This window comes from Gossypium arboreum, chromosome 11 (genome assembly GCF_025698485.1).
Source record: "Gossypium arboreum isolate Shixiya-1 chromosome 11, ASM2569848v2, whole genome shotgun sequence".
NCBI classification, from domain to species: Eukaryota; Viridiplantae; Streptophyta; class Magnoliopsida; order Malvales; family Malvaceae; genus Gossypium; species Gossypium arboreum.
In genome coordinates, this window is record NC_069080.1 from 132,116,697 (window position 1) to 132,188,785 (window position 72,089).

The following is a 72,089-nucleotide window of genomic DNA, read 5'->3' on the forward strand; positions in this document are numbered from 1 at the left end:
GGCTTATGATTGGAAGGGTTTTTTCTTTCTTTGGGACATAATTTTCAGTCACTGTGCAATATGGAATAAGATAGCTGTTGAATATATTACCTAATTTGTCGATGAAATTGAATTGTTGTTGGCCTATGATAATGATTGGATAGGTTTTTCTCTTTAGGAGGTAATTTTCAGTCACCGTGCCAATGTGGGATAAGATATCTAACAGGATCTTGCTTCTTACACCTGGCACATACTTACATGTTCTCTTTCATTTTTTTCCATTTCATAGAAAGGTTAAATCTCAGATTGGTCCTTTCTAATATGTTTAAATTCAAATTTTAAGTTTAAGGAGCCTTTGTTTTTTACGTGGCACACACTTACATGTCTTTTTTTGCATTTCATGAAAAATGTTAAATTTTAGTTCTGGTCCTTTTAATATATTTAAATTCATAACATATATGTAAAAAGAAGTGGAAAGGACCTTCCTCGTGACACGTGGCACACACTTACATGTTCTCTTTTTTTTTTATGTCATAAGAAAAGGTTAAAATTCAGTTTTGGTCCTTTTAATATGTGTAAATTTAAAATGAAGCATTTAGGTGAAAAGAAAGAGAAAGCATTACCTTTCCCAAACTTCACCACCGATTTTCAAAGAAGAAGAAGCAACTTTCGGCCTTTAGTAGTTTCAAATTTCAATCCCAAATTCAATTTAATCCTTTTCTTGTAATTTTTATATTTTTGAAATTGTGGGAGCTTAATCCAGTTAACACATGTCTCAAATTGTTAAACTGTTAAAGTTTCAAAAAGTTACCATTGTTGAGCTATTGAAGTTTTAGGTGCTAAATTGATAGGTTCTAAGCATATAGGTGAAAAAAGGACTAAATTGTGAAGTTAATTGAAAGTTCGTAAATTAGGGACTAAATTGAATAAATTATAAAATTGGTTGTAGAAATGGATAATATGAGGTCTTTAATGGCTAATAGTGAAAACTAATTTCCATTTGGAATTGTAGATTTAAAGTTATGTTAGTCCCAATTTTAAGGGCTAAATTGAAGAAAATGCAAAATTTTAAGAGGTATTCGAATAATAAAATTGAACTGATACATGCACATAATAGAATGATATAAGATGTTTGGAATTGATAAATTTAATGGAATAATTGTATATATCAAAAGTTGGACCAAATAAAAATAATCGAAGAAAAAAAAATTGTTGAATAGTCCTTAAAGTTTCAACTTGTTTACTGTTTTAACCAAGTAAGTTCATAGGGTATGGTTATATATAACTGTAACATATTCTTAAATTATGAAATTGTTTTTGTGGTTGTAATTTAAATTGTTTACAATTTAGTACAAAAAGGTGTGATATGGATTAAATCGTAAAGAAATGATAAATTGAATATGATAAATTCCAATTTGAGACATTCAATGAATTGATATTTGATTGTGATTGACTAAATAGGATTGGTATGAATTTGATTGATTATCGAGATAGAGGATTAAATTGAATAATTTGTGAAATATGTATGACTTGAAATTGAATGTGATTTGAATAGAATTTGATATTATACCACCACTGAATTATTATTCGTAACTAAAAATGACGTAGGATCATTGAAAGGGAAAGGGAAGGCGATAGTCGACAATGAGTGACATGAGCTTTCAATTTATATTTCTATGACCTGAAACTAATTTTAGTTAATGCATTTTATGATATATTCCATTATATAGCATTATGGTAAGTTATTAATAGATATTGAGAGAAAATGCTAAAAGAGGAAGTGAATATTAAGATTTAGACTAACTTGAATAGAATAGAAGGTTGTATGATTTAATTAATTTATGAAATTAGACGTGAATAGTGATAGTATATAAAAAGAGCATGTACTTGGTGGAGTCCCTTGTATTTTGCTATGTTTGAGATATTTGAGTTAGAAGCTAATAATGCTTAGAAGTATGTTTTGTAAAGTTGGCAATGAAAGTTAGTATAATTTGATTATATGTTTTAGTATTGGTATGGTGATAGAAAAGTTTTGAAATGGTTTGTGGTGATATAAATTGGTGCGTATTTAGTTAAGAATGAGTAAATTATAAATAGGCCCGAATATGGTATGAAATGTTATAATAGTGATTGGATTTAGTAGTTAGGTAAATATGCTAAATAGTTTAAATGATTAATGCCTTTGTTACATGAAGGGATATGAGTCTTATGTGTTTTGGGCATAATGAGAAGCATAGATGAACATCAATATGAATGGCAAAATTTTAAAGGCTCAAAGGTAAGACTTAAACTTATGAATGATGTGGAATTTAGATTGGTTGAATAGTTCATGTCATAGAAATCTTAGTTATGTATAAATGAGTTAATTGATAAGTTGTGGTGCCAAAATGTGACATATTGGTTAGTTGGTTATAAATGTTTAGGTATGTTTTGGAATGTTTTTGTGCAGGTTTTATTGGGTGCATATGTACACCAAGTTAATGCAAACTTAGTTAGGCATGAAATGGGCATAAAATGGAAGATTTTGACATTTGGTATCGAAGTATTGATACCCTGGCAAAGGTATCAATACTTAGCAATTTAAATCAAGTCTTCAAATAAACAGAATACATATTTAGTTTCGATACTATAAATTGGTATCAGTACTTATAAATGAGTATTGGTACTATAAGCCAAGTATTGGTATTTGTGTTTTAAAGATGAATTTTTCAAACTTCAAAGCTAAATTTTGTATAATACTCTTCAAGGGTATTGGTACTTCTTTTCAAAATTCTGAAATATTACAATTTGGCCTTATTTCATGTTCGAAAATAATTACGTTTTGAAATAAACTAGATGAATATTGATTAAAAATGAGTAAATAACACGAAACTCTACTACAGGTGTATAAATACAATATTTAATTATTGATGGCTTGCCAACCAGTTAAATGAGCCTAAAAGTTGATACAGAAGATAATGAATGGTTTGATTCGAACTAGTAGTGTAATATGGTGTGATTAAATGCAACGTAATTGAACAAATGTTAATACTTATAGATGATAATGGATAGAAATTAAATTTCTTATGAATTGAATATTAAATGGTAAGTTAGTACGTACATATATTGAATATTAGAGCTTGTATGTTGATAGGTGCTAAAAGTAACATATTTTAACCTTATTCTTAATGCATTTTTGGGTGATTATTCGATGTTAATGGTGAATTTTATAATCCTAATCCTTTAAATTCATATTTTTATACTTATGAGAGCATTTGAAAGCAAAAGGAGCAAAAGACTAGAGAAAATCTAAAACAAGTTTTAAGAGCCACACAAGTTGGGCCATTCCACACGGTCTGGACACACAACCGTGTGAGCCTCATGGGCTGCCACACGGCCATATGCCAAACTGTGTGGTAATCGCAAATCACACTCCAAACCTACGGGAAAGCGTATTTTTTAGATTTTTTTAGGCATTCTAAGACCTATATATGACAAAGATAAGAAGAAGGGAGTGAGCCGCCATAGAATATTCAAGAAAACAACTTGAAAAACACCATTAAAGTTTATTCAGAAGTAGATTTCCATCAAGATTAAAGATTTCCTTTTGATTTCTTTGGAGATTATTATGTGTTTCTTGGTTTCTTATGGTTATATTGTCTTTGGGATGTTTTTATTTGCTATCATGAACTAGTTTTCTAAATACCTAGGGAGATGAACCCTATGATGAATTTTGTTATTTGATTTCTATTTTTACGCAATAAATACTTGGATCTTGTTCTCAATTATATGTGCTTAATTCTTAATTTAATATTTCTAGACTATTAATCTAAGTTTGATGTGGGCATCAGAGGAGGAATAGGCATTGTTTAAGAGTAGATCTAGTGTAGTTGAGTGGAGTTGCATGCAATCCTAGAAATAGGACAATATAAATCTACCGGATTAAAGTCAAATCTAATAGGGGAATCCATAGATGGAGTTAATGTGATAATAGGGGTTTTAATTAGAATGAAATTTCAACTAATCAATCCAAACTCAGTTGTTTTAGTCTTGAAAAGAGATATTAGCATAACTTAGGGATTTCTACAGATCAAGATACTAAGTGAAGAAATTGTGTAATTTAGATTGATAATGATAGATGAAATCTAGGTGAATTCTTTCTTAGGTATCGTTTCACTTTTTGGTTGTTTACTCGGTTATTTTGCTGATTTGTTCTTTTTCGCGCTCTTAGTTAATTAATTTATTTAATTTTAATTTCAATCAATTACTCCAATTATTCGGTTAAATAATAGAAAGATAGTAATTACTAGTAATTTTAGTCTTCGTGGGAATGATATCTTTGCTCACTGTAGTTATACTATTAATCGATAGGTGCACTAGCCTTAGTTAGATTTTTAGTTGGTTTCGTGGACATCATATGAATATAAGCATGTTATATCATATTGGAAAGTGTTAGAATATAGAATTTGATAATGAGATTTAACATGAACTGCAAATATGAAAGATTATGCATAACGGGTTATGACCTAGAAGATTGGTATGAAATTGGGATGAATTAATCAACTAAATTTGGAATATAATATGCTAACATGTTATACTCTTGAACTAGTTATGAAACTTATTTAAATGGACTTAAGCAGTATCAATAATTTACTTAATAGGATGTTTTGCATAGGTGTAATTATTGAGTGTTTTCATTAACTTATTCACATTAATATTAAATTTGTAGAAATGTCATTGAGTTGATTACTCAGTATATGATTTCTTTTCCGTGCGCAAGTTAAGTTATATTCAAGATCTTGAATTTCAGCTTCAACATCCAAAAAAGATCCCTGACTCAATAATGTTGGTATATTTGCGTTTTTAAATAGTTTGGCATATACCTATTTAGTTGAGTCACTATTAGTATATCTTTATGTTTATATGAGTTTGAGTATCAAATTAGTATTTATTGAATTTAGTTAATAGTGTTATTATAGTTCATAAGTAAGTTATATGAGTTGTGATGTTTATTCGTATCTAAATAAATTGTATTGCCTTGGCAACGAAAGTGGCACACTGCAGCTTGAACCCGGTGGTCAAGTCGAGCATGGGGTGCTACATATAAAGATGTCCTTAAGCTTTTGTCAAAAGTCAAAAGAAAGTGTCACGTGTCATCGTTCAATTGGCTAATATTCCACATTAACAATCCATTAGTGGACTACAAAATTTTTAACAGCAATGACTAATTCAAACAATTATCTTAATTAGAGTGACTAAATTGAGAAAAAAATTGAAAGACAAAATACCTTTAGTTTTATGCATGTCTAAAATTACTAATTTTTTAGAGAAAAGAAATTCAATAATGACAAAGTCACAAAACAAAAGCGAACACAAAGAGGTGACGAACTACTAAACCTGAGCCAACAGGCTCACCCTATACACCCAAACCTACCATCTGCAATCCTTATTCTTCTCAACATAAAACATAATTTCAACATTCTTAAAAAAAAATGTAAGAGGAAAAGTATCCCATTCCGTGTGGTTTGCACATAACAAAGCCCATCACACAAGCGAGTGGGCTGCCTTGTTGGCACACCATCGAGTCCAAAAAAGGACAGATGCTAAAGCTAACCTTTCAACACCAAACAATCATGTAGCAGCACACCTAACTGAGATTCATCAATTATACATGCTTTTTTCCCCATCAAACTACATACCCATTGTAGCCCAAAACACATACAGTTTACCCAAAATTAATATTTTAATTTCTTTTGCTTTGTTAAAAATTTAAATATAGCCAACATAACATGTTTTTTTTTTAATATTTACATAATATTTATAATCACCCAACTAGTAGTATATTTTTGTTTTGGTTACCTAGGAAAAGGACAAACACGCACAGGATCGAAACAATGGAGAAGGAATTGAAAAACAAAAGTTATGAGCTGGAACAGTTTCGGTGAATAGAATGTGGAAGAACAAAAGTGAAAAGGAAAATTTTGGGGGAAAATTGCAAAAGGGACGGTAAAAAGGAAAAGAATGAGAGAGATTGTGGGAAATGTGGAAAATGTGGGAGAGATTTTGGGAGTTTTTTGAAGGATAAATCTAAAACAAATTGTTGCGCGGAAGCGTGTGAAAGAGTAAAATTATTGTACTGAAAAATCACACTAAGTTCAATTCCCAGGAAAGAGAGGTAGATCACGAAGATCACTTAAATACCAAGTCTTTCCTAGCCAGAATATCCCTCTATCGTAATTTAATAGCACAATAAATCACTACAATCACATTCACAAAATATGCAAAACAAATAATAAAGAACACGAATTTTAACGAGGTTCAAAGAAATTTTGCCTACGTCCTCGGGCACTACCAAATATATTTCACTCCAAAATTACAAGTGAAATTTACAAATAGAGAGAGAGAATAATGCCTTAAGTAGAGAATGGCAATTATGGGATGAAGAAAGTAAGCAATGGTTAGGCTATTTATAGTTGAGGTTCAAGGATCAACTTGCAATGTCCCTATACAATTAGGGACCAAAATTGCAATTATCCCATGCCAACTTTTAACCCAACTTGCCAACCAAGATTACTTTCTACTTTCGGTGCCCACCCCATTTGACTTTTCAAACATTGGTGGGTTCCAATAATTGTATAGGGACAAATGATGAAGAGGTTCCTACCCAAGAACCTCTACAGCAACAAGATTCAATTGCATATAGAAGGCCAAGAAGAGAGATTCGTAAGCCTGCTCGCTTTGATGATATAGTGGCCTATGCACTTCCAATTGCAGATGATGATGTTCCTTCTACTTACACAGAAGTAATAAGTAACCCTGATGGTGTAAAGTGGAAGCAAGCAATGAATGAAGAAATGCAGTCTCTTCATAAAAATAAGACCTGGGAGTTGGTGACACTACCGAAGGGAAAGAAGGCAATTGGATGCAAATGGGTATATGCAAAGAAGGAAGGATTTCGATAAAATGAAATTGATACAAGGCTAGATTAGTAGCAAAGGGTTACGCTCAGAAAGAAGGAATAGACTACAATGAAGTGTTTTCTCCAGTTGTGAAGCATTCGTCTATTCGAATTTTGCTAGCCTTGGTTGCGCAATATGATCTTCAACTAGTTCAGCTTGATGTGAAGACCGCGTTTTACACGGTGATTTGGAAGAGGAAATCTATATGACTCACCGGATGGATTCAAGGTTGCTGGAAAAGAAAATTGGGTTTGCAAACTGACAAAGTCGCTTTATGGATTGAAGCAATCTCCGAGGCAGTGGTACAAGCGATTTGATCAGTTCATGAAAGGGCAAAGGTACACAAGAAGTAAATTTGATCATTGCGTGTATTTTCAGAAGCTACAAGAAGGAACTTTCATATACTTGCTCTTATATGTTGATGATATGCTAATAGCATCTAAGAGCAAAGTTGAGATTGAAAGATTGAAGACTCAACTCAATCTTGAGTTTGAGATGAAAGATCTAGGAGAAGCTAAAAAGATTCTCGGCATGGAAATATGGAGAGATAGAGCTCATGATAGAGTTAGCTTGTCTCGAAGCGATTTGAAAAAGGTACTACAGCGCTTTGGCATGAACGAAGCGGACAAAACCTGTAAGTACCCGTTGGCTTCTCATTTCAAGCTTTCTGCACAACTATCTCCTTCTACGAATACGGAACGAGAATACATGTTGCAAGTTCCGTATTCTAATGCAGTGGGTAGCTTGATGTATGCAATGGTGTGTACAAGACCGACATTTCACAGTGCGTTAGTATAGTGAGCGGTATATGCATAATCACGAAAAGGACATTGGCAAGTCGTGAAATGGATTCTACGGTATATTCGTAAGACCGTGGATGTTGGATTATCGTTCAAGTAGGATAATACACTTGGTAAAGGTATTATTGGGTACGTTGATTCGACTATGCGGTGATTTGGACAAGCGAAGATCAACCACCGGTTATGTGTTTACACTTGCTGGAGGACCAATAAGTTGGAAGTCTACACTACGTCTCTGATTGCATTGTCAACCACGAAGCCGAGTACATGGGCGTAACAGAGGTCGTAAGAGAGGCTATTTGGTTACAAGGTATGGCTAAAACCTTGGGGTTGGTTCAGAGCATATTAACGTGTATTGTGATAGTCAAAGTGCTATTCATTTAGCAAAGAATCAAGTCTATCATGCACGCATACAAAACATATCGACGTCATTTATTCTATTTTGTGCGGAAATTATTGAAGAGGGAAAATTTGTCTTGAAGATCAAGACTGCAGATAATCCCGCAGATATGATGACCAAGGTGGTAACAGCAACCAAGTTCGAACATTGTTTGAACTTGATTAATATCCTGCAAGTTTAACAGTTGAAGAAGGCACTATCAAGTATTGTTGTCAAAAGCAGAAAGAATTGTGTGAAGATAAGATTATCGTAATCAAATCTTCAAGGTGGAGATTATTGGAACCCACCAATGTTTGAAAAGTCAAATGGGGTGGGCACCGAAAGTAGAAAGTAATATTGGTTGGCAAGTTGAGTTAAAAGTTGGCATGGGATAATTGCAATTTTGGTCCCTAATTGTATATGGACATTGCAAGTTGATCCTTGAACCTCAACTATAAATAGCCTAACCATTGCTTACTTTCTTCATCCCATAATTGCCATTCTCTACTTAAGGCATTATTCTCTCTCTCTATTTGTAAATTTCACTTGTAATTTTGGAGTGAAATATATTTGGTAGTGCCCGAGGACGTAGGCAAAATTTGATGAACCTCGTTAAAATTCTGGTGTTCTTTATTATTTGTTTTGCATATTTTGTGAATGTGATTGTAGTGATTTATTGTGCTATTAAATTACGATAGAGGGATATTCTGGTTAGGAAAGACTTGGTATTTAAGTGATCTTCGTGATCTACCTCTCTTTCCTGGGAATTGAACTTAGTGTGATTTTTCAGTACAATAATTTTACTCTTTCACACGCTTCCGCGCAACACAAATGGACGGCACAAGTAAGAAAAAAAAATATTTCCAGTTACTTGCATAGGAATTCAAACACAAGATCAAAAGGAGCAAAACTAGATGCATAATAAAATTCATTTAAGAGAAAAGTTTGAATCTGGTTTAAGTTTCTTTTGTGGTTTTAAAATATATATATATATATATATATATATATATATAAATATATATATAAAAGTATTGTTTCAATAAATAAATTTCATGTTTGAAAATTTTAAAAATGGGTATTCATTTATTTATAACTTTGTATGTATTTTTATTGAAAAATGAAGTTAATTTTTTTAATTTTTGAGAAGTAAAACTAATTAAATTGAAAGTATGTGTAAAGTTCAGGGCTAAATTTGTTAAATTTTTAAAATTAGGACTAAATTTATAAAACTTGTAAATATTAGAATGCTAAGCTGTTATTATGCAAATAAAAATGTCATCGTTAATGATTTAATAGAGTGTTCAAAGTAATAAATTTTGATGATGTTAATGACTAAAAAAATTAAACTTGGTGACCAAAACTGAAACACACTAATAGTTAAATAACTATTTTATAATTTACCCATTATATTATTATATATTCAATTTTATATGATATGTATTTCATAATGTATAAAATAAAATAAAAATATATTACAAAAATATAGAATAGGTTGAACTCAGGCCTTCAATATTAAAACCCATGCCCGACGTATATTTTAAACATGCCTATTTTTCTATTGTAGCCCATTTTTTAGTCTTTATAGTTTTGTCAAAACCCTCACATAATTTGAGTGAGCCTTCAGGCTTGAGTGCATAGCCTAGCTCTTGAACAATGAAAAATACTTGTATAATATTCTGTAACAAGTATAATTTTTACCATATTTATTTCATTAAAAATCAGTTTCTAAAAAATACTTTTAAGAAAGTTTGTCAAATAATAAAAAATATCACCTTTTTCGAAAAAACAATTCGTTTTCGATAAATCATTTCTCGACAGCTATAATATTCATTGAAACAAGCTCAACCTAAGTTGAAGTTCTTAAAGTTGTTTCATAAGCTTACGGTGAATGAAATTCTCATTCGAAGGATAACATCTTTCATTGAATTTAATTAAATGAAATGTGATTTTATTATTTAATATGTAAAAATTAGTTTCTCACAAATAATAACACAAAAAAAAAATTTCAGTGGCAAAAAGCCACAAAGAATCACTCAATAATATTATATACACAAAATATCTTGGGTATAGCTTGGGATACAGCTAACAAGAGCCAGAAAATATACAGAAAATATTTTAAAGAAAGGCAACGATGGGAATTAAACAGGAAAGTGTGGCATATTACTAAAAACAAATCAAATTAGTGCTTTTATAAGATGGAAAAATTTACCATCTAAAATTACTAACTTTATTTTTAGCAGTATAATGTGAACTCTTTATTTAAAATGTTGTCAATTTCGTTCTTGTTTTTCCCTGAAATCAGGTTTTTCTCTCTTTTATTTTCTCAGCAATGAAAAACTTTCCTCGGAATTTTTTTTTTGAAACACATAAAATTAAGGACAAGATTTGCCAGATCTCTAAATTGTTGAAGTTGATGAGGTCATAGGCTGAACAAATTAAAAATACATCCTACTGCACTCTTTAACACAACAACATCTTCATTATTGAAATTGTTAGGAAATGACTGTTCATGCAGAATTGGGGAACTTCTCAAGATTGGCAAAGTCATCCAGACTGGTGAATCTTCCAAGTTTGGCGGATTCCTTAAGATTGGCAATCTCACGGTAAGTGGCGAGCTATCTCAAAGTGGTCAGCTCATTACTTTGGCGAACTAAGTATGTAAACTGGGATCACAAAAAAGGTGCAAGCTGGTTGAAGATGAATCATGTAACTAGGAAGCGATTGGATTTAAAGAGCTTGCATGTAAAATTTGCCTGAAGATTATGTTTACTATTTCTTAGAGATTTAGAATTTATTAATATAATATATTTTATGTTTATTAGTATAAAATCTTTCTTGTTTCTTTTCATAGTTTGAAGCTTTTATTGTTATTAGAGCCCCTGTTACATTGTTCAAATATAGAGTGGAAAATATATAAAACTTTTGCAGACAATTTCGTTGCAAAATCTTTGGTTTCTTCTTTGCAATGCTTCTTTCTTATTGTCATAAATCCAATAATTGACATCAGAACTACTGTTCTTAAGGGTGGTGATTGTTTCTTTATCGGTTGAACATGACTTTTGCAAGTTTTTCTCCATCTTCGACAATTGTTTTCAATGGTGAGAACTATATGGGTTGTTAAGATGAAGACCTACCTGCAAGTTTATGATTTGTAGGGAAAACATTATTGCACTCTTATTGTTCAAGTTGATCAATTAATGGGCAGAACGAAGTTTGTAAAAATCCACCTTATTGCAGTCTTTAACCTAGCAACATTTTCATTATTTACATACAATTAAACACAAGCATACATGATCAAAACTTAAGTTCAAAAAATTATACAAGCTTGAAATGCCATTTACTTTTGCAAAAGGGAAAACATGAATCAATTACTGAGTACAAAATTTTAAACTTGAAGTTTAGATTAATTGGTTTATCTAATCCCTTTTAAAATATGGCATTTAATAGATCTGAGATCTGAATCTTATAATCAATTACAAACACACACAAGAACTTAACTATACATGTGTTCCCTTTTAAACAACATACCCAAAGTAGCCCAAGACACATACAACTTTCGACCAACATGGTCCAACTTTCGATAGTATGCATGCCACTACACCCCAAAATCCCATTACAAAGCCAAGAATCATGCTGACATAAAGCCAATTCACTTTACTTCCTTCACTGCTATTTCCATTATTTGCAACATCAGTTGGAATACCTTTTGTAGTGCAGTTTTTAGTGAGAGGAGGTCCGCAAAGATGATTTCCCATGTAACAAAAGTTTTCAAAGCTTTGAAGTTGAGTACTTGTTGGGATTTCTCCTGTCAAGTTGTTGTAGGACACGTTGAAATGATTCAAGAAATTCAAATTGGAGAAACTTGGAGGGATTTCACCACTAAATTGATTCATTGAAAAATCAAGAGATTCCATCAACTTCATGTTGCCAATGTTGTCTGGTATATTTCCTGTTAGGAGATTCCCTGGCAAATTTAATGATCGTAGCTCAACGAGACTTGCAATTTCTTTCAAGATCTCTCCTGTGAGACTATTAGTTGAAAGGTCCATGCTAGTAACAAGCCCTAGTGTGGCACTATATTCATCCTCTCGTCCTTTCAGCACTAATAATGCACTCAAATAAAAGAAATTATTACCGATAACATGCCACTCAAACATATAGTTGCTTTGGTTGCTTCTGTTGTCCATTGCACTAAAATAAATGACAAGACTTGATTTGGTACTTACCCATTCATACATACAGTAGATTTGGTTGCTTCTGTCGGCCATTGCACTCAAATTACTCAAACATTTTGGAATAGTGCCTGAAATGTTGTTATGGGCAAGATCCAAATTTTGAAGATATTTAAGATCACAAATTTTATGAGGAATATGGCCACTAAAATTATTTGATCGAAGGCTTAGAACCTGCAACCCTGAGAGCTTGTCTCCAATTCATGCTGGTATACTTCCATTGAAATGATTTTCACTAAGATCAAGCATAATCAAACTTGAAGAATTTTGTAATGTGGCTGGCAATTCTCCAAACATGTTATTGTTTCGAATGTTTAGCACTAAAAGATCTATATGCCCTAAAGAAGGTGGGATTTTGCCAGTCAAATTGTTGCTTTCCAAATTTAAAAGCCGCAAACTCTTCCAATGATTCCAACAATCTGGAATTTCTCCCGTGAGGAGATTTTTATCAATGTAAAGCACTTCCACCCATCCCGTACTTGATGAATCACAGACTAATTCAAAAAGAGATCCTGAAAATGAATTATTTGATAAAATTAAATATCTTAAAGCAGGGAATACTCTTGGCAATTGGCCTCTGAATCAGTTTGAACTCAAGTCAACAATGTGTCTCACGTTCAAATATGAAATTTCTCCAGTACGTTGATTATAGGAAAGATTTAAATATGCAAATTGAGTGGGAATGTTCAAAAACCAAGTGGGCATGACATTTGAAATTCTTGCATCGGACATATCTAACACAGACAACTTCTTTTGGAACTTTAACCATTGGGGAAACTTCGGGCCAAGATGCCAGTGACCCAATTCAATAATTCCACATTGAAATGGGGGAATCCAGCTTGAGTTTGGTTCAAATCTAAGTCTATTGTGTGATGCCTTCAGGGTTGTCAATCTCGTGAGATTAGAAAAATGAGTTTCTAATACAACTCCTTTCAATAGATTATACCCAAAATCCAAAGTTTCCAAACTTTCCAGTTGCCCAAAACATAGAGGAAAAGTATCATTTAATTGATTTTCTCAAATATTTAAGAACTTTAAAGATGATAACTCCCTTATTGATGATGGAATGGGACCAGAAATTTTGTTTTGAGCAAGGGAGAAGTAAGATAGATTTTTGAACTGCCCAAGTTGATTAGTTAAATGGCCAGAAAGTTAGTTATTATTTTTAGGAGCCACACAGGTTAGACATACGACCGCATGACCATTTGTTAGACCTTATCAAAATCACAAATCACACTCCAAACCTACGAGAAAATGTATTTGTAGATTTTTCGGGCATTCTAAGACCTATGGGGAGCGAGCCGCCATAGAATATTTAAGAAAGCAACTTAAAAAACACCATTGAAGCTGATTCTGAAGTAGATTTACATCAAGATTGAATATTCCCTTTTGATTTCTTTGGAGATTATTATGAGTTTATTGGTTTCTTGTGGTTATACTCTCTTTGGGATGTTTTTATTTGCTATCAGGAACTAATTTTTTAAATACCTAGGGAGATGAACCCTATGATGGATTTTGTTATTTGATTTCGATTTTTAAGTAATAAATACTTGGATCTTGTTCTTAATTATGTGTGCTTAATTCTTGGTTTAATATTTCTAGAATATTAATTCTTATTTGATGTGTTTAAATTAGAGGAGAAGTAGACCCTATTTAAGAGTAGATCTAACGTAATTGAGTGGAGTTGCATGTAGTAATAGGGGAATTCAAAGATCAAGTTAATGCAATAATAGAGGTTTTAATTAGAAAATTTTTTTAATTAATCAACCTAGAGTTAGTTGATTTTAGTCTTGAAGACAGAAATTAACATAATTTAGGGATTTCTATGGATCAAGATACAAAGTGAATAAATTGTGTAATTTAGATTGATATTGATAGATGAAATTTAGGTGAATTCTTTCTTAGGTATTGTTTCGCTTCTTGGTTGTTTACTTGACTATTTTCCTGATTTGTTCTTTTTCATATTTGTAGTTAATTAATTTAGTGAATTTTAATTTCAATTAATCACTCCAATTATTCGGTTAAATAATAGAAAGATAGTAATTACTAGTAATTTTAGTCTTCATGGGAACGGTATGTAACGGCCCAAATTCCAGTGGTGTCGAAACAGTAATTCGATATCACTAAATTCGAAAAATTAGTAGAAAATATTATTAATTTAATGAAATAAGTTAGATGTGAAGTTAGGAAAATGACTGAAATAGTGAATAGTATTTTATAATAAATACTAAATAATTTGGAAGTGAAAACAAGGTATCGAGACCTCGAAATATTAAACCGAGCCATAAATATTTTTATAAATATTTATGGAGTGTTAGTAAGTTAGTATTAAAGTTTCGTCAAGAAATTTTAAGGTTTCGGTAGTCAATTGGGTAAAAAAGACTAAATTGAATTAAGTGTAAAATTGTGAAATGTGATTAAATAGCTCTAGTATAATTAAAGGAGGACTAAATAGGCAATTAAACACCTATTATTGGGCTGGACGGCATATGTGTTCAGGAAATATTGAAATTAGGTGTGAACAAGGGGTAAAATTGGAAAAGAAGTAAAAATTGAATAGTTAAATAATGGGATGTAATTGGAAATCTAGAGATTTCTTCAATTTTTTTCATCCTCTTCAGCTAAAAAAAGCCATTGAAAAAACCTTAGAGCTAGTTTTTCATATTTTTACTGCAAGTAAGTTCAAATGTTGATTATTTCTTGAAATTTTTGTGTTTTTGGGACTTTTATAACTAGGTCATATCATCTAATTCATTAGTTTTTTATTTCATGGTTGATTTTGAAAGTTTCCATGAATAAGTATTGGAATTTTATGATGATTTAGCATGGAATTAAAGCTTTAATTTGTTTATATACTGATTTTATTGAAAGAATTATATAAAAAGTGAATATTTGGGGACCTAATTGTAAAAAAAGCTTGAAATTAGGGTTTTATGTGGAAATTTTAAATTTCAACGGTTGTGAAGTAATTTAAAATGTCTAAGGAAAGTGTTAATTGAGAAGAAAAGATTCTATTGACGAGTTAATTGGTCAGGGACCAAATTGTGAAATTGTGAAATTTAGGGTAAAAGTGTAATTTTAAGAATTAAAGGGTATAAATTGTGAGATAAAACAAATTGAAATAAATTCTAATTAATGAATGATTTTACAATTATAGATCAAGAAATTGAAGTGAATCGTGGAAAGGAGAAAATAGTCGAATAATTTTATCGAACTTCTACAACTATTGCAAATTAGCCCAGGTAAGTTCATGTGGTTAAATTTTAGTGATCATTGTTATTCTTATGAATTTTATAATGATTTGTACTATATGATTATGATAAAACCATGAATAATGTAAAAATATGAAATTGAAGAAATGATCAAATTGAATGAAATATCGGATTGAGTACTTTTGTCCAGTGACAAACGATGAATTGACGGAAAAAGATCATGGTTGGACCATGTCAACAAGTGATAAGCGATATCCAATAATACCATAATTGGGCTATGGCATCGGAAAACAAGTGATAAGTGATTCCCGTATAAGACCATAGCTGGGCTATGACATTGGAGAAAAGTGATAAGTGCTTTCGTGTAAAACCATATCCGGGATATGGAATTGGTATGATATATGACTCGTGTAAGACCATGGCTGGACCATGGCTTCGGAAAGTGAAATGTGATCATGTGCAAGTCCATAGTTTTACTATGGCAAAGTGAAAATGAAGTACTCAATTCCGTATAGTTTCTTAATTTGAAAAGAGATGGTAAACAATAAATGGGCCCAAAAGAATGAAGTTTAAGTGTGAATAATATTAAGTAAAATCGACTTGGTTTGTGAATGACAGGAGAAATTAGTGAATTGTATAATATACGAATGCTTTACCATATTTGGTAAGTTTATGTTCTAAGCCTATGAACTTACTAAGCTTTCACAAGCTTACTTGAATGTGATTGTCATGTCTTGTAGATTAACGTGGAGTCGGAGGATCGGATCATCACCAAGAATCACACTATCCAGACGTTCTCCGGTAGTTTTTGAGTTATTATCTATTGGTTTATATGGCATGTATATGTATTTGGTTGGATAAAGTTATAGATGGTTAAAGCATGTAAAAGGGATGACATATGTGTATGAAACTTAGTTTAATGGTTAAGTAGTAGTGTGTTACTATAAAATGCACATTATGGGCATAAACTGGTTGATCGGTTGGTTGTAATTTGTATATAATTGTGTTTATTTTGAGCTTGAGCCTACTAATTTGAGCTATTTATGTCTTTTTATCTTTTAGGGACTAAATTGGAGGCGAAAAGTAAATTCAAGGGAAAAAGCGTCAATTTGGAGATTAAATGGGCCAATATGCAACGTGGGACAAATATGGTCCCAAAAGTGCGAACATGGAAGGCACAAGGACTTAAAAGCAAATAGAAGAGATTTTATTTTGGAAGACTCTATTTTATTTTATTCTATTAGGATAATTAATATTAAGATAATTGTTAGGATTATTCAAATTTAGGATTTTATTTTAATTATCTTTGTTTATCTTTAATTAAATGTATTTATCTTTTTAGAATTTAAGTTCAATTAGACTATCTCCCTAGCACTATAAATAGGGGGTGAAGTGACTCTATTTTGGGGATCTTTTCTGAAAACACTTTCCCCCAAAAAGTCTTTTGTTCTTTCCATATTTTTCTTTCAATAAAATTTCTTTTTCCATAATTTTATTTGCTTTCCCACCATTATCATGAGCCACTAAAACCCTTCTAACTAAAAGTTGTCAATATTTCCCCAAAAAGGGTTTTTGAGGCCTAGAATCCGTACTTAGCCTTCTCGCCAAGTATTCATCGTTTCTCACTTTTCTGGTGGCGCTTACGTCCATGGCCCTTAAGTAAGCTTTTCAATATATGCAAAGGCGCTTTGTATGTTTTGGAAGGATTGCATAGTCGGTTCGTTAACTTCTGCGTCGAGGTTGGCGAGCGAAGAGACAAAATGGCGTGGATTCGCCATTGAGAAGCGTTGATCTAGCATAGATTCTTGGCTAGAGTCGAGTTCCCTAAAAATCGTAAGTCTAATCTTTGGAGCTGGTGGTCGTGGCGTCCTCTTCCACTATAACTGGCTTACTCGAGTCGAGAAGGATCATCCAAAAGCCAAGGATTGAGCCCAAGGCGGAATGAGACAACCGGAGGCTGGAACTTTCCCATAAGAATTTCTTTTCACTTAAAACTCTCTTTATTATTTTGATTATTTTCGTAATCATAATTTCAGTAAATTTTAAACTCTGTTTTATTTTATTTTTGCTTCCAAAATCAATTCTTAAATTCTGTTTTTTATTTTTTCCAGAACGAGTTTTCTTGGGCACGATTCTCTTTCGAGATTTAGAAATAAGCATTCGTATAATCCGGTCCCTGAGGATTCAACCCTACTTCCCCTTTACTGTTCTTTTTCTATTATTTTTATTATTTTATAGGGAATAGGTTATTTTTGGTGCTCTCAACGACCACATCAGCCGTGTGTGACACATAGTAAGCCCACAGCCGTGTGATATGACCGTGTATCCCCTAAATCCTTAAATGTGAAGTCAGGATAGTACACGGGCAAAAGAGACAGCCGTGTGTCTTGGTCGTGTGAGGACACGGGTTTCAAGCATGGTCATGTGTTAAAATTGTGTGAAAATGGCTTAAAAATGGTTAAAAATCAGTTTACCACACGGCCTAGCCACATGGGCGTGTGCCCAGGCCGTGTGCCCCTTTGATGCTTAAGAAATTGCAAGTCAGAATTGCCTACAGGCTAGCCACACGTCCATGGGAGCCACACGGGCATGTGCCCCTAACTTCAAGAAAAACTTTTTAAAATTTTCCAAAGTTACCAGTTTAGTTCCAAATCACTTCTAAAGCATGTATTGGGCCCCGTAAGCCCATATTAGGGACTTTATGTTGAAATTTGGAATGCAAATTTATGACTCGATTTTGTACAAATGCTAATGTATAAGTTCGGTATTGCCTCGTAACCCTATTTCGATGACAGATATGGGTTAGGGGTATTACACGATATCTTTGCTCACTGTAGCTATACTATTAATTGATAGGTGCACTTGCCTTAGATTTTTAATTGGTTTCGTCGGCCTTAGTCAGATTTTTAGTTGGTTTCGTGGACATCATATGAATATAAGTATTGGGAAATGTTAGAATATAGAATTTGATAATGAGATTTAACATGAACTGTAAATGTAAAAGATTATGCCAATGGATTATGACTCGGAAGATTGATATCAAATTGGGACGAATTAATCAACTCGATTTGGAATATAATATGCTAACATGTTATAGTCTTGAACTAGTTATGGAACTTATTTAAATGGACTTATGCAGTATAAATAATCTACTTAATAGGATGTTTTGCATAGGTTTAATTATTTAGTGTTTTCATTAACTTATTCGCGTTGATATTAAATTTATAGAAATACCATTGAATTGATTACTCAGCATATGATTTGTTTTACGTGTACAAGTTAGGTTATATTCAAGATCTTGAATTTTGGCTTCAACATCCAGAGAAAATCCTAGACTCAACAATGTTGGTATATTTCTGTTTTTAAATAGTTTGCCATGTACCTATCTAGTTGAGTCACTGTTAGTATATCTTTATGTTTATATGAACTTTAGTATCAAATTAGTATTTATTGAATTTAGATAATAGTGTCATTATATGCTCATAAGTAAGTTATATGAATTGTGATGTTTCTTCGTATCTAAATTAATTGTAGTTGCCTTGGAAACGAATGTGACGCACTGTAGCTTGGACCCGGCAATCGATTCGAGTAGGGGGTGTTACATATAGAGAGGTCCTTAAGCTTTTGTCAAAAGTCAAAATAAAGTGTCACGTGTCATCATTCAATTGACTAATATACCACATCAACAATCCATTAGTGGATTATGAAATTTTTAATTGTAGTAACTAATTCAAACAATTATCTTAATTAGAGTGACTACATTGAAAAAAAAATTAGAGAGACCAAAATAGGACAAATACTATTTTAGAATGTTCTTAGGTGCAGTTTACCATTATAATTTTATGCGTGTCTAAAATTACTAATTTTTTTTAGAGAAAAGAAATTCATTAATGAAAAAGTCACAAAATAAAAATGAACATAAAGAGGAGATGAACTACTAAACCCGAGCCAACAGGCTCACCCTATACACCCAAAACCTACCGTTCACAATCCTCACTCTTATCAACATAAAAATAATTTCAACATTCTTAAAAAAAATGCAAGAGGAAAAGTATCTCATTCCTTATGATCTGTATATAACAAAACCCCTCACGCAAGTGAGTGGGCTGCCTTGTTGACACACCATCGAGTATAGATGCTAAAATTAATCTTTCAGCACCAGACAATCATGTAGTAGCACACCTAACTCAGATTCATCAATTATACATGCTTTTTTTCCCATCAAACTACATACCAATTGTAGCCAATAACACATACAGTTTACCACAAGTATGGTCCAGTTTTTGATAGTATGCAATCCTCCAAGATCTAATGAAAAAAAAGGGAGCCACTACACCCCAAAATCCCAGTACAAAGCCAAGAACTATGCTGACATAAAGACAATTCACTTTACTTCCTTCACGGCTACTTTTATTATTTGCAACATCAGTGGGAATACCTTTTGTTGTGCAATTCTTAGTGAGAGGAGGTCCGTAAAGATGATTGCCCACGTAAGACAAGTTTTCAAAGCTTTGAAGTTGAGTGCTTGTTGGGATTTGTCCTGTCAAATTGTTGTAGGACACATTGAAGTGATTCAAGAAATGCAAATTGGAGAAACTTGAAGGGATTTCACCATTTAGTCGATTCATGGACAAATCAAGTGTTATTCTAATAGGGTCGGAAGCATGTAAATTATTGTACTAAAAAATCACACAAAGTTCAATTCCCAGGGAAGAGAGGTGGATCACAAGGATCTCTTAAATACCAAGTCTTTCCTTTGTCAGAATATCTCTTCTATAGTAATTTAATAGCACAATTAAATACTATTATTATACCTTCAAATATTGAAAGAAAAATAGGATAAGAAAGAACACGAGTTTTAACGAGGTTCGGTAAATTATACCTACATCCTCGGGCACTAACACCAGATGATAACTTTACTATCTCCAAAATATTACAAACAAATAGAATTCCTTAAGAATTCTCAAATGGGAGAAGAGAGAAAACTAAGAGAGAAAGATTGGTTGGGATGGTTGAAATGAGAAATGGTTAGGCCTATTTATAGTTGAGGTTCAGGGACTAACTTGCAAATGGCCTAAAAAAATAGGGACCAAAATTGCAATTATCCCATTCAATTTTAAACAACTTGCATACCATTTTTCCTTTCGGTGCCACTTGCACCTCTCATTTTTGACTTTTCAACTCACCCTTTAATTGACTTTTTAACAATTTCCACCTTGAAGATTTGATTAGGATAATCACATCTTCACATACTTCCTTCAACTCCCCAAATTCGATAAAGCTATCTTTTGTAGTGCCTCCAAATGCGCTCTCGAGCGCCATACACCTGAAGGTGCTCAAATTTTCAGGATGTTAATCAAGTTCAAATAATAATTAAACTTGATTGTTGTTACCACCATGGTCATCATATCTGCGGGATTATCTACGGTCGGAATCTTTTGAAGTAGAATTTTTCCTTTTTCAAAGACTTCCCGCACAAAGTGATATCTTACGTTGATATGCTTTGTTCTTGAATGATAGACTTGATTTTCGCTAAATGAATAGCGCTCTGACTGTCACAATATAGATTAATGTGACTTTGAACAACTCCCAAGTCTTTCAACAATCCATTAAGCCAAATAGCCTCCTTAACAGCTTCTGTAACTGCCATATATTTTCTTTCTTCTTTAGTTTTCGGAGATAATCAAGCACTAAGTTTCAAATGAGAAGCAAGTGGGGTACTTACATGTTTTGTGTTTTCATTTACACCAAAACATTGTAATACCTTTTTCAGATATTGCTTCTGATTCAAACAAAGCTTGCCTCTCTGTCTATCTCTACTTATCTCCATTCCGAGAATCTTCGTGGCCTCACCTAGATCTTTCATCTCGAATTCTTGATTCAACTGAGCCTTCAACTTATCTATCTCTTTTTGGCTCTTCGAAGCGATTAACATATCATCAACATACAAGAGTAGATAAATGAAAGATCCGTCATGCAGCTTCTGCAAATACACACAATTGTCATATTTGCTTCTTGTGTACTTCTGCCTTCTCATAAAGCTATCAAATCGCTTGTACCACTGCCTTGGGGATTGCTTCAATCCATATAGCGATTTGTTCAGCTTACAAACCCAATTTCTACCACCAGCATTTGTATATCCTTCGGGTTGATTCATATAGATCTCCTCTTCTAACTCACCATGCAAGAAAACCGTCTTAACATCAAGTTGAGCTAGCTCTAAATTCAACTGTGCTACCAAGGCCAACAAAATTCTAATGGAGGAATACTTCACAACAGGGGAAAATACATCATTGTAGTCAATTCCCTCCTTCTGAGCGTAGCCTTTTGCTACCAATCTTGCCTTGTAGCGAACATCTTTCTTGCTAGGAGATCCATCTTTCTTTGTGAATACCCACTTGCATCCGATTGCCCTTTTACCTTTCGATAATTGCGCCAACTCCCAAGTATTGTTCTTCTGGAGAGACTGCATTTCTTCATCCATGGCCCATTTCTATTTGTCACTTTCTAAGCTTTGCATTGCTTCTTGATAAGTGACAGGAATATCATCATCAACAACGGGAAGGGCGTAGGCCACCATATCAGTAAATCGAGCAGGTTTACGAATTTCTCTCCGTGGCCTTGTAACTGCAACTGGTTCTGGTGTACTTAATGGTTCTTGGGTCAGAACCTCTTCAACCTTTAATTCCTCCATTGTGGCTGGAGAATTAGACTTATTAACTGGGTAAATCCTCATCTGCTCAAACTCCACCCGTTTTGGAGTACACTCCACCTGCTGTAGAGTATCGCTTGTCTGAATATCTTCATCTGCTACCTTTTTCAATGTGGCAGATTCATCAAAATAACATCTACTTTCTGATTATTTTCTTTGTGCTTAGCACCAAAGACAAAATCCCTTCACTCCAGAAGTGATTCCCATAAAGAGAGCTTTCTTTACCCTCGGATCTAACTTTGACTCCTTCACATGGTAATATGCAGTGGATCCAAACACATGGAAGGAATCATAATCTGTAGCTGGTTTTCCAGACTATACCTCCATAGGAGTTTTTCTTTCTAATGCAGATGATGGCAAATGATTAACAAGATGGCGGCGTCGTCATGACCTCACCAAAATTGCTTGCCCAACCCAAAGATTGGACAACATACATCGAACTTTCTCCAAGAATGTTCGATTCATACGCTCTGCCACTCCATTCTGCTGTGGTGTATCCCTAACTGTGAAGTGTCAAACAATACCATACTCTTGGCACACATCGAAGAATGGATCACTTTTATATTCCCCTCCATTGTCCATCCTAAGCCGCTTGATTTTTTTACCAGTCTGGTTTTCGATCATAGTTTTCCATTTAAGAAAAACTCCAAGCACTTCATCCTTAGTTTTCTTGGTATACACCCAAAGTCTTCTGGAAAAGTCATCAACAAAAGTAACAAAGTAGTGTTTTCCTTCCAACGAAGGTGTTTTGGAAGGCCCCCACACATCTAAGTGAACATATTCCAAAATACCTTTTGTATTATGGATAGTAGTGCTAAATTTCACTCTCTTTTGCTTTTCCAAAACACAATGCTCGGAAAATTTTAATTTGCAAGCCTTTGCACCTTTCAACAGTCCTTGCTTTGCCAGAATTTGCAAGGATTTTTCATTGCATGTCCCAACTTCATATGCCACAAGCGCATTGAGTCCAATTCTTTGTTACCGAAGTGCGGATCGCTCCAATAACTGTACTACCTTGGTAGTAATACAAGTTATTTTCCCGATGCCCTTCAATATCACAAGTCGCCAGATGTCACTTTCAAAATCCCATCTCTCATAGTAACAATGAACCATTCGATGCCAAGGCTCCCAATGAGATGAGATTTTTCTTCAAACTGAGCGCATCAACATCGATCGAACTCGGTTGATCTATCTTGGTTCTTTAATTGGATTGAACCTATCTCAACAGTTTCTGAGCATTGTCATTGCCCATATAAACAACTCCTCCATTTAGTTCTACTAAATCGAGAACCACTCCGGTTAGGGACATATGATAGGTACAACCCGAATCCAATATCCACTCATCCGAATGGAATGACGATGATGATGCAACCATGATAGTTCGAGTCACGGTATCATGCTTTGCAACACAAGCATCTCATGACTTTTCCCTTATTCTTGACTTTGGACAATTTTTCTTCCAGTGGCCTTTCTCATGACAAAAGGCACATTCATCTTTCCCGAGTCTGGACTTTGACTTTGATCTCCCTTTCTGAATTTTCTTCTGAGTGTATAAACGACCTTGGACTACTAAAGCTTTTGTATCTCTGATTAAGTTTTTCTATTTGTCCTTCTTTCTCTGTTCATAACTGTATAAGCCCGCACAGACTTCGCTCAGAGATATATCACTTCTGCCATGAAGTAGAGTAGTTTCTAGGAACTCAAACTCCTCAGGAAGTGACCCCAACAGCATCAAAGCCAAATCTTCATCTTTGAATGTCTCATCCATATTCAGCAAATCAGTGACTAACTGATTAAATTTGGTAATGTGATCATTCATTGTGGTACTTGGGACGTAAGTGAAACAAAACAGTCTTTTCTTCAAGTGGAGCTTATTTTGACTGTTTTTCTTCAAAAAAATTTCTTCAAGTGCCACCCACAACTTATTTGCAGAAGTCTCCTTTGAAAAAGCATACCTCTGCTCTCGAGAAAGGCATGATCGAATTGTGCTACCTGCCAACCGATTGATCGCCTTCCAATCTTTCTCCTGTACATCATCTGGTTTCTCTTCATCAATGGCAATGTCTAGACCCTGCTGAAAAAGGGCATCTAGAACCTCACTTTGCCACATACCAAAATGGCCCGTGCCATCAAAGATCTCCACGGCCAATCTTACATTTGCAATTGTCGGTCTTGTCCACATGGACGATGTTGAAACTCCTACATCGACCGTTTTCTCCATAATCTTTCAATATACCTAAGGAAATCTTTTCTGATATGGAATATCAGTTTAAACTGCAACCACAGAGCATACTACGATTAACCTTCGGCTCTGATACCACTTGTTGTTCCAATAGGGTCGGAAGCATGTAAATTATTGTACTAAAAAATCACACAAAGTTCAATTCCTAGGGAAGAGAGGTGGATCACAAGGATCTCTTAAATACCAAGTCTTTCCTTTGTCAGAATATCTCTTCTATAGTAATTTAATAGCACAATTAAATACTACTATTATACCCTCAAATATTGAAAGAAAAATAGGACAAGAAAGAACACGAGTTTTAACGAAGTTCGGTAAATTATACCTACGTCCTCGGGCACTAACACCAGATGATAACTTTACTATCTCTAAAATATTACAAACAAATAGAATTCCTTAAGAATTCTCAAATGGGAGAAGAGAGAAAACTAAGAGAGAAAGATTGGTTGGGATGGTTGAAATGAGAAATGGTTAGGCCTATTTATAGTTGAGGTTCAGGGACTAACTTGCAAATGGCCTAAAAAATTACGGACCAAAATTGCAATTATCTCATTCAATTTTAAACAACTTGCCTACCATTTTTCCTTTCGGTGCCACTTGCACCTCCCATTTTTGACTTTTCAACTCACCCTTTAATTGACTTTTCAACATCAAGAGATTCCATTAACTCCATGTTGCCAATGTTGTCTTGTATATTTCCTGTTAGGAGATTCCCTGAAAAATTTAAAGACAATAGTCCAACGAGACTACCAATTTCTTTGGGAATCTCTCCTGTGAGACTGTTAGCTGAAAGGTCCATGTTGGTAACAAGTCCTAGTGTGGTACCATATTCATCCTCTCTTCCTTTCAACACCAATAATGCACTCAAATAAAATGAGTAAACAACTGAATACACCCCATAAACTTTTTTATTGGTTTTGTATTTTGTGGCCATTGCACTTAAATTATTGAAACATTTTGGAATAACTCCTGAAATGTTGTTGTGGGCAAGGTCCAAGTTTTGAAGATAGTGAAGATCACAAATTTTGTAAGGAATATGACCATCAAAGTTATTTGATCGAAGGCTTAGAACCACAAGGTTCGAGATCTTTTCACCAATCGATGCAGGTACATTTCCATTGAAATGATTTTCACTAAGATCAAGCATAATCAATCTTGTAGAATTTTGCAATGTGGATGACAATTCTCCAAACATGCTATTGTTTTGAAGGTTTAGCACTACAAGATTTTTATGCCCTAAAGAAGGTGGGATTTTACCCTTCAAATTATTGCTTCCCAAATTTAAATTAGCTAAACTTCCCCAATGATTCCAACAATCTAGAATTTCTCCAATGAGTAGATTTGTTTCAATGTCAATAGCTCGAATCCTCGTTAACGATGGATTACAAATTAATTCAGAAAGGGATCCAGAAAATGAATTATTTGACCAAAATAAATATCTTAAATTTGAAACTAATCTTGGCAATGGACCTGTAAAGCGGTTTGAACTCAAGTCAATAGAGAATGTTACAGTCAAATATGAAACCTCTCCACGAAGTTGATTATAGGAAAGATCTAAAGAATCAAACTGAATGGGAAGGTTCAAAAACCAAGTGGGCAAGACATCTAAAATTCCTGCATCAGAGATATCCATAGTAGACAATTTCTTTTGGAATTTTAACCACTGGGGAAACTTTGGGCCAAGATGCCAGTGACCCAATTCAATAGTGTGACATTGAAATGGGCGAATCCAGCTTGAGTTTGGTTCAAATCTAAGTCTATTTTGTGATGCCCTCAGAGCTGTCAATCTTGTGAGATTAGAAAAGTAGGTTTCTAATACAACTCCTTCAAATAGATTATACCCAAAACCCAGAGTTTCCAAACTTTTCAGCTGTCCAAAACATGGAGGAAAAGTACCATTTAATTCATTTTCTGAAACATCAAAGAACTCCGAAGATGATAAATCCCCTATAGACAATGGAATTTGACCGGTTAATTGATTTTTTGAAACATCAAAGAATTTCAAATATGACATCTCCCCTATCGATGATGGAATGGGACCAGAAATTTTGTTTTGAGCAAGGGACAAGTAAGACAGATGTTCCAGAGAGGTTGGTAATCTTCTTTCCAACATATCATTAAGAAATATCAAGGTGAGTAACAGAGCTCAAGTTTCCAATGGCACTCGAGATTGTTCCTTGTAACTGGTTTGAACTAAGACTAAGGAACTGAAGACGGTTTAAACTATACAAGGAATTAGGTATGGATAAATTGAGTTGATTCCAACTAAGATCAAGAAATTCAAGAAACGAGGTGCTCCCAAAGTAATCTGGAATTGGGCCTCCCAAAGAATTATGACTAAAGTCAAAGGACATAAGACTATGAAGACTAAATATCGACTTAAGTACTAAGAAAAGTCGTTCATAGAAAGATCAAGAAAAACTAGTGGTTTTGTAGAATTAACACTGATCGGAGATGGATCATCTTCTAAACCACAATATGACAAGCGCAACTCTAACAAAAAAGAATGTTTGAATGTTACCTGTAGCCAATCATTTGCTTTAAAAAGATCCGCACCACTCAAATCAAGGTACTGGAAGGAAGAAAGTCCAGAAACCCATTGAAGACTTTTTGGTTTGAGAGCATTACCTCCAAGATCAAGATAATGCAACTTTGAGAGATTCCTAAGGTTATGAGGAATTCCTCCCTGGAATTGTGCATAAGAGAGTTTAAGATATGTTAAGCTCTCCAGCATACCCAAAAATTTTGGTATCTGTATGCTACCAAAATTGTTATTGCTTAAGTCCAGAAAACTGAGATGCTTCAACTCCAACATTGAAGGATTTATGGCTGACAGCTCGTAAGGTGAAAGAGCAGCCAAGTGCGGTTGGTGGACGTGACCTGTTGAGTTATGGCAGACGACACCAATCCATTTACAGTAATCCTCTCCTTCAATCCAAGAAGATAACATGTTTGAAGGATCAATAAGATCATTCTTGAATTTCAAAAGAGCTTCTCTCTCAGTTTGGATGCAAAGTAGGTTGAAATTGGCATCACAAATGCTAAAACAGATAGCGGCAATGAGAAGAAGAAAAGGGAGTAAGGAAATTGGAAGAAGAGTTGTCATGGTTGCCATTGCCATTGCTCACAACTCCAATTACACAGAGTAAGCTTAGCTAAAACACAAATATAAAGTTTCTTCCAAAACCTCAAATTTCCACAAAAATGAATTTAATTGATAATAGCCTGTCAGAAATTTCAAAACCCTAAATTTTCACAATGAAGTTTCTTCCAAAACCCTAAATTTCAACAAAATGCTTTTAATTTCCATATAAAATTTTCTATCAAGGGAAAATTGCATTTAATTTTCCACAAAATGTAATATGAATTTTGATTACTAAATTAAAGAAATGTTATAAAATTCAGTCAAACAAAATGGAAGCCGTGGTCCCTTAATTATCTCTTCATGCACCAATTGAGTCTTAGTTGGATTGGAATCGGCAATGTTGTCAGTGCAGGAGAACATGGATTCAAGTGTGCTGAAGTATATTATCCTCCTATTTAAAGATTCATCAGAGGCTATGGATAGTTCTAGGCACTAATATTCACACGATATGTCATTTTAGTGTTTTGCATCCAACATTGGCTACTTAACTGCTCCAATTTTGTAAAGGGTAAACTACACCTAAGCTCACTAAATATTAGAAAGTTTACTTTTTGGTCACTCAACTTTAAAATGTTACAAAATTATCAGTAAAATATTCAAAAATTTTAATTTAAAGAAAAAAAATCATTTTACCATTCAAATATAACCATTAGTTTATATAAAAAGGAATGAAATTGCATATCCATACCACAACAGTAACAACTAGGGATAAAGAGTAAGCAAAAACAAAAATAATGTTCACATACATTAGGGGAAAGGGAGTTTCCTCCAAGACACCAAATTTTCAGCTTGAATTTTCCAAAAAAGCATTTATTGTTTCTAATTTTGGATAATAGTAGCAACTGTGGATAATAGTTACCATTTTTTTTCTCTACTTAAAAAACGTGGAAATTACAAGCTTTAAAATTCCACAAGTTTAGAAAGAGAAATAGACATAAAATTCCACAATTCAGTTAACTAAGTCTATGGAGTAAGTTCCACGACCACCCCATGCTTTGTTTCTTTTCTAATATTTGGTAAAAACACCATAAAGGTCTCCTACTAATAGTTAGATTGTATTTGTAGCGATGAAAAAAAAATTTGCTTTAGTCGCTAATTGAAGCGATTTATTGGAAATTTGAAAATGGAATTTTGGTTTTATTAGAAAAGGGAGTCACCACCGATCTTTTTTTTTTAGGTGAGATCGGACACCTAATAAATCATCTTTTTTGAAAATAAAATTTATTCTTGAATAAAAATGAAGGCCAAATTTGAGTCTACGTGAAAAATCCAGAGAAAAATAGGGTTCGGGAGTCGGTTACGCACGAGGAAGGTACTAGCACCCTCGCGACGCCCAAAATTGGTATCTTTATTAAACTCGTGTTGTCTTGATTTTCAAAAGTACGAATTCAATTTAACATTTAATCGTGATCTAATTGAAAAATGAGAATTTTTTAGTTTTCGGTTTTTTAGAAGGGTATTCCGTCTTTAAAACGAGCTGACGAATTTCACCTAACATAGCGATGAAATTGATGGTTGAATATTAAATCGGTTCATTGCCTTATTTATTGAAATTAGTAAAAAAAACATGAATAAAAATCTTTAAAATAGTGAACAACTAAATGATATAAAATGGGCGAGGAACAAAAAATAAGAGTTAGAAATACATCGAAACGCATAATAAATACGACAATAATATTAAAAACAATAATAATGCATGCGATACATTAAACGTAATAATAGTATCAAACACGAAATAAAAACAATGAATATATATACATAATAATGATATTAAGAGTATATACGTATATATATATATATATATATATATATATATAAATAGTAATAGTGTTAGAAATATACTATATAGTGTTTGAAGTATATACATAAGATAGTAAAATATATAACTAGCAATGTTAAAATATATACATAATATATATATATATATATATATATAAAATAAATATTGAAAATGTATGTACATAACATATAAGAAAAACATATACATAATAATATTAAAATAAAATAATAAGTGATAATAGTGAAAATAATAGGTATAATAATAAATATAATGATGTATGAAAATAATACTATATATAAAAGTATATATATACTCATAATAAAATATATGTATTAATATTAATAATAAATATAATAGAAATAAAATAAATTTAATAATTATATATACACAATATGGTATTAAAATATACATATACATATAATAGTGTTTAAGAATATATACATAAGATGATATAAAATAAATACTTGGGATGGTATAAGAAATATATATTAATAACATTTTATGTACATAATACATAAATATATATAATATATATATATTAAAATGATAATAATAAAAACTATTCATATGCTACATAAATACGTATATATATATAAATAATGAGGTTAGAAATATACAATGGTATTAGAAATATGCATAAAATGGTATAAAAGATAAATAACTAATAATATTAAAATATACATAACAATATATGTAAATTGTATACATAACATAGTTATAAAAGATATATGTAAATACGTAATATAGAATTTTAAAATATGCTTACTATATGAAAAGAATATATATAATATAATATTAAGAAGAGTATTAAAAAACTATTAATAGTGATATATGATATATATACATATAAGTATTAGGTAAAAATAATAATAATGAAATACTAATAAATAGAAACTATAATAATAATAATAGAAATAATAGTATAAATAATATTAAAATTAAAATAAAATAACGAGAAAAGTAAAAAAGGACGAAATTGAATTGAGAAACTAAATTTTGAGGCCAAATCGGGAATAAATAAAAAAATGGACCCCTTTGAAGTACGCGAAAACAATAGGGGGCCAAAAGGGCAATTTGCCCAAGCCTCTAAAACGCACAGCATTGGGCAGGACCAAATTGTAAAGCGGGTCAAATTTCAGGGCCAAATTATTAAATAAATATAAACTTGATTTAAAACGCTGAAAATGCGAAAGGGCCGCGCGCGCAATTAGACCATTACACAAGAAAACACGCGGATCCTAGTGGGTCGGGTCCAATCTATCCGACCCTATCCAAAACGACGTCGTTTTCTTTTAAATGGTGCATTTTGGTCCCTATAAAGGACATTTTTTTTTAAAAAAATCATTTGAAATGAGGAAAAGAGAAAAAAAAAAAAGAGAGAAAAGGGAGAGGGGGATTTGGGGATTTCCAGCCATGGGTCGGTCACCGGTCCGCCCATCGGACCACCGTCACGCCGGCCACGCCAACCACCACCATACAGTGGCGAAAAATCGAAAATGCACGCTTTTTTATATTTTTTGTTTTTAATTTTTTTAATTTTTATAATATAAGTTTATGTATAGGTAAAAGTAGAAAAGAAGAAAAAAAAAAAGAAAAGAATGAGACCGATTCAAAATAAACTAAAAAAGTCACCTTTGATTTTTTATTTTGGTTTTCGCTTTTAGGATATCTGTTTTGGTGTTGTTCTTGTATTTTTCTTCCTTCAGGTCACTGCTTGTGTATGTATTGAAATCTGACTATTGTATTGATTTGTTTTCCTTGAATATTCGAAAAAAAACCAACCTATTACAATGGTTTCTATTCAGCTTTTTATAGCCTATTTGTTACACTGTCTATTTCCTTTTTTTGTTGCTCTTGCGTGTTCTGTTTTGTTTTTGTAGGGTATGGCAGGTGGAGCAGGTAGCCATGGCAGACGGTCAGGGGGTGGTTGCGCGTTGAGGTAGTTTAGGGTTTCAATTTTTTTGATACCCTAAGTCTAGAGTTGGGTCAGAGATTGGGCCTCTTAGGTTTGGGCTAGGGTTTAATTTTGGGTTTGGGTAGTTGAGGTTATTAGGCTGATGTAATTGTGTGGGTATTGGGTTGGCTGATGGGCTGTTTTGTATTGGGTTTAAAGATTTTGAAAGGGGTTTGGGTATTAATCGAATTTTGATGTAAACAGGCTCAAAATTGGCCTACAACAGTATTTTACAGCTTTTACTTAAAAAATAAGTAAATTAATCTTTGTATATTATATTACAGAACAAACTAGTCGTTTTTGTTACAAATTTGATCCATTTCACCTATTAAAAATTAGTATAGTTAACAAAATAATCAGACAGTTGCATGTGACGTGCCATGTATAGGGACTAATTTGGGCTAACATACAAGGACTGTTACGAAATGGATGAGATGTTTAGCAGAAATATTAAATATCTCTTTGAATTAACATACAAAGATTAGTTTCCTGCACTTCATTTTTTTTTCTTTCTATTTTTTCTCTACGTAATGTGGAAATTAACAAGCTTTAAAATTCCACAAGTTTAGGAAGACATAAAGTTGAGAAACAGGTCAACTCAGCTAATGAAGTCTATGGAGTAAGTCTCACTCCCATCCCATGGTTTCTATGGAGTAAGTCTCACTCCCATCCCATGGTTTGTTTCTTTGTTAACCTTTGGTAAATTTACCATAGTGACTCCTTACTTTGATAATATTTTGTTAATATTTTGGTCACTACTTTGGTATCTAAATTTTTTTAACCATTTTAATACGTACCTAAAGTATTTCTGTATAGCATTATAGTGCATCAATTGCTAGCAACCCCAAATGTATAGAGTAAGCTAAAACAAAAATATTGTCCACAAAGGGCTAGGGTTTGTAAAGAAATCGACAAAATCGAAAATCATTTTGAACGGTAGTGTTTAGTTCAATTTTTTTTTAATTCCGGTTTGTTTTCAATTCAGGTTCGATTTGGTTATTATTTGAATGTATTCGATTTTATTTTCGATTGACAACTTGAAAAAACACAATTATTCAAACAAAGCTAATTTTATTTAATTTATATTTAGTTTTTTCATTTTATAATATATTAAATCGGTGAAAATAACTTAAAATGATAAAGAATTACTTTTTATAAAAAGTTTTAAAAATTTGACGAATTAACCCAATTTAAACGGATGAAATTTGATTAGTTTTGATTCGATTTTCTTTGATATTCAATTTAATTCGATTTGAGTTTAGAAAATAAAAATACCATAAGATATATCGAAATATTTCTTCAAAACCAATCCAAACTGAATTATGATTTTTACAATACCATAAAATTCCAGCTTGAATTTTCCCCGAAAAGCAGTTATAATCTGTTGAATATAATTTCCTTCCGGGGAGGTTCTAATTAATTGCATTCTAATTTTATAAGTATAGTTATAAATTTTTCACGTGTCTTATTTTTTATATATTTTAATTTTTTACTATACCTTATATACATAGTGTTTTAAATATTTTCCCAACTTGTAAAAATGCACTTAAACACACTTAAGTACACGTCTATTTTTATTGACAATAATATCGATATTAATAAAATTAAGACTTAATCCACCTCTAACATAAAATTTAATAAAACTTTAAATTCCAAAAGTTTAGAAACACAAATAGACATAAAGTCGAGAAGTAGGTCAACTTAACTTAGTCTATGAAGTAAGTCCCACTCTCAAAAGACTTTTTAGGTTTTAAAAGCGAAAGGAGAGAAAAAAAAATTGGAAATTGAATAAGAATATTTTTCTATATGTTTGGCTATTATTTTCAAGTTTGGTGTTAGATTGATTATTTCTTTGTATTAAATTATAATGTAAAATTTTGAAGGTTTAAATATACTCTAACTTGCTATATTATATATATATTGATTTTAATCTCGTACTTTTATTTTTAAGAATTTAATTTTTATATTTTTTTAATTTAAAATTCGGTCAAATAATTATTACCATTAAAATTATTATATTAAATTTAGTGATGTGACATTTAAAATTAAAAATATATATTCATTTAGTTAATCTTATTAAAATTAATATTGAAAATATTAATTAGAATTTTTTATTAAAACACTTATTAAAACTCAACTAAATCTATGGAATAAATCATACTCCCACGGAATTTACTTGCTATTTAAAAAAAAATATATATATATATATATATAAATCAAAATAGCTTTCAATTGACATAAACTTTTTTTCTCTATTTAATGTGGAAATTAACAAGCTTTAAAATTCCACAAATTTAGAAAGACAAATTGAGATGCACGTCAACTCAACTAAGTCTATTGAGTAAGTCCCACTCCCACGTCCACGCCATGGTTTCTCTTGATAATATTACCATAGAGGCTATTATTAGTTAAATTACATTTTATCTATTTTATTTTAAAAATAAATAAATTAGTTTTTTATATTATATTAAAAAGTAAATTGGTTTTTTTTTTTAATTTTTTTATCCGACTCAACTATTAAAATTTTATGTAGCTAACAAAATAACCAGACAATTACTTATGACATAACACGTGTACTTCATGTTGACGTACAAAGATCAATTTTTAAAAGTAGATATGAATGAATTTTTAACAAAATGAACAGTTTGCCTTTTGACTTAACATACAATGACTAATTTACTTTCATTTATTTAGTAGAAGGGGCAAAATGCAATTTGACTCATAGTACAAGGACCTCCATGATACTTTTACCTCAACATTTTCTTTCCTTATATACATTAAGTAAGCAAAAAGAGAAAAAATGGTTTTGCTTAATTTTATTTATCCCTTTCAATTTCAAGGTGTTAGCTCTGACATATATATAATCTATGCAACTTCAAATTAAGTTTTAAGTAATATTAGTTATTGTTAAGTCCATAGTATTAGAGGTGTTAATGAGTAGGATTGGGTCGGGCTTATATATGATATTAGTACATTTTATATTTGTTCAAACTTGGTCCAGCATGAAATATAGACCTAAAATTTTGCCTAAAATTATTCATATTTATAAATCGCTAACGTAAACTTTTTTTTTTTTTTGTGAATAACTAAACTTGTTTTAGGTTTACCCATATCTTTTTTAAATCTATTATTTTTATTTCGATATTTAAAATTTAGTTTTTTTTGTTTTATTAAAAATTTAAATATAGGCAACATAACATGTTTTTTATATATATATTTAAACATTAGGGTAAACTATAAAAATTGCACTCAATTAGTTACGTATTTCTATTTTTGTTACTTAGATTACAAATTTTCAATTTTAGTTATTAACGTTATAAAAATTTAATATTTTGACCACTTCTCTATTAAATCACTAATGGTGGCCTTTTTATTAGTATAATAAAAATTTTAGCCCTCCAATATTTACAGATTCTATCAACTTAGTCCTAAATCTAAAAACTTCAACAAATTTAGTCTTTAACATTATAGGATCTTCTCCTAATTGCATCAAAACACATTAATTACACACTAAAACCACTTTCTTTGCAAAGAACTTAATAACCTGAAATTACACATCAACCAAAAGAGATTATAGTTTTACCCAATACCACAAACACGCACAGGATTGAAACAATAGAGAAGGAATTGAAAAACAAAAGTTACGAGCAGGAACAGTTTCGATGAATAGAATGAGGAAGAACAAAATTGAAAAGGAAATTCTTGGGGTAAATTGCAAAAGGGAGGGCAAAAACGAAAAGACTGAGAGAGCGTGTGGGAAAAGTGGGAGAGATTTTGGGAGTTTTTTTGAGTGATAAAGCAAGAAATAAAAATATTTTCAGTTACACGAATAGGGATTGAAACTAAAAATCAAAAGAGTATGCTACACCCATACCACTAAACCAATAAGTTCATCCTTATCAATATATGTGCACAAATAGTTGTTAAACCAAATACTCGAAGTTAGGGGTTTAAATAAAATTTAGCAGAAAATAAAAAAAAGACTCAAACCCAAAATCTTTCACACACAAGAACAACATTTAACCACTAAATCAGATCAATTGACTTACCAATTTCTAACAATTCAAAAAGTTTAAATTTTGGGGCATTATAATTTTGTTAAGCCTAATCTACCATTATACAAAGAAGTAATTGTAACTCCAATATTGACCCAAATTGTTAAAAATCACTTGCTTAAATATCTCACAATACAATCAATATACTCTCCAAATAATACCTAAAAGAAAGTCACAAAATAACCACGAAAATACAACAAAGTTATGACAAAGACACCCAAAAATTAGACTCCAAGTGACGCCAGAATCAAGAGTCCATCTAACAAAGTTTTGATAAGCTTTAAACTTTTATTTAAAAGCTAAAATTAATTCATTAATTATCCTGAGTATTTATCAATTCTAAAAGTGTTCATAAATTAGTCTTCCAATTGCTCTGAAAATCTATCAAGAAATAATAAGACTTTTATATTTGTCCAATCACCCCAAGCAATTCGATTGAGAGTCTTTAAAATCTTAGCCGAACTATACTTCGTGTTTTGTCAATCTTGATGGCCTAAGTAGAGTACTAATTTCGTTATAATGGGACATGGAACAAGCAACAACTTTCCGAACAAAAATAAATTTTATGTTAGTACCTAACTGAAATTACATAAATTTTAATTAATAAAATAATATATATTAAATAGAGATTGTGTGTTTTTTTCTATTGATATTAATATTTAAATTTTATGCCATATTTTTATTTATATTTTAAATTTAAATTTAAATTCAAATTAAATTATCATATCATAATTTAATAATCATTCCTGGGTAGCACGTGAGGTCGAAATTAGATGATATAAAACATCAAAGAAAAGAAAACCTAAGATACGTTTTTATGTTCATTAAATATGTTATGTTTATATTATATTTTAGGTAAATTACACCTAATGTTATTTTAAAATAAGGTTTGTCTTATTTTCATTATTTTAATTAAGATAATTATTTTAATTAATCACTATCGTTAATTAATCAAAACACTTTTTTTTTTTTGACAAATTTACGGAACTCTCTTTAATTATTCAAAACTCTTTTTTTACCCTTTTCTCTTCTCTATGTAATTCAAAATGAAGAAACCAAGCATCTCAAAGCTACTTATCTTTCACAATTTTCTCAACAATGAATCTATGGCAACTATCAATGATAACCCACCATACATCCACAAATAATTAAAGAGTAATGAACATATCTAAAAACCCCAATCAAAATCTACACGAATCTGACGGGGATCAAGGATTGTCCCACTAATGTATTTAACAACATCCTCTGCATCTTCCCTAGAATGATACCTGATGAAAATAAAAACCCCAATAACCAATTAAAAGTTTTAAAATAAATATTAACAGGATTTAGGGGAGGAAGAGAGAGAGAGAGAGAGTTACAAGACAAAGGAAAAGCCACAAGGTGTTTTAGAGTTCTTGTTAAGGCCCATAATTATTTTCTTGATTTTACCGGATGTAGAGAAAAGCTCATGAACTTGTTCCTCAATAGTGTAAAAAGACATGTTTCCGATGTAGACGGTTGTTGAAGTGAGGAGTGCTTGCTCGAATTCCTCTTGCGAACCGTTAGATCTTCCGGTACGCTGAAAGCTTAGCTGGGTCCTATAACAAAGCCCCCAAAAAAGAGAGAAAATTTATCATTCAACTGATTTACATTGAAAGTAAATGGGAAGCAAAGAAAATATCTTGAACATAAAAGCCATTACCTTCTTCAAAAGCTCCCAAAAATTCGAATTGCCTGCATATAACGAACTATAAAGGTTGAAGCTTTTGCCCTTGCCCTTGCCTTTGCCCTATCGATGCCATAGATCCATTCTTATTTATATATGTTCATTCTTCTTAAATTATTTGTGGATGTATAGTGGGTTATCCTTGATAGTTGTCATAGATCCATTGTTGAGAAACTGGAGAAGGGCATGTAGCTTTGAGATGCCCTGTTCTGGTTTCTCTTTTTCTTTTTTTCTTTTTTTGTACAGATCTGGTTTCTCCTTTTTTTAGTTACAGAGAGAAGGGGAAAATATGTTTTGGGTTAATTATACAGAGGTCCCTAAGCTTCTGTCAAAAGTTAAAAGAAAGTGACGTGTTATCATTCAATTGGCCAATATGCTACATTAACAATAAGTTAGTTGATTAACGAAATTTTTAACAATAGTGATTAGTTCAAATTCTTATCATATTTAAAGTGACTAAATTGAGAAAAAAACTCATAGTGATCCAAATAAATCAAACCCAATTTTAGAATGATATTAGGTGTAGTTTACGCTTATACTTTTATGCATGTTTAAAATTAATAATATTTTTAGAGAAAAGAAATTCATTAATGAGAAATTCACAAAACAAAAGCAAACACAAAGAGGAGATGGACTACTAAACCCGAGCCAATAGGCTCACCCCATACACCCAAATCTACCATCCGCAATCCTCATTTGTATCAACATAGCACAATTTCAACATTTTTCAAAAAAAAAAATGCAAGGAAAAAAGTATCAAAGTCAATGTGGTTTGCATGTAACAAAGCTGCTCACGCAAACGAATAGGTTACCTTGCTGACACACCGACGAGTAAAGAAAAAGGACAGCCTCTAATACTAATCTTTCAACACCAAACAATCAAGTAGCAACACACCTAGCTCAGATGCATCAATTATTCATGTTTCTTTTTCCCATCAAACTACATACAAATAGTAGCCCAAAACCCATACAGTTTACCATAGATATGGTCCAGCTTTCGATAGTATGCAATCCTCCAATACCTAATGAAAAACAAGGGAGCCACTACACCCCAAAATCCCATTACAAAGCCAAGAATTATGCTTACATAAAGCCAATTCACTTTACTTCCTTCACTGTTTCTTCCATTATTTGCACCATTAGTTGGAATGCTTTTTGAGGTGCAATTCTTAGTGAGAGGAGGTCCGCAAAGATGATTGCCCACGTAAGATAAGTTTTCAAAGCTCTGAAGCTGAGTGCTTGTTGGGATTTGTCCTGTCAAGTTGTTGTAGGACACATTGAAGTGATTCAAGAAATTCAATTTAGAGAAACTTGGAGGGATTTCACCATTTAGTCGATTCATGGACAAATCAAGAGATTCCATTAACTTCATGTTGCCAATATTGTCTGGTATATTTCCTGTTAAGAGATTCCCAGAAAAATTTAAAGACAATAGTCCAACGAGACTACCAATTTCTTTAGGGATCGCTCTTTTGAGTCTATTAACCGAAAGGTCCATACTAGTAACAAGTCCTAGTGTAGTACCATATTCATCCTCTCGTCCTTTCAACACCAATAATTCTTTCAAATATATTAAGGAATCAACGAAATACCACGAAGAAAATTTACTATTGGTTTTGTTTGTTGTGACCATTGCACTTAAATTATTGAAACATTTTGGAATAACTCCAGAAATGTTGTTGTGGGCAAGGTCCAAGATTTGAAGAAATTGAAGATCACAAATTTTACGAGGAATATGACCATCAAAGTTATTTGATCGAAGGCTTAGAACCACAAGTTTCGAGAGCTTATCACCAATCCATGCTGGTACACTTCCACTGAAATGATTTTCACTAAGATCAAGCATAAGTAATCTACTAGAATTTTGCAATGTGGAGGGTAATTCTCCAAACATGCTATTGTTTCGAAGGTTTAACATACAAGGATTTGTATATCCCAAAGTAGGTGGGATTTTCCCTGTCAAACTGTTGTTTGCTAAATTTAAATAAGAAAAATATTCCCAATACTTCCAACAGTCTGGAATTTCTCCAGTCAGTAGATTTGTATCAATGAAAAGAGCTGACATCCCCGTTAATGATGAATTACAAACTAATTCAAAAAGAGATCCTGAAAATGAATTATTTGACAAAATTAACATCCCTAAAGTTGAGAGTACTCTTGGCAATGGACCTGTAAAGCGGTTTGCACTCAAGTCAATAGTGGTTGTTACATTCAAATATGAAATCCCTCCGGTAAGTTGATTACAGGAAAGATTTAAATAATAAAATTGAGTTGGAAGGTTCAAAAACCAAGTGGGCACAAAATCTGAAATTCTTGCATCGGAGATATCTAAGTAACTCAACTTCTTTTGAAACTTTAACCATTGGGGAAACTTTGGGCCAAGATGCCAGTGACCCAAATAAAGATTTTGACATTGAAAGGGGGGAATCCAACTTGAGTTTGGTTCAAATCTAAGCATGTTCTGTGACCCAAATAAATAAGTCAATCTCGTGAGATTAGAAAAATGAGTTTCTAATACAACCCCTTCCAATAGATTATACCCAAATTGCAGAATTTCCAAACTTTCCAGTTGTCCAAAACATGGAGGAAAAGTACCATTTAACTGATTATCTGTAACATCAAAGAACTTCAAAGATGATAACTCCCCTATAGACAATGGAATTTGACCACTTAATTGATTTTCTGAAACATCAAAGAAATACAAAGATGATAACTCCCCTATCGACAATGGAATGGGACCAAAAATTTTGTTTAGAGCAAGGGACAGGTAAGCTAGATTTTTAAACTGGCCAAGTTGATCAGTTAAATGACCAGAAAGTTGATTAGATTCCATATTCAATGAATCTAAGGAACCCAAACAACATCTAGACAAACCCTGTAGGATTTCTGATATGTCTTGCTCAATTTCATTATACGAAAGATCAAGAAATCGGAGATGGTTTAAACTATACAAGGAATTGGGTATGGATGAATTGAGATGATTCAAACTAAGATCAAGAACTTCAAGAAACGAGATGTTCCCAAAGTAATCTGGAATTGTTCCTTCCAAAGAACAGGATCTAAGATCAATGGACACAAGACCATGAAGGCTAAATATTGACTTGGATACTGAAGATAAGCTGTTCCCAGAAAGATCAAGAACGAGCAGTGATTTTGAAGAATTAACACTGATCGAAGATGGATCATCTTCTAAATCACAATTTGACAAGTGCAACTCTAACAAAGAAGGATGTTTGAATGTTACCTGTAGCCAATTAGTTGCTTTAGAGAGATCCGACTCACTCAAATCAAGGTACTGCAAGGAAGAAAGTCCAGAAATCCATTGAAGACTTGTCGCTTTAATATCGCCCCGTTCATTACTTCGAAGATCAAGATACTGCAACTTTGTGAGATTCCCAAGGTTATGAGGAATTTCTCCCTGGAATCGTGCAAAAGAGAGGTTAAGATACATTAAATTCACCAGCATACCCAAAAATTTCGGGATATGTATGCTGCTAAAATTGTTATTGCTCAAGTCCAGGAAACTGAGATGCTCCAACTCCAGCAGTGAAGGATTTATTTTGCCTCTTAGGGCTGACTGCTCGTAAGGTGAAAGAGGAGCAGCCAAGTGCAGTTTGTGGACGTGGCCAGTTGAGTTATGGCAGACGACACCACTCCATTCACAGCAATCCCCACCTTCCATCCATGAAGATAGGCTGTTTGAAGGATCAATAAGATCATTCTTGAATTTCAAAAGAGCTTCTCTCTCACTATGAATGCATCGTACGTTGGAATTGGCATGACAAATGGCAAAACAGACAGCGGCGATGAGAAGAAGAAAATGGAATAAGGAAATTGGAAGAGGAGTTGTCATGGTTGCAATTGCATGTTACCAATCATTGCTCACAACTCCAAATATATAGATTAAGCTTAGCTAGAATACAAAAATATTGTGCCCATACATGAGCGCAATGAAGTTTCTTCCAAAACCCAAAATTTCCACAAAATGCATTTAATTGATAATAGTCTATCGGAAATTACAAAACCCCCAATTTCCGCAAGGAAATTTCTTCCAAAACCCCAAATTTCCACAAAATGCATTTAATTTCCACAAAATTTGCTATCAAGGGAAATTACTTTTTTATAATCTCAGGAAAATTTTAAAGTTTTTAATTTCTGATTTTTTTAAAATTTTAAAATATTTTAGAGTTTTGAAATTTTAAAATGTGGCATATAAGATAAAATAATATTATGTAAACACGAAATCTTTATATTTTGGCCACTCAACTTGAAATTAGTAGAAAATAATCACTGAACTCTTCAAAAAATTTATTTAAAAAATCATTTTAACATTCAAATATATATATATATATATATATATATATATATAAAGAATGAAATTACATATCCATACTATTACAATAGCAACTACGGATATAGAGTAAGCAAAAACAAAAATATTGTCCACACATATATTAGGGGCAAGGGACTTTCTTCCAACACCCCAAATTTCCACAAAAAGCATTTATTGTTTCTAATTTTGGGTAATAGTTACAGTTTTCTACTTTTCTCTACTTAAGAAATTAACAAACTTTAAAATTCCACAAGTTTAATTAGAAAGACAAATAGAAATAAAGTTGAGAAGCAGATCAACTCAATTAAGTCTAGGATCGAGTCGAGTCGAATCGAGTCACAAATTTTCTAGTTAGTCGAGTTAAAAAAATCCTATTTTAGCAACTGAACTCAATTTGAATTTTTTTCTAATCGAATCGAATCGAGTCAAAAAATTTCGAGGCAAATCGAGTCAAGTTAACGAATCCTATTATTTATACTTAATGTTGCGTTTAGATAAACCAATTATTTAACTAGTGGACGAAGTACAAGATTATTTAATTACATGAACAATATAATAATTTTGCCTTTTAATTTAATTAGTAAACATTTATCAAAACGAGCGTAGTTTTACTTTTTAACTTAATTATTTTGAATTTTAACTTTTAAAAAAGTAAATATTTATCAAAACGACGTAGTTTTGTCTTTTTTATTCGGATTTTTGGATAACTAGAATTGTATAATTCATATTTGAGTTAAATCGAAAAACTTAATTTTTTATTTGAGTTGATCCGAATAACTTGATTAACTCAAATAATTTGAACTATTTAATTCAAAATTTGAATTTTTTATTGAATTTTTCGAATCGAATCGAATTTTACTTACCCCTAATTAAGTCAATGGAGTAAGTCCCATTCCCACGCAAAAAGAAAAAAATTTATTGAAAAAAACCATCGTTAATATTCTTTTATTTTTTTCTCTATTTTATTGCATGCTAATATTTTCTTTCCTTATATACAGTAAGCAAAATGGAAAAAAAAATCACTGCTAATATTATTTTATATTTCGGTAAAAGAAAATTGATAGATTAAACTTGTGAATTTTAATGAAATTTAGATTAAAATTTTTGTAATCAATACAATTGGTAAGATATTTTTTAAGGTAAATTACATTCAAGTTCACTCTAAAATACAGTTCGACCTATTTTGATAATTTTAATTTTTTTTTAAATTTAGTTACTCTTATTAAAATAATTATTTAAACTAGTCACTCCTGTTAAAATAATCCATTTTTCACTCAATAGGTTGCTGGCATAGCACATTAGTCCATTAAGTGTCAACATATGATACTTTTTTGTTGACTTTTGACTAAAGCTTAGAGATCCCTCTATAATTAGTCCAAAACACTTTATTTTTTTAAAACTAGATTAAAACATGAATTTAAAGTATAACAGATTTTTTTTATCGAATCCATACATATTACCGCGTCAACTTCGACTTCAATAGCACTACCACCATCAGGTACCACCCCAACATCCAAAGACGACGGCGATACCTACAAAAACAATAAATGAAAGATTCAATCTATAATTATGGAATAACCAACTCAACCACGTAGCTGCTTTTGCTTGCTTAAGCTGTAGCTAAGACAGTGAGGGTTTCAATTTTCGGATCCTCATGCTTGAAATCTAAATCCAAACACGGATCCATCTCAGAAAACACGTATTGCCCCTATTAGAAGACTAGAAATGAGATGAATAGAGAAAGCAACATTATATTTCATTTCTACAACTTATACTCAAATAAGCACCCATATATATACATGATGAGAATCAAGAAAGTATAACAAAAATGAATAACTGCAGCTAACTAACATTAGCTAACTAACTAATAGTCTAACAGACTGAGCCAACTATACATTTACTACTAACATTCCCCTACAACAACAAGAAAAATTCACTCAGCTTCTCATACCATACTCAGCAACCTTCTTCTGGAACTCATCAGGAGCACAAACTTTTAGTTTCTATTTGAAGTAATTGAACGACCCAGTAGCTAGTGGTTTAGTCAATATATCAGCTACTTGTTCTGAAGAGGGAATATAGTTCACTTCCAACGTGTTAGCTGCTACATGCTCTCGGAAAAAATAAAGTTGCAACTCAATATGTTTTGATCGAGAATGAAGAATTGGGTTGCTGGATAAGGCTATGGCACTGGAATTGTCACACCAAATAATTGATACATAAGACAATTGAACACCTAACTCTTCCAGTAATGCTTTGTTCCGCGGAAGTGTGTGAAAGAGTAAAAATATTGTACTGAAAAATCACACTAAGTTCAATTCCCAGGAAAGAGAGGTAGATCACGAAGATCATTTAAATACCAGGTCTTTCCTAGCCAGAATATCCCTTTATTGTAATTTAATAGCACAATAAATCACTACAATCACATTCACAAAATATGCACAATAATAATAAAGAACAGCAGAATTTTAACGAGGTTCAGCAAATTTTGCCTACGTCCTCAGGCACTACCAAATATATTTCACCACAAAAAATTACAAGTGAAATTTACAAATAGGGAGAGAGAATAATGCCTTAAGTAGAGAATGGCAATTATGGGATGAAGAAAGTAAGAAATGGTTAGGCCTATTTATAGTTGAGGTTCAAGGATCAACTTGCAATGTCCCTATAAAATTAGGAACCAAAATTGCAATTATCCCATGCCAACTTTTAACCCAACTTGCCAACCAATCTTACTTTCTACTTTCGGTGCCCACCCTTTTTGACTTTTCAAACAATGGGTGGGTTCCAATAATCTCCACCTTGAAGATTTGATTAGGATAATCTTATCTTCACACAATTCTTTCTGCCTTTGACAACAATACTTGATAGTGCCTTCTTCAACTGTTAAACTTGTAGGATATTAATCAAGTTCAAACAATGTTCAAACTTGGTTACTGTTACCACCTTGGTCATCATATCTGCGGGATTATCTGCAGTCTTGATCTTCTGAAGACAAATTTTTCCCTCATCAATAATTTCCCACACAAAGTGGAAACGTACGTCAATATGCTTTGTACGTGCATGATAAACTTGATTCTTTGCTAAATGAATAGCACTTTGACTATCACAATACACGTTAATATGCTCCTGGACCAATCCCAAGGTTTTAGTCATACCTTGTAACCAAATAGCCTCCTTTGACCTCTGTTACAACCATGTACTAAACTTCGTGGTTGACAACGCAATCAGAGATGTAGTGTAGACTTCCAACTTATTGGTCCTCCAGCAAGTGTAAACACATAACCGGTGGTTGATCTTCACTTGTCCAAATCACCGGCATAGTCAGAATCAACGTACCCAATAACACCTTTACCAAGTGTATTATCCTGCTTGAACAGTAATCCAACATCCACGGTCTTCTGAATATACCGTAGAATCCATTTCACAGCTTGCCAATGTTCTTTTCCAGGATTATGCATATACCTGCTCACTATACTAACTATCTGTGAAATATCGGGTCTTGTACACACCATTGCATACATCAAGCTACCCACTGCATTAGAATACGGAACTTGCAACATGTATTCTCGTTCTGTATTAGTCGAAGGAGATAGTTGTGCAGAAAGCTTAAAATGAGAAGCCAACGGGGTACTTACAGGTTTTGTCTGTTCGTTCATGCCAAACTGCTGTAGTACCTTTTTCAAATACTGCTTCTGAGACAAGCTAACTCTGTCATGAGCTCTATCTCTCTGCTTCTGAGACAAGCTAACTCTATCATGAGCTCTATCTCTCCATATTTCCATGCCGAGAATCTTTTTAGCTTCTCCTAGATCTTTCATCTCAAACTCGAGATTGAGTTGAGTCTTCAATCTTTCAATCTCAATTTTGCTCTTAGATGCTATTAGCATATCATCAACATATAAGAGCAAGTATACGAAAGTTCCTTCTTGTAGCTTCTGAAAATATACGCAATGATCAAATTTACTTCTTGTGTACCTTTGCCCTTTCATGAACTGATTAAATCGCTTGTACCACTGCCTCGGAGATTGCTTCAATCCATAAAGCGACTTTGTCAGTTTGCAAACCCAATTTTCTTTTCCAGCAACATTGAATCCATCTAGCTGAGTCATATAGATTTCCTCTTCCAAATTACCGTGTAAAAATGCAGTCTTCACATCAAGTTAAACTAGTTCGAGATCATATTGCGCAACCAAGGCTAGCAAAATCCGTATAGATGAATGCTTCACAACTGGAGAAAACACTTCATTATAGTCTATTCCTTCTTTACGGCGTAACCCTTTGCTACCAATCTAGCCTTGTATCGAATTTCATTTTTACCAGGAAATCCTTCCTTCTTTGCATATACCCATTTGCATCCAATTGCCTTCTTTCCCTTGGGTAGCGTCACCAACTCCCAAGTCCTATTTTTATGAAGAGACTGCATTTCTTCATTCATTGCTTGCTTCCACTTTACACCATCAAGGTTACTTATTGCTTCTGTGTAAGTGGAAGGAATAACATCATCTGCAATTGGAAGTGCATAGGCCACTATATCATCAAAGCGAGCAGGCTTACGAATCTCTCTTCTTGGCCTCCTATATGCAATTCAATCTTGTTGTTGTAGAGGTTCTTGGGTAGGAACCTCTTCATCATTTGTCCCTTCAATATTAGCTGGATCATCGTTAACCTTTTCAAGCTCCACCTGCTGCAAAGTACTACTGGTTTTGTCATCCTTTTGTGAATCCTTGTACTTTAACATGGTTGATTCATCAAAAGTCACATCTCTACTGAAAACAATCTTCCTTGTATCAGACACCGAGGCGGTATCCTTTTACTCCATCGCTTATACCCAAGAATAATACTTTCTTTGCTCTTGGTCTAACTTAGATTCTTTACATGATAATATGCAAGGAACCAAATACATGTAAAGAATCATAATCAGTAAGAGATTTACCAGTCCACATCTCCATAAGAGTTTTTCCATTTATTGCAGCTGATGGCAAATGGTTAATTAGATGGCACGCATATGTAACTGCCTCAGCCCAAAATTTCTTACCCAATCCAGCATTGGACAACATACATCGAACTTTCTCCAGTATAGTTTGATTCATGCGTTCTGCCACCCCATTCTGCTGTGGTGTATCCCAAACAGTGAAGTGTCGCACAATGCCCTCATCTTGACATACTTGTAGAAATAGATTATTTTTGTACTCAGTGCCATTATCTGATCGAAGTCGTTTGACCTTTCTACCAGTCTGAGTCTCCACCATCTTTTTCCATTTCAAAAATGCATCCAAAACTTCACTTTTTCTTTTCATTAGATACACCCATACTTTTCTTGAATAATCATCAACAAAAGTAACAAAATAGTGCATTCCTCCCAAAGAAGCCACTTTGGTAGGTCCCCACACATCACTGTGAACGTAGTCCATAATTCCTTTTGTATTGTGAATTGCTGGACCAAATTTTACCCTCGTCTGCTTGCCCAGAACACAATGTTCACAGAATTCCAATTTGCAAGAATTTGCACCTTTCAACAAGGCTTGCTTCGCCAAAGTCTGCAAAGCTTTTTCACCAGCATGTCCCAATCGCATATGCCATAATCTGGTAGCCTATGAATCTACATCTTTTGTAGAAACTGTTGATGTTGATCCAATAACTGTACTTCCATTTAAAAAATACAAGTTGTTTCTTCTTGTGCCTTTCATCACTATCAATTGCCCAGCTACTACTTTTAGTAATCCATCTCTCAAAGTGATTGTGAGCCCTTTAGATTCTAGGGCCCCTAATGAGATGAGATTTTTCTTCAGGCTAGGTACGTAGTGAACATCTGTCAAGACTTGGATTGAGCCGTCGTGATTCTTCAATTGGACTGTACCCACTCCCATTATCTTACAAGCACTATCATTGCCCATAAGAACAATTCCACCTTCTAGCTCTTTAAGACTAGAAAACCAGTCCTTATTAGGACACATATGGTAAGTACATCCTGAATCCAAAATCCACTCATCCATTTGATATGCCATTGCCATGCCAACCAAGCTAAAGTCTGACTCCTCATCATGCTCTGCTACACATGCATTAGAAATAGCCTTGCCCTTTTGTAGCTTAGGACAATTCTTTTTCCAATGCCCTTTTTCACGGCAAAAGGCACATTCATCTTTAGCGGGTCTCCCTTTGGACTTTCCCCTTCTACCAGATTTGCTGCTGTGTGAACGACCTCTTACTGTTAAGACTTCTGCGATTGTATCTCTGTGATCTCTTTTATCTTTCTTTCGAGTCTCAGATCTATACAACGACTACTACTGAATTGCATCAAATGTGATCGTGTCCTTCCCATGAAGCAATGTGGTGGTAAGATTATCATATTCATCGGAAGGGAATTCAACAACAATAATGCCTTGTCTTCATCTTCAAATTTCTCATCCAAATTTAGCAAGTCTGCTAAAATTTTATTGAATAAGTTCACATGGTCATTCATCGACATACCGGGTGCATACGTGAATCGATAAAGTTTCTTTTCATATAAAGCCTATTTTCAAGACTTTTCGTTAGAAACTTTTCTTCCATGTATCCCATAACTTCTTCACGATGTCTCCCTCATGACAGAGTACTTCGCTCTTTGGCCAAACATAAGCGGATTGTACCACACCTTGTCTATTGATCTTGGCCCACTCCTTGTCATCCATCTTGTCGGGTTTTCTTCAAGGGCTATATCTAGCTCTTGCGACATAAGACATCCAGGATCTCACATTGTCACATACCAAAATTATTGGTACCGTCAAATTTCTCTACTTCAAATTTTGCATTTGTCACATAGTCCTTCGATGGCGATCTTTCTTTGCCATTTTCTCCTCAATCCCAACTCATCAGTACGTGAGCAGATCTTGTATCGTAAATAGTACCGTATACATGAATAGTACTATATACGTGAATAGTGCCGTAAATGGTCGTATTCCTCAAGTACGAATCTGGCTCTGATACCAATTGTTGCGTGGAAGCGTGTGAAAGAGTAAAAATATTGTACTGAAAAATCACACTAAGTTCAATTCCGAGGAAAGAGAGGTAGATCACGAAGATCATTTAAATACCGTGTCTTTCCTAGCCAGAATATCCCTCTATCGTAATTTAATAGCACAATAAATCACTACAATCACATTCACAAAATATGCACAATAATAATAAAGAACACCAGAATTTTAACGAGGTTCAGCAAATTTTGCCTACGTCCTCGGGCACTACCAAATATATTTCACTCCAAAAAATTACAAGTGAAATTTACAAATAGAGAGAGAGAATAATGCCTTAAGTAGAGAATGGCAATTATGGGATGAAGAAAGTAAGAAATGGTTAGGCCTATTTATAGTTGAGGTTCAATGATCAACTTGCAATGTCCCTATAAAATTAGGGACCAAAATTGCAATTATCCCATGCCAACTTTTAACCCAACTTGCCAACCAATCTTACTTTCTACTTTCGGTGCCCACCCTTTTTGACTTTTCAAACAATGGGTGGGTTCCAATACACTCGAATCCACATGACTTTAGACACAGTACTAGCCACACTCCTATACTCTACCTCAGTTGTTAATAGAGCAACAGCTGATTGCTTTTTCGAACTCTATGAAATAGGATTGTTTCCTAAAAAAACTACATAACTTGAAGTTGACCTTCTATCTTCAACACTACTCCCCCAATCAGCATAAAAAAATGCAGTTAACTGAACTCGCTATTGGAATCAAAATAGATACCATGATCGCAGGTTCCCTTTAAATACCTGAAAATGTGTTTAACAAAATCCCTAGTTCCCTACAGTTGGCTGACTCATATGTTGGCTGACTCTATTAACATTAAATGTTATGTCAGGTCGAGTAGCATAAAGATACTGCAATTTACCAACAATACTCTTGTATTAAGACGGATCAGGCAGCAACATTTCATTGGCAAGTAAGGCCTTAGAGTAGGAAAGCATAGGAGTTGTGAGTGACTTACAATTAGTCATACTAGCAAACTGAAGTAACTCCTACACATACTTCTTTTGATTCAATTGAACTTTGTCACCAACTAAAGTAGCCTCCACTCCAAGATAGAAGTTAAGATCTCCTAAGTCCTTTAAGGTAAACTTCTCATGTAGTTATTGAACTAACCCATCAATATTTAACCGATTATCCCCTATGATAACGATGTCATCAACATAAATCAAATGATACAACCTGATGCCATCCACTACACGTACAAACAACACTGCATCTGCTCGAATAGCCTCCTTCAGGCCATATAGAGCCTTATGTAGCTTACAAACCAACTGCTCCCTATTTGATCTAGTGCGTTCAAACCCTGTTAGTTCCACCATATAGATATCTTCTTGCAAATATCTATTAAAAAATGCATTATTAAAATCTATTTGGCGTAGCTTCCATTTGTGAAACAAAGCAAGTGTAAGAATAACCTGAATTGGTGTATCTTTGACCACAAGGCTGTAAGTCTTCCTATAGTCATGTCCAAGTTGTTGAGAAAAACCCTGAGCCACTAATATGGACTTCTTCCAAGCCTCAGTACCATCAGTATACTTTTTTGTCTTGAAAATCCATTTACACCTATTGTAGTTCGATTGGCAGGTAATGAAGTTGGACTCCAAGTGCCTTGTTGAATAAGAGTATTACATTTTTGTTTAACAACAGCACGCCACTGAGGATCAACCAATGCCTCATAGATAGTTTGAGGCTCATGACAAAATGAGGACTCAAGTTCTGAAGAGTAAACCTTTGGCTTGAAAATCTCTGTCTAGTAATCATAGAATGATTATTAGTAGAAGACTCATTAACAGAACCAACATTGGACCAGACTGTCCAGAAGAACTAGAAGCAACATCAAAAGCAGAAGAAGTAGATCCAGAATAAAAAAGACCATATAATGGAGTGACACTTCTCATACTAGAGCTTGAAGAGAACTCACATGGAACATCAACAGCTAAGTCATCAGAAATAGAGGCAGAAGAATCAGCTGAGGTAGTTGATAATTAGCCAACTGAACCAAGTGATAAACATGGTGTTACTGAAGAGACATCTGGAAACTTGGTATACCATCTTTGAGATATAATGTGAGAAGATGCTGGCAGTAGACTTCTTGGGAAAAGGAAAAATAGATTCATAAAAATCACATGACATGAGATAAACACTTTTCTATTGGAATCAAGGCATTTGTAACCCTTGTGCATGCTACTATATCTCAATAAACACAATGAGCTGATAAAAAATGCATCTTGTTATTATTGAATGGCTGAAAATGAGGATAACACAAACAACCAAACACTTTTAAGAAAGAATAGTCTAGCAAAGTCTTGAAAAACATCTCATGAGGAGTAAACCCTTGAAAAGCTTTGCTTAAAAGTCTGTTAATTAAAACAAAGGCATTGGAAAAAGCATCAGACCAATACTTCATATGTATAAAGGACTATGCCAACAAATTAAGACCAAGTTCCACCACATGTCGATGTTTTCGTTCCACAATACCATTTTGTTTAGATGTATGTGGACAAGAGACTTGATGTTTAATTCTAAAAGATGAAAAGCTTCGAATTCCTCTAGTCAGATTGAACCTCTTTAATTTTGTTATCAAACTGTAACTCATCCTGCTTTTTAAATATTAAAAAGGCAGTAACAACATTAGATTCGTATTGTAGAAAATAAATCCAAGTATAACATGAGTGGGCATCAACGAAAGTGACATAATATCGAAAATCACTTGAATATATAGAAGCTGGACCCGAGACATCAGTCTTAATGAGCTGCAAAGGCATGGTATAGACTATTTTTGAATGCAAGAAAGGAAGTTTATGGCTCTTTCCCATCTGACAAGCTACAAAAAGAGTAACATCTTTATTCTTAGGAACACACATTTTACAAGAACGAAAAATTTGAGCCATCACATTTGAGGAGGAATGACCAAGTCTTCTATGCCATGTGGCATAAGAAATACCAACACTATATACACTAATATTTGATTTTTCAACATTCATTACAGAATCAAATTCACTAGTATTAACAACCTCTAGTTTGTACAGACCATCTTGCTTAACTTCTTGCAACAACATCTAATGAGAGCTTGCATCCTTAACAAAGCATTTCGTAGTATAAAACTTGAAATACACCTTATTATCCTTTAAGAACTGTGACACATACATCAAGTTCTTTGTTATGCCAAGCACATACATCAAAATTTTCATATAGAGAGGTCTATTATTTGTAAGCAATGTACTTTGGCCAATGCTAAATATTAACAAAGACTGACCATTAGCAACGGTGACCTTACCTGCACCAATATATGAGACACTATTTGTCACACTAGAAGCATCACGAGTGAGATGAGAAGTGGCCCCTAAATTAGAAAACTAGACATGTTCTTCAGCAATAGTAGTATTCACAGAAGCAGAAGAACCATTAGCAGAAACAAAAGCACTTGCTACATTCTGTTTGTTGTCATCATCAACATCACCCATTATGCAAAGATTAGCACTAGCACCTCTATGACCTGCATTAGACTCAGAAAGATCAGTAAAAAAAGTATCAAAATGATAATAGCACTTTTGCACAATGTGTCCAATTTTTTCACATAGCTGGCATTGAGGTTTGTTGGAAAAATGAAAACCACCTCTATCTCGATGAAATGAACCTCCTCTGCCTTGATATCCAATTGAAGCAGACACATTTTCTGTGGGCTGCTAATAACCCTGTGCACCATGAGAAGGAGACTGACTTGTTACAAGATTAACATTAAGGAGCCCAGCCATAGCACTTGATTTCTGCCTAGCTTCAAGATCCATCAACCCTAGCATTAAGCACTTCTTCTAGGGAATCGACTTCTACTTTTTAGCCTTTAAAAGTTTGAGTAGGGTTTTCGTTAACCCTAGACTTTGCTTCGTCGTCGATTCTAATTTTTGGTGGTAGATTACTTTGATTCCCAACCACCGTTGATTGCTTTTTACTTAGCTTTGTTTCCTTGCGATTAGCTTTTGCAGTCTTCTCAATTTTTGAATTGAACGCAAGAGTACTTGGAGCAGATCTGGTCATAAGAAACAAAAACAAGATTAGTGCGCTACAGATCCCCGGCAACGGCGCCAAAATTTGATGTAGTCGTTGAGAGCACCAAAAATATCCTACTCCCTGCAAACTAGTAAAAATAATAGTAAAAGCGAAGTAGGGTCGAATCCTCAGGAACCGGATTGTACGAATGCTAATTTCATGAAATCCTGAACAATTTCTTGGCCAAAAAAACTTGCGTTCCTAAAAAATAAAAAAAAAATAGAATTAAGAATTTTAATCTAAAACAGAATTTAAAGTTGAATTGAAATTGCGAAATTAAATAAATTGTGAAAATTAAAATGAAGAATATAAAAATAAATAGAGTTAAGAAAAGAGAGAGTTTCTTATGTGGCAAGATTCCAGCCTCCGGTTGTCTCGATCCGCCTTGAGTTCAATCCTTGGCTTTTAAGTAACCCTTCTTGAGCAGGATAAGCCAGTTAGAGTGGAAGAGGACGCCTACGACCACCAACTCCAAGGATTTAGACTTAAATTTGGCGGAACCTAACTCTAGCCAATAATCGCTTTTGCGGGACTATCTTCTGCTAGATCATCACTTCCCAAAGGCGAATATCATACCGTTTTGTCTTTTGGATTCGCCAACCTCTGACGCAGAAAGCCAACAAACCGACTGTGCAATCTTCCCAAAACGTACAAAGCGGTCGTTCCTTACACAAGTTGAAAAGATCACCTATTAAGGGACATGAATGGAAACATCAGTCTCGTAATGCGGAGAAGCGATGAATACCCTGTTGAGAAGGCTAAGCGCGGATTCTCAGCCTCATGAACTTTTTGGGAAATTTCGACAACCTTTGGCTAGATTGGTTTAGAAGCTCATGATTTTTAGGAAGGAAATAAATATAATAGAAATGAGATTTTTATTGAAGAAAATATGGAGAAAACAAAAGACAGGGTTTTTGGGAAAGGGAGTGTTTACAAAAAAAAATGTCCAATATGTGTCACTCCATCCCCTATTTATAGTACTAGAAAACCTAGTCTATTCCTAATTAAATTCTAAAAGATAAACACAGATAAATAAAGATAATTAAAGATAAATAAAGATAAATAAAAATAAATCCTAAATTTAAATCTAAATAATTATCATTAATAATTATCTTAATATAATAAAACATTAAATAGAGTCTTGTGCTATAAAATCTCTTCTTTCGCACTTTTACCCTTATGTCTTCCATATTTGCATTTTTGGCACCACATTTTCCCTCTGTTGCATGTTGACCCATTTCATCTTTAATTTCACGCTTTTTGCCCCTAAATTTCCTTTTATCTTCAATTAAGTCCCTATAAGACAAAGAACCATAAAATAGCTCAAATTAGTAGGACATACTCAAAATAAACATGCAATTAGTACATAAAAATATGATGTTCTAGAGTATTATCAATCCCAAATTTCCTAGTAAATTAACCTTGACCTTGATCTCCATGGCAATGGCATCAATTGGCCTTATATGTAATTTAATAAATAATATATAGATAATAATATATATTGTACTTTTCATATTTATATAATAAAAATTAATTACAAGTGCCTAAGGATCAAATTGATAGAATTTGTAAATCGACAATTAAATTTATTGAATTATTCGAATTAAGATCAAATTGATAAAATATGTAAGTATTGAGGATTAAATGTATTATTATACCAGTAAAAAATTATTATATCTTCACTTCCATTAACCATTTAATGGAGAGTGACCAAAATACAAATGATTTAAAACGTTACAATAAAATTAAAAATTTATATAATTGGATGACTAATTATATTGTTTGCCGTAAAAATAAATCAAACGTGAACCACAATAACTAGTCCAAAAAAGAGCCATCAAATATACAGAAAATATTTTAAAGAAAGACAAAGATGGGAATGAAACGGGAAAGTGCGGCATGTTACTAAAAACACATAAAAAATTACTTATTTTATTTTTAGTATTATAATGTGTACTTTTTAGTTAAAATGTTGTCAATTTCGTTCTTGTTTTGCCGAAAATCATGTGTTCTCTCTTTTTTATTTATTTAAAATGTTGGCAATGTTGTTTGGTATATTTAAGAGATTCTTTGACAAATTTAATGATAATAGCCTAACAAGATTTTCAATTTCTTTGGGGATTTCTCCTGTGAACCTATTAGCAATCAGATGAAATAGCAGAACCACTACGCAGCATCATGCTTAAATTTTGTGGCCATTGCACTTGAATTAGTGAAACATTTTGGAATAGCTCTTGAAATCTTGTTACGGAAAAGGTCTAAGTTTTGAAGATTTTGAAAATCACAAATTTTACGAGCCATGCTGGTACACTTTCATTGAAATGATTTTCATTGAGATCGAGAATGACCCCAAATTTCTTTCTAGACATTTATTGTCCACATACATTAGGGGAAAGTGAGTTTCTTTCAAGACCCCAAATTTCCAGCTTGAATTTTCCACAAAAAGCATTTATTGTTTCTAATATTGGATATATAATAGTAGCAACTGTGTATTTTTCTCTACTTAAATAGCGTGGAAATTAACAAGCTTTAAAATTCCACAAGTTTAGGAAGACATAAAGTTGAGAAGCAGGTCATCTCAACTAATTAAGTCTATGGAGTGAGTCTCACTCCCATCCCATGGTCTGTTTCTTTGTTAATATTTGGTAAATTTACCATAGTGACTCCTTACTTTGGTAATATTATGTTAATATTTTGGGTATCTAAATGTTTTTGACCATTTTAATACCTAAACTATTTCTCTATAGCATTATAGCAGCATCTATTGCTATCAACCACAAAGGGTTAGGGTTAGTAAAGAAATCGAGAAAATCGAAAATCATTTTAAACAGTAGTGTTTGGTTCAATTGTTTTTAATTTCGGTTTAGTTTTAATTCAGGTTCGATTTGGTTATTGTTTGAATGTATTTGATTTGATTTTCAACTGACAACTTAAAACAAGCACAATTATTCTAAGAAAGCTCATTTTATTTAATTTATAATTAGTTTTTTTTCCATTTTATAATATAAAATAAATATTTTACATATTAAGTCAGTCAAAATAACTTGAACTTTTTTAAAAAAAACTAAAAAAAATCAATGGGTTGACCCTATTTGAAAGGATGGAAATTAATTAATTGTGAAAACACATGTTCATCTTTATTAATAATAATATCGATTTTAACCAAGTTAACACTTAATTGAAATCTAACCTGAAATTTAAGAAAACATAAAATTACAAAAGTTTAGAAACACAAATAGATATAGAGTTGAGAAGTAGATCAACTCAGCCAAGTCTATGAAGTAAGTCCCACTCCCACGTTGTTTAAGATTTTTAGGTTTTAAAAGCCAAAGTAGAAAAGAAAGAAAGAAAAGAAAATGAAGACTAGGAATTTGAATAACATTGATTTTCTATATGTTTGGCTATTATTAAGCAGAATTTTGAAAACTAATACTACTTCAAACTTACATAAGGATTTTTCTCCCCCTTAAACATTTATTGAAACAATAAAATAATTTATCCTTTATTTTAGGGTGAGTAAAACTCGATTCGATTTAAAAAAAATGAAAAAAAATTAAATTTTGAGTTAATCAAATTGAGTTATTCGACTTTGTTCGAGTTTTGAGTTCGAGTCGAGTTGAATTTTACAATTTGAATAACTTAAATAATTTGAATAGCTCGAATAATTCGAATAACATATTTGGTCCTTATCAATTTTGAAAATAAGAAAATTGGTCTATTTCAACAAAAATTACAAAAAAATTAAAATATTTATAAAAATTTCAAAATTTATATTTTAAAAAATAAAATTTATATAAAAGGTTAAAATTTTAAATTTTTTCTAAAATAATAATTTTGGATACCTAATTAATGATTCAAAATTATCATACTCAAGTATCTTATTTATTTTTATTTAACTCGAATAATTACACTGATTCGATTCGACTAAAAAAATTTCAAATTGAGATAGAATGATAAATAAGATTCGTGAAATCGATTAACTAGAAATTTTTTACTCGATTCGATTACTCTGCTTTATTTAACACTTAAAACTTTTTTTTAAGAAAATCATAAAACTTTTATATATACATTAGTGTTGTTTTCAAGCTTCGTGTTAGATTGATTATTTTTTTGTATCAAATTATAAAGTAAAATTTTGAAGGTTTGAATATGCTTTTAAGTTGTTATACACTTTATACGTTTGGATTTTAGTCTCATACTTTTATTTTCAACAATTTAATCCCTATATTTTTTTTTTATTTTAAGAATTGAGGTGGAATCCCCTTACAGTCCCCGCTACGCTCCTGCACAAGGGAGTTTCTTCCGAGACCCGAAATTTCCAGCTTGAATTTTCCACAAAAAGCATATATTGTTTGAAACATAGGATACTAGTAGCAACTGCGGATAATAGTCACGTATTTTCCTATTTTTCTCTACTTAAAAAAGGTGGAAATTAACAAGTTTTAAATTTCCACAAGTTTAGAAGGAGAAATGAAGCAGGTCTACTCAACTAATAAAGTCTACGGCCATGCTTTGTTTCTTTCCTAATATTTGGTAAAAGTATTTTAGAAGTTCTTATTAGGATTTAAATTGTATTTTATCTCATTTACCTAAAAATTAGGTAAATTAATTTTTGTATGTTAGATTAAAGAACAAATCGATACTTTCTATTATAAATTTTATCCATTTAAACTATTAAAAATTTGTGTAACTAACAAAATAATCAAACAATTACATGTGACAAGCTACATGTACGTCATGCTGACGTATAGAGATTAATTGGAGCTAACATACAACGACTATTATCAAATGGATGAAAATTTTAAGAGAATGTGCAATTTTTCTTTTTAAACTAACATGCAACTACTAATTTCACACTCTTTATTATTTTCTTCTTTCTATTTTTTTCTCTACTTAAATAACGTGGAAATTAACTAGCTTTAAAATTCCACAAGTTTAGAAAGACATAAGGTTGAGAAGCAGGTCAACTCAACTAATTGAGTCTATGGAGTAAGTCTCACTCCCACCCCATGGTTTGTTTCTTTGCTAATATTTGGTATATTTACCATAGTGACTCCTTATTTTGGTAATATTTAGGTCAGTACATTCCTATCTAATTTTTTTTTTACCATTTTAATACCTAAAGTATTTCTGTATAGCATTTGTTGAAACCATTTTTTTGAAAAAAAACTAGTATCGACTTTATTTGAAAATGGAAACGAAAATTGGGAGTCGCCACCGATCTTTATTGGGTCTGATCGGATCACCCTTGTTTTAATAAAACCTTTTAGTTTATTGAAACGACATTTTGGTCTACGAAATTTGAGAAAACGGGTTCGGGAGTCAGTTACGTACGAGGAAGGATTAGCACCCTCGTAACACCCAAAATTGATACCTAATTGATTAATTAATGTTTTAATATCGAAAGTTGAAAAGATTTTAAAATAAACTTTAAAATACGATCCCTTTTTATGAATATTTGGATACTCGACGTGGGTATTAAGATTCTTTTTATTTCGAGGAGATAAAATATCACATCCAGCACGTAGGACACGACATTTCAAACCTTCGATGCCAAAATTATCTCATGATTCCCAAAACTCATGCATTAAACTTTTAAAAATGATATTCGATTGTTCGGTCAAACGATAAATCGAAACCTAGCACGTAAGGCACGATTTCTCAAAATTTCCAAACACAAAATATTGTATTGTTTCTAATTTTTACGATCCCTTTTTATGTCGATGTCGATTTTGGAAATGCTTGAATTAGCTCAAAATGATTGCTAAAGATTTCCTTGTCTTGAGGTATCGGAGTATCACATCTCGTAAGTTAGGACACGATACCATGAACTCCCGAGCGCAAGTTTGTCTTTAATTTAAATTGGAATTCTGTGTGTTTTAAAACTCGAGGGGATATTTGGCTATTTAGAATCAACGAGAAAACCGAAACCCCGTAAGTTAGGACACAATTCTTCGATGTTCCAAAGCGCAAAATAGTCTTATTTAGAAAATTATCTTTAAACCATAGTAAGTACGATAGTTAAACGACGTGTATTATTTGTTTGGATTAAAATGGTCCATGTTTGGACAAATTCATTTGAGGTCGATGCGCGATATGATTTAAACGAAATAAAACAAGAGGGAGTATAAAACGTGAAATAATAATACGAGAATAACATCACCAATATACGACAAATATAAAGATGCAAGTGAATGAATTAAGGTACACACAATGACAATAACCACTCAACATGCATTATTTAAATATTAACATTAGCCATCAAGGAACAATAAAAATAAATGAATAAATAACATATATGACAATCTAAAAATAAATAGTATAAGGCAAATTAAAACGAATAAAACATAAAAACTATTCAACATGATAATAACTAAGTTTTAAGAGTAAATAAAGTGAAAAATGAATCTTTAAAATATATAAAATAACTTAAGAAAAGATGATACATTTATTTACAAAATTTTAGATCAAATGATGCGTACATAGATATATATATATATATATATATATATATATATATATATATATGTATAAGTATGAAATAGGTAATAATATGAGGAAGTAACTTATAATGAATAATAAATAAAATATTTAAAATAAATAAATTGAGTTCTAAAAGGACATAAAACAATTTAAAATAATAAAACATTTTTAAATAAATAATACACAAAACAATTTTAAAATGAAAAGGCAAATTAAAGTAAAGAATATAAAACAATTTATAATAATTAACATATTTAATATTTTTGGTGTAAAATAAAATAATATATATATATATATATAGCAAACTTCAAATAAAAAATATGTTAAATGGATCAAGATGAATAATACACAAAAAAATAAAAATAAAAGGACACTTTAAAATAACTTACAAAAAGCTCAAAATGAATAGTGTAAAAGAAAATTTTAAAATAAATATTGTTCAAAAATAATTTAAATATATATATATATATATAAATCCAAAATAATATATATAAAAGGTTTAAGATAAGTACCTATATAGTCTTAAAAATGATAAAAAGGTTTACGATACATAATAAATTAAAGGGATTTAAAATAGTTTTTATAGTGTAACTAAATAATATATAAAAATTTAAAATAGGGTTTAACTCAAATGACATACGAAATATTTAGAAAGAATAATGTGAATAAAGACATTTAATGTAAGATAATACATAGAAAAATGTTTAAAATAAAAAAATATATATGTATACATGTAATAATCTAAAATATCAAGATATGTACAAGAATCTTAAAATAAATACTACATATGGTGATTAAAAGAAATAATATATATATAAAATATTTAAAATTAGTAATAATTTAAAATGCATGATATGTTCAAAAATAAATGCAATAATAATAATAATAATGTAGATAAACACATAAAAATGATAAAATAATAATAATAATAATAAATTAAGGAATAACAATGATACTAATAATAATATAAATAAAAATATAAACATAAAAAAAATAGCAATAGCAATAATAATAATGGAATGATTGTAATAATAATAATAGCAAATAATATGCAAGAAAATAAAATACAATTATAATACCATAATGTTAAATAATAAAATAAAATATAAAAGAAAAGGACGAAAAGGGGCTAATTTAAACTTTAGACAGAAATTCGGAGCGAAAATAATAAAATAAAAAAGAAATGGGACCGAACTGCTAATACACATAAGTTTTAAAGCCAAATTAAAAAGAAATGAGGCATGATTGAATGTTTGCGCAAATGGGAAGGACCTAATGCAAAATTCTCCCATTTTCAATTAAAAGGCACATATTAGGCCTGTTAACGGGTTAAAGTGCAGGCCTTCCTTTTTTTTAAAAATAACTTAAAACTCTTTTTTTGCTTTGTGTTTCCAGCCCCTGATTTTAGAAAAACCAGATAGCTTATTTGCTCTCTCTCCCCTCCCCTTTCTCTTCTCCTGTTAGGGTTTGGACCCTAGCTCTGCGTCGCCGTCGTATCACCGTGGGTGGTGATCGGAGCCGCACGAAGAAAGGGTTTTTTTTACCCTGGTTTTGAAACGCCCGAAGGCCATGTCTTCTTGACCTGAAAACACGAAAGAAGAGACCCCCCTTTTTCCTCGCGAAAGTCGATTTTAACGACGGAGTAGGACTCCGATGTCGCGGCTCCGAGGTTCGGGTAAGTCCCCTTTCTCTTTCTTTTTATTTTTTGTTTTAAAAATGATTTTAGGAAAAAAAGGAAGATAAAAAATAAAGAAACGAGAAAAATAAAGAAACAGAGAATGAAACTCAACCTTCTTTTTTTTTATTGCTTAATCGTGTTACAAAACTTCCCCTTTTACAAACTGATTTCGTTTCAGTTTTATAACTGATTACCATAGAAAAAATAGCTACTGTTTCTCTGTTATTGCTGCTATTTTTGTACTTTTTTGCGTGTTGCATTGTCTTTGTTCTGCTTGCTTCGTTTCTATCTTGTTTACAGGTTATAGACGGAGTCAACGACGAGGCAGGTGGCCCTTTTGGTGCTAGCGAGCCAGGGGAGCCGACCCTCGAGCGGAGTGCACGCTGAGGGTGCACATGGAGGGGGCTAAGGAGACCTAGGTGCGGTGCCTAGGGTTTTTTCTTTTCCCTTGCTGTTTAATTTTGTGGGCTAGGGTAATTTTGGGCCACTAGGTCTAATTGGTTTTGTTATATCGGGCCCGGGCAAATTTGGGCCCGTACAGCATTATCGTAGCATCTATTGCTAGCAACCCCAAATGTATAGAGTAAGCTAAAACAAAAATATTGTCCACAAAGGGCTAGGGTTTGTAAAGAAATCGAGAAAATCGAAAATCATTTTGAATGGTAATGTTTGGTTCAATTTTTTAAATTTTGGTTTGGTTTCAATTCAGGCTTGATTTGGTTATTATTTGAACGTATTCGATTTGATTTTCGGTTAAAAATTAAAAAAAAAATTATTCAAACGGAGCTAATTTTAATTTTATTTAATTTATAATTAGTTTTTCTTTATTTTTATAATAGAAAATAAATATTTTACATATTAAAATAGTGAAAATAACTTAAAATGATAAATAATTACTTTGGCTAAACTACACCCAAGGTCACAAATCCTATTTTTCTTAATTTAGTAATTTTAATTAAGATAATTGTTTTAACTAATTATTTCCGTTAGAAATTTTATTAATCCATTAATGAATTGTTGATGTATCACACTAGCAAATTGATTGGTTACATGTGACATTTTTTTTTTTGTTTTGACAAAAGCTTACAAATTAACCTCAAGTATAATTAATCAAAAACATTTTTTTTCCCTTTCTCTTCTCTCTATAACTCAAAATGGAGAAACCAAAACAAGACATCTCGAAGCTATCATACTTTCACCATTTTCCCAACAATAAATCTATGGAAACTATCAACGATAACCACCATACATCAATAAATAATTATAAATATTTAAACAATTACTAATTTTCTTTGAAAAAAAGAAATTCATTAATGAGAAAATCACAAAACAAGACCCATTATAAAGATGAGAGAAACTACTAAACCCAAGCTAATAGACTTACTCCATACACTCGAACCTACCGTTCACAATCGTCATTTATATCAACATAAAGCTTAATTGCAACATTCCTTTTTCCCATCAAACACACACAAAACTTAATTACACAAGCTTTTTCCCATTAAACTACATACCCATAGTATCCCAAAACACATACAATTTACCACATATATGGTCCAGCTTTTGATAGCATGCAATCCTCCAAGACCTAATGAAAAACAAGGGAGCCACTACACCCCAAAATCCCATTACAAAGCCAAGAACTATGCTGACATAAAGCCAATTCACTTTATTTCCTTCACTGCTACTTCCATTATTTGTAGCATCAGTTAGAATACCTTTCGAGGTGCAATTCTTAGTGAGAGGAGGTCCGCAAAGATGATTGCCCACGTAAGACAAGTTTTCAAAGCTTTGAAGTTGAGTGGTTGTTGGGATTTGTCCTGTCAAGTTGTTGCAGGAAACGCTGAAGTGATTCAAGAAGTTCAAATTGGAGAAACTTGGAGGGATTTCACCATTCAATTGATTCATTGATAAATCAAGAGATTCCATCAACTTCATGTTGCCAATGTTGTTTGGTATATTTCCTGTTAGGAGATTCCCAGATAGATTTAATGATCGTAGCTCAACGAGACTTGCAATGTCTTTTGGGATCTCTCCCGTGAGACTATTAGTTGAAAGGTCCATGCTGGTAACAAGCCCTAGTGTGGTACTGTATTCATCCTCTCGTCCTTTCAGCACTAATAATACACTCAAATAAAAGAAATTAGTACCGATAACATGCCACTCAAGCATAAAGTTTCTTAGGTTGCTTCTGTCCATTTCACTAACATAATCTCCAGTACTTGATTTGATACTTATCGATTTATACATAAAGTAGGTATGGTTGCTTCTGTTGGCCATTGCACTCAAATTACTCAAACATTTTGGAATAGTGCCTGAAATGTTGTTATGGGCAAGATCCAGATTCTGAAGATATTGATGATCACAAATTTCACGAGGAATATGGCCACCAAAATTATTTGATCGAAGGCTTAGAATCTGCAGCGTTGAGAGCTTGTCCCCAGTCCATGCTAGTATACTTCCATTGAAATGATTTTCACTAAGATCAAGCATCATCAAACTTGTAGAATTTCAGAATGTGGCTGGCAATTCTCCAAACATATTATTGTTTCGAAGGTTTAGCACTAAAAGATCTCTATACCCTAAAGAATGAGGGATTTTACCGGTCAAGTTGTTGCTTTCCAAATTTAAAAGCCCCAAATTCCGCCAATAATTCCAACAATCTGGAATTTTTCCAGAGATAAGATTTTTATCAATGTAAAGCACTTCTATCTATTCCCCATTTGATGAATTACAAACCAATTCAAAAAGAGATCCTGAAAATGAATTATTTGATAAAATTAAATGTCCTAAAGGAGGGAATACTCTTGGCAATGGGCCTGTGAATTCGTTTGAACTTAAGTCAACAATGCATCTCACATTCAAATATGAGATCTCTCCAGTAAGTTGATTATTGGAAAGATTTAAACATCCAATTTGAGTGGGAAAGTTCAAAAACCAAGTGGGCATTGTTAACATTATGATTAATGGTAGACAATTTTAATGGCAAACAATCCAAGTGGTGCAAGTTTAGCACCCTAAAGTTGACTTTGAAAAAGTGGCATGGGATAATTTTTTTTTGGTCCTTGAGATAATGGGCTATTTATTGTTTGGTCCTTAAACCTCAACTATAAATAGGCCTTCTCATTTCTCATTTCAATTCATCCCAACCAATCTTTCTCTCTTAGATTTCTCTCTTCTCCCATTTGAGAATTCTTAAGGAATTCTATTTGTTTGTAATACTTTGGAGATAGTAAAGTTATCATCTGGTGTTAGTACCAGAGGACGTAGGTATAATTTACCGAACCTCGTTAAAACTCTTGTGTTCATTTTTTTTGTCCTATTTTTCTTTCAATATTTGAAGGTATAATAGTAGTATTTAATTGTGCTATTAAATTACTATAAAAGGGATATTCTGACTAAGGAAAGACTTGGTATTTAAGAGATCCTTGTGATCCACCTCTCTTCCCTAGGAATTGAACTTTGTGTGATTTTTTAGTACAATAATTTACACGCTTCCGACCCTATTGAAACAACAAGTGGTATCAAGAGTCAAGGTTAATCGTAGTATGCTCTGTGGTTGCGCTTTAAACGATCTTCCACATCGAAAAAGATTTCCTTAGGTATATTGAAAGATTATGGAAAAACGGTGGGTTTAGGAGCTTCAACATCATCCATGTGGACAAGACCGACAATTGCAAATGCAAGATTGGCTGTGGAGATCTTTGATGGCACGGGCCATTTTGGTATGTGGCAAAGTGAGGTTCTAGATGCCCTTTTTAGCGAGGTCTAGACATTGCCATTGATGAAGAGAAACCAGATGATGTACAGGAGAAAGATTGGAAGGCGATCAATCGGTTGGCATGTGGTACAATTCGATCATGCCTTTCTCGAGAGCAGATGTATGCTTTTTCAAAGGAGACTTCTGCAAATAAGTTGTGGGTGGCACTTGAAGAAAAATTTTTGAAGAAAAATAGTCAAAATAAGCTCCACTTGAAGAAAAGACTGTTTCGCTTCACTTATGTCCCAGGTACCACAATGAATGATCACATCACCAAATTTAATCAGTTAGTCACTGATTTGTTAAATATGGATGAGACATTCAAAGATGAAGATTTGGCTTTAATGCTGTTGGGGTCACTTCCTGAGGAGTTTGAGTTCTTAGAAACTACTCTACTTCATGGCAGGAGTGATATATCTTTGAGCGAAGTCTGTGCGGCCTTATACAGTTATGAACAGAGAAAGAAGGACAAACAGAAAAACTCAATCAGAGATACAGAAGCTTTAGTAGTCCGAGGTCGTTCATACACTCGGAAGAAAACTCGAAGGGAGATCAAAGTCAAAGTCCGACTCGGAAAGATGAATGTGCCTTTTGTCATGAGAAAGGCCATTTGGAAGAAAAATTGTCCAAAGCTGCTGTAGATGCTTGTGTTGCAAAGCATGATACTAGTGACTCGAACTATCATTGGTTGCATCATCATCGTCATTCCATTCGGATGAGTGGATTTTGGATTCGGGTTGTACCTATCATATGTCCCCTAACCGGAGTGGTTCTCGATTTAGTAGAACTAAATGGAGGAGTTGTTTATATGGGCAATGATAATGCTCAGAAAGCTGTTGGGATAGGTTCAATCCAATTAAAGAATCAAGATGGATCAACCAGAGTTCTGACTGATGTTCGGTATGTGCCCAGTTTGAAGAAAAATCTCATCTCATTGGGAGCCTTAGAATCCAATGGTTCAGTTGTTACTATGAGAGATGGGGTTTTGAAAGTGACATCTGGCGCACTTGTGATATTGAAGGGCATCAGGAAAAATAACTTGTATTACTACCAAGGTAGTACAGTTATTGGAGCAGTCGCTGCAGCTTCCTGTAACAAAGACTTGGACTCAATGCAGTTGTGGCATATGAAGTTGGGACATGCCAGCGAAAAATCCTTGCAAATTCTAGCAAAGCAAGGATTGTTGAAAGGTGCAAAGGCTTGCAAATTAAAATTTTGCGAGCATTGTGTTCTGGGAAAGCAAAAGAGAGTGAAATTCGGCACTACTATCCATAATACAAAAGGTATTTTGGAATATGTTCACTCAGATGTGTGGGGGCCTTCCAAAACACCGTCGTTGGGAGGAAAACACTACTATGTTACTTTTATTGATGACTTTTCCAGAAGAGTTTGGGTGTATACCATGAAAACTAAAGATGAAGTGCTTGAAGTTTTTCTTAAATGGAAAACTATGATCGAAAACCAGACTGGCAAGAAAATCAAGCGGCTTAGGACGGACAATGGAGGGGAATATAGAAGTGATCCGTTCTTCGATGTGTGCCAAGAGTATGGTATTGTTCGACACTTCACAGTTAGGGATACACCACAGCAGAATGGAGTGGCAAAGCATATGAATCGAACATTGCTGGAGAAAGTTCGATGTATGTTGTCCAATGCTGGGTTGGGCAAGCAATTTTGAAATGAGGTCGTGACATACACCGCCATCTTGTTAATCGTTTGCCATCATCTCAGCATTAGAAAGAAAAACTCCTATGGAGGTATGGTTTGGAAAACCGGCTACAGATTATGATTCCTTACATGTGTTTGGATCCACTGCATATTACCATGTGAAGGAGTCAAAGTTAGATCTGAGGGCAAAGAAAGCTCTCTTTATGGGAATCACTTCTGGAGTGAAGGGATTTCGTCTTTGGTGCTTAGACACAAAGAAAATGATCAGTGCGTAGATGTTACCTTTGATGAATCGCCACATTGAAAAGGTAGCGATAAAGATATTCAGACGAGCGATACTCCACAACAGTGGAGTGTACTCCAAAATGTGGAGTTTGAGCAGATGGGGATTTGCCAGTTAATAAGTCTAATTCTCCAGCCACAATGGAGGAATTAGAGGTTGAAGAGGTTCACCCAAGAACCATTAAGTACACTGTAACCGATTCTTGATTGCAAGGCCAAGGAGAGAAATTCGTAAACCCTTCGATTCTTCGATATGGTGGCCTCGCCTTCCGTTGTTGATGATAATATTCTGTCACTTATCAAGAAGCAATGCAAAGCTTAGAAAGTGACAAATGGAAATGCGCCATGGATGAAGAAATGCGCCTCCTAAGAACAATACTTGGGAGTTGGCGCAATTCTTGAAAGGTAAAGGGCAATCGGATGCAAATGGGTATTCGCAAAAGAAAGATGGATCTCCTAGCAAGAAAGATATTCGCTACAAGGCAAGATTGGTAGCTAAAGGCTACGCTCGTAAGGAGGAATTGACTACAATGATGTATTTTCCCAGTAGTGAAGCATTCCTCCATTAGAATTTTGTTGGCCTTGGTAGCACGCTTAAATTTGGAGCTAGCTCAACTTGATGTTAAGACGGCTTTCTTGCATGGTGAGTTAGAAGAGGAGATCTATATGACTCACCCAAGGATACACAAATGCTGGTGGTAGAAATTGGTTTGTAAGTTGAACAAATCGCTATATGGATTGAAGCAATCCCGAGGCGAAGGTACAAGCGATTTGATAGCTTTATGAAAAGCGAAGTACACAAGAAGCAAATATGACAATTGTGTGTATTAGCGAAAGTCGATGACGGATCTTTCATTTATCTACTCTTGTATGTTGATGATATGTTAATCGCTCAAGAGCCAAAAGAGATAGATAAGTGAAGGCTCGGTTGAATCAAGAGTTCGAGATGAAAGATCTAGGTGAGGCCAAGAAGATTCTCAAAGATGGAGATAAGTAGAGATAGACAGAGAGGCAAACTTTGTTTGAATCGAAGCAATATCTGAAAAAGGTATTACAATGTTTTGGTGTAAATGAAAACACTAAACATGTAAGTACCCCACTTGCTTCTCATTTGAAACTTAGTGCTCAATTATCTCCAAAACCGAAGAAGAAAGAGAATATATGGCAAAAGTCCCATATGCTAATGCGTTAGGAGTTTGATGTATGCGATGGTGTGTACGCTGCCGACATTTCACAAGTCGTTGGAGTTGTGGCGGTATATGCATGATCCTCGAAAAGGACATTGGCAAGTCAGTGAAATGGATTCTACGGTATCTTGAAAAACCATAGATGTTGGTTTAGTTTTTGAGCAGGATGAAGCACTTGGTCAGTTTGTAGTTGGATATGTTGATTCCGACTTTGCTGGTGATTTAGATAAACGTCGTTCAACTACGGGGTATCTGTTTACTCTTGCTAAAGCCCTAGTGAGTTGGAAGTCTACCTTACGATCTCATGATGGTGTGTCTACTATAGAGGCGAATATATGGCGATTCTGAAAGTCATTAAGGAGGCTATTTGGCTTAATGGATTGTTGAAAGACTTGGGAGTTGTTCAAAGTCACATTAGTCTATATTGTGACATCGAGCGCTATTCATTTAGCGAAAAATCAAGTCTATCATTCAAGAACCAAGCATATCAAGTAAGATATCACTTTGTGCGGAAGTCTTTGAAAATGAAAATTCTACTTGAAGATTCCAACAGCAGATAATCCCGAGATATGATGACCAAGGTGGTAACAACAACCAAGTTTAATCATTGTTTGAACTTGATTAACATCCGAGAATTTGAGCACCTTCAGTGTATGGCGCCGAGAGCGCATTTGGAGGCACTACAAAAGATAGTTTTATCGAATTTGGGGAGTTGAAGGAAGTGTGTGAAGATGTGATTATCCTAATCAAATCTTCAAGGTGGAGATTCTTAACATTATGATTAATGGTAGACAATTTTAATGGCAAACAATCCAAGTGGTGCAAGTTTAGCAGCCTAAAGTTGACTTTAAAAAAGTGGCATGGGATAATTTTTTTTTGGTCCTTGAGATAATGGGTTATTTATTGTTTGGTCCTTGAACCTCAACTATAAATAGGCCTTCTCATTTCTCATTTCAATTCATCCCAACTAATCTTTCTCTCTTAGATTTCTCTCTTCTCCCATTTGAGAATTCTTAAGGAATTCTATTTGTTTGTAATACTTTGGAGATAGTAAAGTTATCATCTGGTGTTAGTACCCGAGGACGTAGGTATAATTTACCGAACCTCGTTAAAACTCTTGTGTTCTTTTTTTTTGTCCTATTTTTCTTTCAATATTTGAGGGTATAATAGTAGTATTTAATTGTGCTATTAAATTACTATAAAAGGGATATTCTGACTAAGGAAAGACTTGGTATTTAAGAGATCCTTGTGATCCACCTCTCTTCCCTGGGAATTGAACTTTGTGTGATTTTTTAGTACAATAATTTACACGCTTCCGACCCTATTGAAACAACAGGCATGACATCTGAAATTCCTGCATCAGAGATATCTAACAGAGACAACTTCTTTTGGAAATTTAACCATTGGGGAAACTTTGGGCCAAGATGCCAGTGACCCAATTCAATAATTCGACATTGAAATGGGGGAATCCAGCTTGAGTTTGGTTCAAATCTAAGCCTATTGTGTGATGCCTTCAGAGTTGTCAATCTCGTGAGATTAGAAAAATGGGTTTCTAATAGAACGCCTTTCAATAGATTATACCCAAAATCCAGAATTTCCAAACTTTCCAGTTGACCAATGCACAGAGGAAAAGTACCATTTAATTGATTTTCTGAAACATCCAAGAACTTCAAAGATGATAACTCCCCTATCGATGATGGAATGGGACCAGAAATTTTGTTTTGGGCAATGGACAAGTAAGATAGATTTTTAAACTGCCCAAGTTGATCAGTTAAATGGCCAGAAAGTTGGTTCTTGGTCATACTCAATGACTCTAAGGAATCCAAACAACATCTAGACAAACTCTGTAGGATTTCTGATATTCCACCTTCAATTTTATTGTAAGACAAATCCATCTCCTTAAATTTGCACAGATATTCCAGAGAGGTTGGTAATATTCCTTCCAACATATGATTATTAGAAAGATTAAGGTGAGTAAGAGAGCTCAAGTTTCCAATGGCACTCGAGATTGTTCCTTGTAACTGGTTATCACTAAGGCTAAGGAACTGAAGACGGTTTAAACTGTACAAGGAGTTCGGTACAGATGAATTGAGATGATTCGAAGTAAGATTAAGAACTTCAAGAAACGAGGTGTTCCCAAAGTAACCGGGAATTGGGCCTTCTAAAAAATTACCGCTAAGATCAACTGACACAAGACCATGAAGACTAAATATCGACTTAGGTACTGAAAGAAAAGCCGTTCCCAGAAAGATCAAGAACAGCCAGTGATTTTGAAGAATTAACACTGATCAAATATGGATCATCTTTCAAAATGCAAGCTGACAAGTGCAACTCTAACAGAGAAGGATGTTTAAATGTTACCTGTAGCCAATCAGTTGCTTTAGAAAGATTCGCGTAGCTCAAATCAAGGTACTGCAAGGAAGAAAGTCCAGAAACCCATTGAAGACTTTTTGGTTTGAGATAATTACCTCCAAGATCAAGATAATGCAACTCTGAGAGATTCCCAAGGTTATGAGGAATTCCTCCCAGGAATCTAGCTTGAGAGAGGTTAAGATGTGTTAAACTCCTCAGCATACCAAAAAATTTCGGGATATATATGCTGCTAAAATTGTTATAGCTCAAGTCCAGGGAACTGAGATGCTTCAACTCCAGCAGTGAAGGATTTATTTTGCCTCCTAGTTTTGACCGCTCGTAAGCTTCCCATTCAAAATATGGTGCAAATTCATCAGGCTCTGAAAGAGTAGGCGCCAAGTTCAGTTGGTGGACGTGGCCTGTTGAGTTATGGCAGACGACACCAATCCATTCACAGCAATCCCCACCTTCAACCCATGAAGATAGCCTGTTTGAAGGATCAATAAGATGATTCTTCAATTTCAAAAGAGCTTCTCTCTCACTTTGAATGCAAAGTGCTTTGGAATTGGCATCACAAATGGTAAAACAGATAGCGGTAATGAGAAGAAGAAAAAGGAACAAGGAAATTGGAAGAGGAGCTGTCATGGTTGCAATTGCCATTTCTCACAAGTCACAACTCCAAATATATAGAGTAAGCTTAGCTAAAACACAAAAATCATACATGAAGCGCAAGGAAGTTTCTTCCAACAAAATGCATTTAATTGATAAATTTTAATTAACTGCTTTTAATTTTCCACAAAATGGATGCTATCAGGAAGATTTTTACAATACCCTAAAAGTATATGAAGTAAGTCCCACTCCCACCTTCTTTAATTAAGACTTTTTTGGTCTTAAAAGTGAAAGGAGAAAAAAGAAAAATGGAAGACATGGAAATGGAAGACATGGAATTTGAATAACATTATTTTTCTTTATGTTAGGCTATTATTAAGCAAAATTTTGAAAATCAATACTATTTCAAACTTGCATTATGATATTTCTTGCCCTTAAACATTTATTGAGAAAAATCAATTTATCCTTTACCTGCTTTATTCAACTCTTAAACTTTTTTTAAAGACAATCATAAAACTTTTATATATTCATTAGTATGGTTTTCAAGTTAATTTGATGTTAGATTAAAATATGATTATAGATTTTAATTTATATATTTTTTAATTTAAAATTTAGGACTAATAATTATTGTCATTAAAATTATTCTATTAAATTTATTAGTGTGATACTTAAAATTAAAATATATACTCTCTTTGATAGTTTTGTAATAATTAAAAATATTATGAATCATACATATTACCAAGTGAACTTCGACTTCAATGTCACTATCACCTCAACATCCAAAGATGACGATGATACCTGCAAAAACAATAAATGAAGGATTCAATCTTTAATTATGGAAGAACCAACTCAACCAAGTAGCTGCTTTTGCTTGCTTAAGCTGTAGCTAAGACAGTGAGGGTTGTAGTTACAATTGTACTTGTAGCCATAAGGGAAGGGTTGGGATGTAGTTAAGTCCATGTTGAATCAGTGATCGTTGAGCACCAGAGCTTGGGTTTCCATTTTCGGATCCTCAAGCTCGAAATCTAGATCCAAACACGGATCCATCTCAGAAAACACGTACTTACTCGTGTTCATTTCCGGACTTTCTTGAACTTTATGGTTCGGGTGGAGAAGCCGCCACCAAGTCGTCTTCACTTCTTTCCTGCTACAGTCAGCGTCTCCATCGATGTTGGAGAAGTACCATTCGTCTAGGAAGTTAAATGCTTGTTCGAGCTTGACATAATCGTTGAAGTTGAAGTTGAAGTCGACGGCCGTAATATGTATGGCTTCGGTAAAAAATTCGTTATATTTTAATTTTGTGTTTTTAATTTATTTAAAAAAATAAAATATTTTAAATTAATTATAGAAATCTGCCTGAGTTTTAATCAAAAGTCAATAAAAGAAAGAGAAATGACACATATCATCACTCAATAAACTAATGTACCACATCCGCAACCTGTTAAAAACACCCACATTTCAAATTCCAACAAGTGAAATGAAAGAAACGGAAATGGATTCTGCAAAATTAGTTGAGGAAATTGGCACAATATCCTTTAAACA

The 72,089-nt window shown here is 33.0% G+C and overlaps 3 protein-coding genes and 2 long non-coding RNA genes across 5 annotated transcripts; 1 reads left to right on the forward strand and 4 right to left on the reverse strand.

The window, feature by feature from the left end:
• Positions 1-25,116: 25,116 nt before the first annotated feature.
• On the reverse strand, positions 25,117-26,604 carry LOC108471885 (receptor-like protein EIX2). The gene has a single exon (XM_017773430.1). The coding sequence runs from the start codon at positions 26,602-26,604 to the stop codon at positions 25,117-25,119; it is 1,488 nt and encodes a 495-aa protein (XP_017628919.1).
• Positions 26,605-36,417: 9,813 nt separating this feature from the next.
• Positions 36,418-37,406, reverse strand: LOC108473222 (uncharacterized). Its single transcript, XR_001869690.2, has 3 exons — positions 37,110-37,406; positions 36,787-37,005; positions 36,418-36,693 (listed from the first exon to the last, which is right to left on the reverse strand). It is a non-coding gene; the product is annotated as an uncharacterized LOC108473222 (long non-coding RNA).
• A 293-nt stretch (positions 37,407-37,699) lies between these two features.
• Positions 37,700-41,218, reverse strand: LOC108471886 (receptor-like protein EIX2). Its single transcript, XM_017773431.2, has one exon. The coding sequence runs from the start codon at positions 40,984-40,986 to the stop codon at positions 38,074-38,076; it is 2,913 nt and encodes a 970-aa protein (XP_017628920.1). The 5' UTR covers positions 40,987-41,218; the 3' UTR covers positions 37,700-38,073.
• A 19,184-nt stretch (positions 41,219-60,402) lies between these two features.
• LOC108472711 (uncharacterized) lies at positions 60,403-61,376 on the forward strand. Its single transcript, XR_001869585.2, has 2 exons — positions 60,403-60,686; positions 60,990-61,376. It is a non-coding gene; the product is annotated as an uncharacterized LOC108472711 (long non-coding RNA).
• An 819-nt stretch (positions 61,377-62,195) lies between these two features.
• On the reverse strand, positions 62,196-70,598 carry LOC108471888 (receptor-like protein EIX2). The gene is given in 4 exon segments (XM_017773433.2): positions 62,196-63,168; positions 63,293-63,352; positions 68,907-69,815; positions 69,817-70,598. Coding segments are annotated over 4 exon segments (2,724 nt in total).
• Between the last annotated feature and the right edge of the window lie 1,491 nt (positions 70,599-72,089).

Coding starts and splice junctions, on each gene's coding strand:
- LOC108471885 (XM_017773430.1), bottom strand. CDS start 26,604: ATGTTGGAAAGAAGATTACCAACCTCTCTGGAACATCTGTCTTACTTG.
- LOC108471886 (XM_017773431.2), bottom strand. CDS start 40,986: ATGACAACTCCTCTTCCAATTTCCTTATTCCATTTTCTTCTTCTCATC.